Genomic DNA, 66286 nt, shown 5'->3' on the forward strand with positions numbered 1-66286 from the left:
GAAATTCTGTAAGGGCCCTTTAAATGGGTGCCACAGTGCATCGGGAGATTGAGGCCCGGAAGTAATTTCTGTGGATATTAGGACTGCCCTTGGGCGGGATCCTGGCCATATTGAGATAGCTTCGAAATGGGTGACTCTCTCACTGATTGGCTGTGTGTGTGACCTCACAGGCCCTATGTAAGCCCACTGCAGGCAGCAGTCGCTCTCTTTAACCTGGCGCTCTTGACCCTGGCTCCCTAGCCTGGGTGGCCAAGCCAAGATGGGTAGCCGAAAGAGGTAAGGATTTTGGTAGTGAACTCGTGGGTCTTTTGACCAGGTGTTCACTTGGGAACCAACAAGTCAGGGCATCAGTCAGGGCATTATGTGAGTAGGTATAATAAAGGCTTTTAAGATTACATGTGGCTGTTCTTGAGTGCACTACCTGTTGTTAAACTATAGATTCAAGAGATAGTGACCAGAGACCTTTGAAGGCCTCAGAGGAGGCGAGCCGGGTAGAGCTCACACTGCAAAAGTCAGTGGTCAAAGGTACTCTGTTGGGCCTAGGACAAACTAGTAATTGTAACTGCCAGGAGGGCACACTACAAAATTGCAATCAACTTGATTTATTTTTTCCACTTTTTGATTTTACCAGATCAGTGAGTCATATTAACCTTGTGTGGCAGTAGCCAATGGCAGACAGAACAGGATAGGAGTGTAGAGTATGCAAGCAGATGAAGAGAAAGGAGGAAGAATATACAATGATTATTATATAATTTTTAAAAAGGTATGCAGAGATGACAAAAGGGTCAATGTTAAAAGAGTTGTGGAAAGACAGGCTTATCAATATAAGATTAGTAGAATTGTAAACTGTATAAACCATTCTGGAAAGAAATTATGAGCCATGCTAAAACAGTGATCAAAATGTCCATTCCCTTTGAGCCAGAGATCCTACTTCTAGGTATATAGCCCAAAGAGGTAAGAGTATACAATGATGACTGCGGAGAGAATTTCTTAATTTAAAAGTTGCAACTGTATGACAACAGTCAGATGATATTCCAGTAGGTTTAGAGTCAGGAAGACCCAAATTGACATCTCATCTTAAAGACTTATTAGCTATAGCCTCCTCTGAGTGACCATGGACAAGTCCATGTACTCTAGGTGCTCAGGCAAAATATAAAGGTATATAGCCCAAAGAGGTAAGAGTATACAATGATGACTGCGGAGAGAATTTCTTAATTTAAAAGTTGCAACTGTATGACAACAGTCAGATGATATTCCAGTAGGTTTAGAGTCAGGAAGACCCAAATTGACATCTCATCTTAAAGACTTATTAGCTATAGCCTCCTCTGAGTGACCATGGACAAGTCCATGTACTCTAGGTGCTCAGGCAAAATATAAATTTTCTTTATTATAAATGGAATGTAATCTACTTTGGTAGAAAAGGTCCCCCTAGCAGGAATTCTTAGCTCTGAGGAAATCAGATTGTAAAAATAAAAAAAAAAATAATCAGTGAACTGAAAAACAATAAAAAGTAGCATCATCCTCAGAAATCCTGCTTTCTAGAAGACCTGCCCTGGGGAACAGACATCCTGAAACTTTTTCAGACCCATTCCAATGAGATAGTCTTTCATTAATTTTTTTTAAATTAGAGACTCAGTTTTTCAAGGACACATTGTCTAAGAATGAAATAACATGTTATGGCCTTTCAACCATAGTACAGGATGGCTAGGTTGCCATCCATATGACAGATTATATTTGATTTTTTAAGATATTTTAGTTATGTTTTGAGTTCCAAATTATCTCTCTCCCTTTCATCCTTACATTAGAGAAGGCCAATATTTGATATATGTGTGTGTGTACAACCATATGATACATACTTCCAAAGATCAATTCTTTGTCTGACGGTGGATGGCATTTTCCTTCATAAGTCCTTAATAGTTTATTTGAACATTGATATTATTCAGACTAACTTAGTCATTAACAGTTACTCTTTGATGAAAATTACATTTACTTTATACAACATTCTCTTGATTTGGCTCATTTCACTCTGCATTATTTCATGCATTTATTCTTTTTTTTTAAAAAAAGCCAACTTTTTTATTATTTCTTATAACAGCAGTATTCCATCATAATCACATATTTCAATTTATTCGGCCAATCTCCAATAAATGATCATCCCTTCAACTTCCAGTTCTTTGCCATCATTAAGATTTTATTGTATGATTTTCGTAGACATTAATAAAATGGTTCCATTTCTCTAATAAAGAACTGGTTCATTGCCAATCTTAAATTCCAGCCCAAAATCATAAATAGCACAAGAGAATTTCATTATCCTGTGGCAAACCTGCATCTTGAAAGATACTGAAAGGATTTTTTTCAGTACTGGTTAATGTTCTTTCTTTTACAGATTGGATCCACACAGAACAATGAACACTATTGGGCAATTTAATCATTCTGATAAAAAGGAAGAAATAGACCAGTTACATACTATAGACTGGCATTTCTTTGGTCACAACTTTTTAATGCCACAGTTGAGAAGTAAATGTGGCCTATGTACACATCACCTTGTAACAAGTCAAAAAGTTAGTAAAACAGCAGGCTGATCTCACCAAACCCTAGTTAATTAAAAAGAAGTATGAACTCCTAATCTTTGCTCTCTTACTCTGAACGAGAACACACATACATACACATACACACTACTACCACCATTAAATGGATTAAACTTTTTGGGCAGAATTTGGCAAATTACTAACCCCTTATTCTACTTCAACTGCCTATTATCTTCATTTGGACAGCTTGCTGACACACAGAATCTACAAGGAACAAAAACTGAGGTCATTTTCTTCTCCTCTACTCTCTTTTATGCCTTTTTCTCTGGCTCCTAACCCTTATTTGCAGTAGCATGTTACATAGTGGAACCAGTTACATCAGAATCATGGGGACATTAGACGAAGAAACAAAGAGAAACAAACCTGGCTGCCCAGGTCTCCTTGAATTATCAGATCATAAGATTTCAAATTAAAAGGTCCTTTAGGAATCCTTTAGAGTTGTCTCATTTTACAAATTAAGAAACTGAGCTTCCCAAGATCATGCTGGTAGTAAGGTAAAGAGTCCTGATTCAAACTCAGTCTTATGATTCCAAATCTAGTATACTTTGTATTCCAAAATACTATGTACCTAGGAATATTCAGGACACACCTTAAGACACTTCCTATCCTGCATGGCCTCAAACTTTTTCCTCTTGCCACACCTTTTCAACCAAGAAATATTTACATGACACCAGGTATATAGGTATATAAAATAGGCATAAACAAATCAAACATTTATTGATAATAAATCATAATTTCATGATCTCCACACTCATTTAGGAGACTCATATGGGATCATGAACCACAGTTTAAGAAGCTGAGTTGTAGAGGATATGTCTTTTTAGCTGAGGCTTGAAGAACTCCAGAGATGCTAACAGGCAGAGAAGAGATGGGAGAACTTTCTAAGTGTAGGAATAGCCAGTGAAAGTTGCCCAGTCGACACTAATACATTGCTGGTGGAGTTGTGAAAGAATCCAGCCATTCTGGAGAGCAATTTGGAACTATGCCCAAAAAAATTATCAAACTGTGCATACCCTTTGACCCAGCATTGATGCTATTGGGATTATATCCCAAAGAAATACTAAAGAGCGGAAAGGGACCTGTATGTGCCAAAATGTTTGTGGCAGCTCTTTTTGTTGTAGCTAGAAACTGGAAGTTGAATGGATGTCCATCAATTGGAGAATGGTTGGGTAAATTATGGTATATGAAGGCTATGGAATATTATTGCTCTGTAAGAAATGACCAGCAGAAGGAATACAGAGAGGCCTGGAGAGACTTACATCAACTGATGCTGAGTGAAATGAACAGAACCAGAAGATCACTGTACACTTCAGTGCTGTATGAAGAGGTATTCTGATGGAAGTGAATATCTTCAACATAAAGAAGATCCAACTCACTTCCAGTTGATCAATGATGGACAGAAATAACTACACCCAGAGAAGGAACACTGGGAAGTGAATGTAAATTGTTAGCACTACTGTCTATCTACCCAGGTTATTTACACCTTTGGAATCTAATACTTAATGTGCAACAAGAAAATGGTATTTACACACATATATTGTATCTAGGTTATATTGTAACACATGTAAAATGTATGGGATTGCCTGTCATCGGGGGGAGGGAGTGGAGGGGGGGGTAATTTGGAAAAATGAATACAAGGGATAATGTTATAAAAAATTACTCATGCATATATACTGTGGGGAAAAAATTCTAAATAAAAAAGAAAAGAAAAGAAAAGAAAAGTTAAAAAATTGCAAAAAAAAAAAAAAAAAGAAAGTTGCCCAGTCAAGTGCCAGAAAGAGCAAGGACGCCAGCGGTCCTATATTGCAGAGTGTGTGCAATGGCATAAGGTGCAAGAAAACTGGAAAGGTAGGAAGGGTTTAGATTATGAAGTACTTTAAAAGACAAAAGATTTTAGATTGAAAGTAATAGGAAGTAACAGGTGCCTTGAGAGTTTATTGAATGGGGCCTTCACTTTAGGAAGATCATATTAAGCAATTAAGATGAGAATGGATTAGATGCAAGGGTGGGTAAATGTGCATTTAGATTGCAAAATCATTTGCACAACACCCTCAGGAATTGATGAACTGAAAGCTAGGTACAACAACTTCCCATTGCTTGAGTTTTCTATAAGTTGATAATTTTGTATGGCCCACAATAAATATTCCAATGGTTACAGCTCCCACAACTCTCTCATTCCTTTTCAGCTAGCCAGGTTTTTGGTTCTCTTGGAATCCAGAATATGATTCAGTGAACAAACTTGGCTCCAAGTCTCTGTTTCATCATGCCCAATATGAGACACAGACTGGGAGCCAACCCTGGATAACTCATCTTGGACCAGTTCCATCCTCGTGGTCCTCTGGAACCCTAAATGAAAATGTAGGAATTACTCTAGGCAGCTAGTTGACACAGTGGATGAAGTACAGGACCTGGAGACTTGAATTCAAATCCGACCTCAAATACTTACTAGCTGTGTGATCCTGGGCAAGTTACCTAACCTTATCTGCCTCAGTTTCCTCATCTATAAAATGAGTTGGAGAAGGAAATGGGAAACAATTCCAGTTTCTTTGTCAAGAAAGCCCTAACATGGTCACATAGACTCTGAAACAACTAAACAACAAGCAGTAGTTCCTATTGAGGTGCCAGGTGCTTCTGCAAGACAATAAAGTCTGCTCCTCTTTAGTATCTTCATAATTTGGCTTGTGCAGCATGAACATTTGTTTATGGTGCATAGGTTTTTGCATATGTTAACTGCTTAGAAAAACTAGAGGGAAAATTCCCACCAGGTCAGCCCTTAATGATGGAGGGAACAGAAAGTATTTAGCTTACTACATTGTCTTAAGTTCGGAGAAATAATTGGACCCACAGATTCTTTTTTTATTAATTATTTTTTTAATTGAGGCAATTGGGGCTAAGTGACTTGTGTATGTGCTGAGTCTGGATTTGAACTCAGATCCTCCTGATTCCAGAACCAGTGCTCTATCCACTATACCATTTAATTGCTCAGAAACCATAGATTCTTAAAGATATGTTAAATAAAAATATACCCCCTTAGACAAATTACTGATGTTTAGATAACTGATTAAATATACACTATTTGGACAACCCAAAATAAAGTCATGGATCCATTGATCATTCCCTCTTCATATCTGTCTTCCAGCATCCTCACTTTTTTTCAAGGTTGGCTCAAGTGCTGCCTCCTTCTAAGCTTCCCTTATCTTTACTCTTGGTCCCATTATTACCTTATCAACTAATAATGGTAATACAATATAATCAGGTAATAACATAATTATTAGTATGCAATCTGTATCCTCTCAATAGAAACTTGGCTTCTTAAGGGCAGGGACCATTCTTTTTTTTTCTATCCTCAATGGCACCCACATCATAGATGTTTAATAAATCTTTGACAGATTGAACTGAACTGATAAAATAAAATAACAATCTTGTCCCATCACTTTGTTGCTTTTGATGGGTTTATACCTGCAGAGCCAGTGGCACTCTATCTTTCCCATGCTCTGTCAGAGTCCTCTCCTCTCCTGGTCTCTAATTTGCTTCCCTTATACCAAAGGTTAAGTTGTCCATTGCTTGTCATTTCAAGGAGCTGATTATAGTAATAGCTGACATTCATATAATTCATGTTTTAATCTTACAAAGATCTTCATCTCCAAATGCTTTTTGATTGACTGACCAGCACAACAACCTAATGAGGTAGAAGATACAAGCATTATAATTTCTATTTTATGGATAAGGAAATCAGAGAAATTTAGGAATTTGCCCAAGGTTACATTGCCAATAAGTGGACAACTTATTCTTTAAACTCAGATCTCTTTTAGTTTAAGTCTAAAATACAAAAAATAAAAAAATTATTTTGTGGCAAAATACTTGTTGAATGAACAGATGAACAAATTATTAAAATATAAATAGGAGAGATAACATCATAAGATTTCTCAGTTACTGAATATATTCTAGGAATTCTGGGCAACCTGTTCAAAGGCAGAAAATGGGATGATGTTGTAAGAAAGTGAGTATTTTAGGGAGAATGCATAAGCCTGGAAAGATAGGCTGGAGTCAGACAGTGTATGGGGTTTAAATGCCAAGTCTATATTTTATCCTAAAGAAAAAAGGAAGTTTTTTGTATTTTGAGTACATAGGAGCAATATGGTCATATAAACATTTCGGGAATATCATTTTGAAGGGAAAGATTATTGCAGTAATCCAAGCAAGAAGAGATAAAGGGCTGAACTAGAGGTCACTTTTGTGAGTAGAGAAAGGGCAACAGATGTTAATAATGTTGTGAAGGTAAAATCAACAAGATTTGACCTCAGAATATCAGAACAAGAGGGTATGGTAGTGGGAGTTGGAGAAGATAACTGAGGTTGCAAGCCTGGGTAAATGAAAAGATGTTGGTGCCCTAGACAGAAATAGGAAAGTTAGGGGAAAAGATAGATTTATGGAACTATAATGAGAATTCTGTTTTGGACATTTTGAGTTTGATACAATAGAACACATCCCATTAGAAATGTCCAATAGGCATTTAGTGATGTGGGACTGAGGTTCAGGAGAGAGATGGCATTAAAATACAGTTGAACTTAGCGTCATTTTCATTGAATTCATGATTGGACTCATGGGAGCTGATGATAAGATCATCAAAAAAGAGGGGAGAGTCAGAGAGAGAGAGAGAGAGAGAGAGAGAGAGAGAGAGAGAGAGAGAGGAGAGAGAGAGAAGAAGAGAGAGAAAGAGAGAGAGAGAAGAGAGAGAAAGAGAGAGAGAAATCTTTAAAGCGAGGAGTTTCCATTGATGAAACTTCAAAAACTGACAAGAAATGAGGAAAATATCTTTGATATATATATATGTATGCACAATTTCATGTTATTCTTTTTAATGCTCTCAAAAACAGAATCAGAATTCTGAGAAATACTACAGCCAAAAGTAGTAGCACATACACAAAAGGGATTATCCTTTTGCCAGGGAAGCTCAGCTGGTGGCCAATCCCCATCTTAATATAAACAAATCAAAATTAAATAAAATTTAAAAGAATGCTAATACTCTATTCATTTATTAGCCTTTAGGGATAAGTGCTAGGAAAGTGGTAAGCTAAGCATCCAAAAATATATCTTTTGTTAAACATAATTGAATACATCGTAGGTTTGGGGCAACTAGGTGGTACAGTGGATAGAGAGCTGGCCCTGAGGAGGACCTGAGTTCAAATCCAGCCTCTGATGCTTACTATTTATGTGACCCTTTGAAAGTTACTTAACCTTGTTTGCTTCAGTTTCCTCATTTGAAAATGAGCTGGAGAAGGAATTGGAAAACTCCTCAAGAACCTTTGCAAGAAAATCCCAAATAGGGGCCCAAAGAATCAGGCACAAGTGAAAAATGACTGATCAACAACAGATCTAAGTATGACACTGTCTGAAAGTTGGGAGATTGTTTAAATTTCCTTTCAGGGTCCTTCCATATTCAAGATTCTATAATAGAGTCTTAAGTAAATGTAACTTGACTTAGTAGATAAAGGAAGAGATATTACCCTTTGAAGTTTAAGTCACCTAACATTTCAGGGCTTGGGACAAAAGGGAAAAAAAGTTTCTTAATTCCCTTTCCAGTCTAATTATTATATAATTTTTAAAAAGATATGCAGAGATGACAAAAGGGTCAATGTTAAAAGAGTTGTGGAAAGACTAAGATTAGTAGAGTTGTGAACTGTATAAACAATTCTGGAAAGAAATTATGAACCATGCTAAAAACAGTGATCAAACTATCCATTCCCTTTGAGCCGGAAATGCTACTGCTAAGTATGTAGCCTAAAGAGGTGAGAGAAAAGTCTCAGTAAATTGCAGTTCATGAGTATAGTGTAATATAACTGCACTGTAAAAATTAAGAAATATTAAGAACACAGAGAAACATTAAGACATATTAATAGATATAAAGTGATATAAGTAGAAAACACATACAATAACCACCACAATGTAGATGAAAAGAATATCAAAACAATGACCTCAATACAGTCTAATTACAGTAACCAAATTTGGACCTAAAGATAGATTGAAAAATCTATCTCCCTTCCTTCATTGGGTTTCCATCTGATGAAATTGATAGATTGATTATGAAACTGCTTTCTTTTTTCCCCCTCCTTTCTCTTTTATTATTTATTACTAAAGATGGTTCACTGGGTAAGAAAAGGAGAAAAGGTTATAGAAAGTATCCCAAAAAGTCTTAGTGCAATTTCATACTTTGCTAAATAAAAAGACTTTGGGGGGGGCATCCTGTATTTAGAAATGAAAATTATGTAAAAACAAAGTATCAGTTGTTGATTATCAAAATATAGAGTCGGAAAAAACAGATGTTTACTAGGTGAAAAAATAAAATGCAAATTCAGTGTCAACAATATGCTACTTGTTCTGGACAATAGTGAAACAATGCCTGAGGCAGTGTGGTTTTGCCCTATGAATTGGAAGACTTTAGTCTTCACTTTGCCTCTGTCACTTAACTTCTTACCGGACTTCCCTCAATAGACAATCTTTTAGGGCCTCAATTTCCTTCTCTATAAAATTGAATGAGATGATCTTTAAAATCCCTAGAAGCTTTCAGATTTTGTAACCATCAGTGAATAAAAATATCAAAGAAGGGCAAGAAGATGAATCTAGTAACTTATCCAATATCATCAAAAAGGGGAAAAAATAATAATATCTAGAGGCTGAGAGTAGGTGCTTCATACTACCAAGAAAATAAAGTCAATTAATTAAAAGGAGCTCCACTTGTACAAATAGCTAGGAGCTGGCACACTAAGTCTCTATGTACTGGACTTCTGAAATAAGCTAAGTTTAAGTAGGGTTGGGCCATTTGGATGGAAAGTCTCCAAACTCCTAATTCCAGGAAGTGGTATTAATGACTCAGTAGGTTAAATCCTGTTGCTTTTTAAAGTATTTAATATGCCATAATGGTAACACTCTCAGGAGATCCCCTTTTTGCCTTTCATCCTATGATTTGTCTTACTTACAAACTAAGTTTGGAGACTTAAAAGGGACTTCGAAAAAGTCAGGCAGGTAATGAATTTATAAAGCCATAGGCTTTTATGACAGTACATTTTAAACTCACACAAAGGAAGGACAGAGGCCTAATAGGAGACTAAAGTAAGGCACAGACAATCAAGAATACTATGTATGTGGGGGGTCTTTAAGAAGAAGGAAGGTAAATAACAGTGATGGTTTTGACTAGATATGTCTAAGATTTTTTTAAATTTTATTTTTTATTATATCTTTTTATTTACAAAACATGTGCATGGGTAATTTTTCAACTCTGACCCTTGCAAAAACGTCTGTTCCAACTTTTCCCCTCCTTCCCCCTACCCCCTTCCCTAGATGCCAGCTAGTCCCATACATGTTAAATAAATTAAAGTGTATGTTAAATACAATATGTGTATATATATTTATACAGTTATCTTGTTGCACAGGAAAGATCAGATTTAGAATAATGGTAAAAATAACCTGAGAAGAAAAAACAAAAATGCAAGCAAACAGTAACAGAAAGAGTGGAAATGTTATGTTGTGGTCCATACTCATTTCTCAATGTTCTTTCTCTGGGTGTAGCTGGTTCTGTTCATTACAGATCAATTGGAACTGATTTGGATCCTCTCATTGTTGAAGAGAGCCACATCCGTCAGAACTGATCCTTTTATAGTATTGTTGGTGTGTATAATGATCTCCTGATTCTGCTCGTTTCACTCAGCATCAGTTCATGTAAGTTTCTCCAATCCTCTCTGTATTCATCCTGCTGGTCATTTATTACAGAACAATAATACCACAATTTACCCAACCTTTCTCCAATTGATAGACATCCATTCATTTTCCAGTTTCTAGCCACTACAAAAATGGCTGCCACAAACTATACATGTTAAGTTTTGCCACCTCTCATCACTCCTTCTAGCTGATTATCGGGTCCCCTGAATCCTTTATCACCTCCAAATCAAGATAACTAGCTCAGGATTATATAAAGAGTATGTAAGTTCTGTATCAGGCAGGCCTGCTGCTTTCCCATCTCTGATACCATAGGGAGGGATACCCCTGGATTAACCACTGAGGTCCCACATGTTCAGTCACAGGACGAGAAATTTTCCAGCATGAAGTATATAGAAGTTTTAGAAAAGGGTAGGAGGTTACCAGCCAGAGGAAGCAGACAGAGCCAGAGCAGAGATAATCTGCTGCAAGTGCTCAAAGAAACTCAAGTCAAATCAAAACAAATCCCAGAAATTCTTTGGATAATCACAACACTAAAAGTGAAAGGAGTAGCCAGCTGATTGGGAAAATTGTGTCTGCGTCCTGTCAGCTGCGTGGTTCCCTTAAATGGCAGAGAACTGAAAACCTCTATTGCTTCACAAACCATGGCAAGTCATCACTCATGTCCAACTCTGATAGTCATAGAAACTTGGTCAGAAAAAGAATCCCTATAGACTCTGCTTGTACCTCACCCCAAAATGAAAGAAAAGTGTTCAATTGAGGAAACTTCCATTTTTATAATAGCATACAACTCTTTAGACACATATCTTTTGCATAAATCAAAGCACTCTGCTGATGAATCACAGAACTTAAGAAGAGTCTTCAGGCAGCTTCTGAGCTGTAGGCCAATGAGGAATTAGTATTCTCACTTAGAGGTAATGAAGTTTTTTCCTTTCTGCGGTACTTAGCAATTTACAATGTTACCTTCACCATAACTATTTGAGGGACATGGTGCAAATATGACAGAATCATAGAAAGTGAGAGTTAGAAAGAACCCCAGTGGCCAATTCATATACAAAAGCATAAGCTTGGCATTGGAACAATGTGGCCAGCCCATTAGAGTTGTGCTCTCTGTAACAGACTTGGAATGCTTGGCAGTTTAGCTTGAGAAAGGATCTCAGTATCTGATAGCTTATCTTGCCAGGTGATCTTCAGAATCTTCCTGAGACAATCCAAATGGAAGCAATTCAGTTTCCTGGCACGGTGCTGGTATGCTGTCCAAGTTCCACAGGCATCCAACAATGAGGTTGGCACAACTCTACAGACCTTCAGTTTGGAAGGAAGTCTAACATCTCTTCTTCCAGTTACAGATCTGTGATTCTCTGATCCTTCAAAGAACCTGCCGAAAGCCATTCAACTAGATGGGGTGAAGGAGATACAAGAACCATCAAAGGTTCTTGTCTGTCAAGTTAAATAAAAAGAAAATGAACAAGCACTAAGAGGGACAGCAGAGATCATCTCTGTCTCCATCATCTCAAGGTCTCACTGAAGAAGTCTAGAGTTGATAGAATGACGTGGAAGATGCTGACAAAGAGCTGCCCAGCATGGTGTACCCTCATTAAAGAAGACATTCTATAAGCAAAACAAAATTTCAGTGGCTCCAAAGAAATATGAGATGCACAAATTTAGAGACCTCTCCATCCCAAATGTTCACATGGATTATTTGTGAGAGAGCATTCCAAGCCTATATGGGTCTGAAGAGTCAAAGTTAGACACACGGTAACTTGACTCCAACATAGTGATGTCATTTTGGTCCTCTTCAGGAATGAAAGACAATCACCCAAGCTATCAGTTAATCTCGGATTCCCAAAACATCCTATTTTTATGGGACTTTCAGAGACATCTTCCTATCTTTATGTTTATGTATGAGCCTTAAACTGTCTGTGTTCTTTCTGATGGACAGATCAAAAAATCAGTCCTTGAATCTGGAATTCCTCACTTTTCTGCTTTCTGCCACTTTCCCTCCCTTCATGCTGGAGACACATCCTTTTCTCTCCTTGGACTAGTCCAATCCCTGACCTTTATCTGAAAATAATATAAACCATGCCCCTGTTTTCCCAAATTGAGCTGTTTCAGCATAAGGCTGTCTGCTCCAAATGATCAAGTTATACCTGCTAATAAAGATCACTCTTGATTTCATAGGCCTTGTCTCTCAGATTTACTTCCCTTTTGGGAAAAAGGGTACCCAAGATCCTTTTTCCTTTGGGGAAAGAAATCCACATTCCTTAGGATGTGTGCCTCAATTTACAAGGACAATGTTTGAAAAAAGAGAATGGAGTGAAATGCCAATTCAGAGTGGCCATTTAGGTGGTCTGTGCTTTTTTTTTTTAAACATAAATCTTCAATTTCTCTCTCAGCACTTGGTTTTGTAATCCAGCTTCTTAGAGTAACTCATAATCATTCAAGGAACCAAGTCATTTTTCCATAATAGTCTTGAATCTTAACTATCAATAAGTCAGACATGCTCTATTTTGACTCACTATCCTTCTCTTGTACTTTTCAGACTTTGCCAAATTTCATCCAAGTAGTTTCTAAATTTCAGTCCTGGGTAAAGGCATCTTTATACATTATATACATACATGAATGTAATGCACAGATGCTTAAAGGAACCCAGGATTCTTTAGGATTTCAAAAAAAAATAGATTATCCTTATAGAATCATAAAATGCCAGAACTACAAGAGATCTTAGAGATCCCTTAGTCTTTCCCTTTCTTTCTCCCTATAGATGAGTAGTCAAGGAGAGTGAGACTTAGTCCAGGACACTGATATTGGGAGCAGCACATTTTTTCCCCAGGAGTTGATCCATGGTTTCCCTTCTCTCCCATTCTCTCCCCGTTCACCCAACCATACCACACAGTGTCTTCCCCAAGGCACAGTCTAATTCCTCTTCCATAAGATAACCTTGCACATACTTAAAGACAACCGTCATGTTGGTTCTGCCACCCATGAGCTCCATTCTTGTTGAGTTGTGTTTGACTCTTGGTGACCCTACTTGAGGTTTTCTTGGCAAAGATATGGAGGGGTTTTTCCATTTCCTTCTCCAGCTTGTTTTACAGTTGAGGAAACTGAGACAAATAGTTACTTGACTTGCCCAGGGTCACACAGTGTCAGAGGACAGATTAACCATGGGTAAATCATTTTTCACATTCTCTCCTCCCCAAACCTGTTTTCTGTTTTTGCCAAAAGCTCTCCAGACTAGGTAACTGAGGACCATTGACATCAAATTTGGGGTTGATCAAAATGGCCTCTGAGATTCTTTTATGCTCTAAGACCTGTGCCCCTATCACAACTAAAATAGGTAATTTTTATAAGGTACTTTGTAATAATAAGGCATTATATAAGCGTGTGTTGTTTTTAAGTGAGTCATACCTGATTCCTTAGTCATATTTTAGCAAGAGGTTCCAACTACTCTCTAGACAATAATACTAACATAATGTTACCCTCCCCACTCCCTTTCCACATACTTTTTTTTTTTTTTTTTTTTGGATTGAACCTGAGACAGAAACTCCATGTACCAATGCAAATCAACCCTATGCTTCAATTTATCACCTTAATTGCCAGGAGCAGAGAGAGATTAATTGACTTGCCCCAGGGCATGCACCTAGTCTGACACATCTTCCTATTTTCATGGCTTGGTCTCTAACTATGCTATGCTACCTCTCACTTAAGAGCCCTGCACACAGCAGAGAAAAAAATGTCTCTTCAATCCAGTAATAATAATGTTGATGCCAACAGCCACAAGAAGCTGATTGAATTAAATGGAACTGCATTGGACCGGGGAGGAAAAAGGAAAAGAAAAGGCCCAAAGATCCACAAAGCAAAGAAGAAACTTCATTCCCAGAGAAGAATAGGTTTAGGTTTCTATTCTTTGCCTTCACCTTTCACCTCTCATCCTTTACCCTCTAATTATTATGGTATCTAGTATCTGTGTTTGCAGATGGCCAATGGTCAGTTCCTAAAAACTTAGAAACTGACTTCCAGCTACATCAAACACCATCATCAGAGACAGGAGTTTAGAAAAAAATTAACTTTCTTAAAAATTCATAGAAGTTTAGAATTGGAAGAGATCTTAGATATTCCAACCCTTTCATTTAATAAGTGAGGGATCCATAGCCCGAAGGGACTAACATGCCCCCAAGGTCACACAAAGTCAGCAAAGTGAGACTAGAATCTGGTCTCCCCCAGCCCACCAGTAGCATAGGAATCTCTCCAATAAAGAAACCCCTCGAATAATAAAGAACTTAATAAGCAATCCCTCAAACCCCCAAAAGTTAGCTCCCACCTAGAAAGAAAAACATCAAGAAAACGAGAAAAATAATAGCAATTAACTAACCACAAATCATAGCTAGAGGAAAAAGGAACATCTGGGCTCAAAATCCACCTCAGACATTTACTCTTTGTATGACCTTCAAAAAGCCATTTAACATCCCTAGGACACAGTTGCCTCATTTGTAAAAATAAATAAATAAATAATTAAAGATTTAAAAGGGGGGAGGTCTTTGATCTTTTGATTTGCTTCGAACCCTGGCTTTTCTACAGACTAATTATATGGCCTTGGGCACGGCTTTTTTTTTTTTTTTTAATCTTTCTCAGCCTGAGTTTCTTCATCTGTAAAGGTGAGGAGGACTTCTGATTTCCCCTCTAGTTCTAGAACTATGATCCTACGACCCCCATTTTTCATCGCCAAAAATACAACAGCCAGAGGATTACCACCATGAAATTACATTGGTGAGCATGAGTTGCTCGAACAGCTGACTATTTTTTAAAACAGGTTTATGGCTGACAGAAGGAATTATGTATAAAAACCCTGAAATTTGCAACTAAAACCTCTACAGACTTTTTAATAACAGAAACCAGAATAGATAAGTCAATGTGCTCCTTTAAAAAGCAAAGCAATCATTTTTCCCCCGGAGGCTCAAATTTCAGTTCTTGGGATAAGTCTCGAAAACTTAGGGGGAAGGGAGGAGGGAAGAAGGGGAAAAGAGAGAGAGCATCCAAGATAATCAAGTTCATTTCCTCTTCTATACAGGTAACAAGAGCCCACTGATCACAGACTTTGCAAGCAGAACAATCACCTTATTATCAAGATCATGAAACAACTAACTCTAGCGGAGAAATTGCAGAATATCAAAATCCAAACATGATCCTGGAACTAAGAAATAAAGTTGTCTTACCCCTAAAAATAACCGAAACGATTGGATCCGGTTTCCCAAATTTCCCTTTAGGGATATCACTCGCGGACTCCACAATGACGCGAAGCATGGTGGCTGGACTTGCAAGAAGCTGCTAAATTAGGAAAATGAAGTTTGGGAAGGTAGTTCTGCATCTGGGCTTGCGACTCCTCCGAGAACTAGCCGAGCAAAGAAGGCAGGGAATGATTTGCTTACAATGAAGGGGGGGAGGGGAGAAGTGGAATTAAAAAAAAAAGTCAAATGGGTGGATCTCTGTCAGATTATTTACCACAGGCAATCCGTAAACCGATACCCCCAAACCCCATTCTTACTCAGAAACTAGCAGTAGTAATACCTTGTGAAATCCGGAAAAGACAGAAGTGAAACCTCTTAAAACTCCAACTAAAAATATTAACGTGTCATATGGAGAACTAAAATAGATGTAGGGTTAATGAATAATGTGGGAAAAAAACTGGAAAATGATGCTAGTTTGATTCTTTCCGCAGCAGTTACTGAAGCAGAAGGTAACTAAAGAGACACCATAGGAGGTGCCCGAGTTTTGGAGAGAAAGGTCTTTAACTTTGATCAGCCATGGTACCGTTCATTTTAAACTGTACCTTTCTCCCCTCTCACACACCCATAGGTATCTACTTACAGTGTTCAAAATTAAGCAAGATGCTCCCCCTTCTGCACGACTTGGGAATAGCTGTAGGGTACAAGGTTTTACGCTTAAATATCGGGGTTTTAAATGCCAAGTAGTCTTTGATTAGGTGTCATTGCTAATAGAAGGAAATTTGGACGTCGCTGTCATACTTCCTGTGCCTTTGTCTCCCCTCTCCCTCTCTTTACTGAGAAATTGAAGTCATTAACTGATTTTCCTTCTCCATATCACAAAAGTTCTCTCCATCAGCCCTGATTCTTCCCTCCTTTGCTTCTATCTCCAAGAAAGTGGCTCTTTTCCTTACCAGGGCCAATTCCTTGACCCCACCCCCTCTCAAATCCACCAAGACCTTATCCTTGGAAGATGATATAATGAATGAAGTGCTGCCCTTTTAGTCCAAAAGGCTTCATTTGATATCTCACCTTAAACTCATCGTATTGTTTTGTTGAATTTTAGTCACTTCAGCCGTGTCCAGCTCTTTGGACCCCCATTTGGGAGAAATACTGGAGTGGTTTTCCATTTCCTATTCCAGTTCATTTTACAGATGAAGAAACTGAGGCAAACAAGATTAAATGTCTTGCCCAGGGTCACATAGCTGGTAAATGTCTGAGGCTGTATGTGAACTCAGACCTGCCATTCCATTCACTTCCACTCCTTCCTGCCCCTAGCTATGTGGCCATGGGCAAAGTCAATCAACTTCTTAGAGCTTCAGTTTCCTCATATTTAAAGAGAGACCACATCTGTAGTACTTGCTATATAATGTTGTAGAACTTTAATGACAAAACTTTTGCAAAGTATTTTGTAAATCTTAAAGATCTATATAACTGTTAGATAATCAAAGTTGTTAGTCATAATAGTCTTTTACTCTCACACGTTTTTGGATTTCTCCATTTCTCCTGATTTCTTCCCTGCTGTCTATTAATAAATTCAAGTGCTCCACTCTTAGAAAATACTCATTTGTCCCTGCCACCCCTTCAAAATGTATCACTTATTTATCATTTAGAAATTGATTTTTTTGTTGCTTTTGAGGTAATTGGGTTAAGTGACTTGCCTGGGGTCACACAGCCAGGAAGTGTTAAGTGTCTGAGGTCACATTTGAACTCAGGTCCTCCTGACTTCAGGGCTGGTGCTCTATGCACTTCGATACCTAGCTGCCTCTAGAAATTAAAATTTCTAAAAAGTAATGATAAGTTATCACTACTCTCTATCCTCATTTCCTCACTTTCCATTCCTCCAATCCCAAGGATTGGATCCTATACCTATACTGAAACTGTATCTTTTCCAGTGATTTAACTGTGTGTGAAACTGTTTCTTTTCCAGTGATTTAACTGTTAATTCCAATGGATTTTTTCTCCACCTTCCACTTATCTGACCTTGTGTGTGTGGCTTTTGATATTGTCCAAAACAGCCTCCTGAAAACCTTTTCTCTTCCTTGGCTTCTAGAAACTTCTTTCTTCTGGTTCATCTCATGCCTATTGAAACACTCCCCAGTTTCCTTTGCTGCATAATAATTCTTCTGCCTCTTAAATGTATATACTCAAGACTATGCCCTGGGCCTTCACCTTCTCTGTTCTTGCTGCACTCTCTCCCTTTCTTCCCCTTCCTGCTCCCTTTGTCTCTTTTTCATTTTCTGAATCTGTCTTTACAGCTATGTGTATCTCCCTCTATTCTCTTTTTCTTCCTCTCCTCTCCTCTTTTCTCTCCTTTCCTCTTCTCTGTCTCTCTGTCTTTGTCTGTCTCTTGTGTCTCTGTCTCTCTCTCCATCTCTGTCTCTGTTTCTTCTTTATCCATATAGGTTCAATTATCATCTCTATACAAATGACTCCTAGGCTGACATTACCAACTGCCTACTGAACATCTCTATCCAAATGTACCATCAGCATTTCAAATTCAACACTTCCCAAAAAAGAACCCATTTCCCCCCTAAAACCATACATCTTTCACACCTTCATATTTTTATCAATAGCACTGTCATCCATCCAAGTTTGCAACCCAAGGATCATCCCCAACACCTCACTTCCTATATGCTCCCATATCCAATCAGTTACCAAGTCCTGCTCATTGTACCACCACATCTCTCATAATTATCCTTTTCTCCCCTTAAATATATTCTATTCTAGTTCATTTTTCTTTACATGTGGCCTGAACTATTGAATTAAACCCCTAAATGGTCCCATGGCTTCCAATTTTTACTCTTTTCAACCCATTTTCTAGCCAAATTATGTTTTAGTTTTCAAGAGTCAATTTTAGCTTCTACCTCCTATGAAAGGTCTTTTCTCATCCAATGAATTGTTGGTACTCCTTCTATTTTCCCTATATTTCCAGTTTTCTTACTTATTCCTTGCCTCATACATTCTATGATCCAGCCATACTAGTAGTCTCACTGTTCCTTATGAATGATGCTTCATTTCCCCTCTCCGAGCCTTTACGCTGGCTGTCCCTACCTGCACTCAGTGCTCTTCATCACCTCTCCCTCTTACAATCCTGGGTGCTACCTTCTACAATAGGCCTTTCCCAGGTCATACCACCACAACTCCTTACCTTGCTAGGTCCTTCTCTTCTAGGATACTTTCCATCTATTCTGTATGTCTTTCTTATGTATTGATTTTTGTACATGTCGTCCTGGTACTTAATAAATTCTTGTTGATTAATTGGAGAGGGTAATTCTTGACAGATTCCATGACTAGGTAAAATGCCCCCAGATAATTCCCAGAAAGAACCTAACTGCTGTGAAGATTATAATTAGATGGTCAGATCTGGTCTCTTATGTCTGGGCTCCCCAAGGCTGGACTAGTGATTGTACTCCTGTGCACAATTTGGCTGCTCTTAAAGTTGTATGTCAATCTGAGAATGGGAAACTTTTTTCTGCAAACTGGAATTTCACTGATTTGACAAACAGCTGGTGCTGATAAAGGTCCTAGGGGATAGGTCAGAGAAATTTGACACATTGAAATGAGTCCAGGAGCAAAAAATATAATCAAGAACAAGAGCTTTAATTGCATTTCTAGTACGTGAGTAAATGAAGAATGAATGAAAAAGCCTTTATTAAGCAAGTACCTACTACTATATGCCAAGCACAAATGCTGGGGATACAAATACAATGCAGTCTGTGCTCTCAGGAAGCTTACGTTCTTATGGAGGGAGTCAATACATATAGGGCAGAGATAGCCAGGAAGACAGTATTCTGGTATAGAACCCTGAGGATGAGAAATAGGGTCATGAAAGAAGAGTGTGAAATCTTCCTTCCAGGAACAATAGCAGAGTTAGTTTAATCATGGAATTAGAGTGGTGGAGAAAGATACTTGGCCAAGTCACAAGGTGGTTGGTGAGACTGTGGAGTATATAGACTGTGGAGTAAAGTGATATAGTGAGCCAGGTTAGGCAATTGCCTGTAAAGACAGCAGAGGTGTCAGGATGGAATTTCCAATGGTGAAAGGGTTAAACTTCCAGAGCATGTATTGTTCCAGGTGACAAAACTTTCTTAAGTGTAGTCAATGAACAAACAATAAATTGAACTCTTATTTGTATTGATTTCCAAGGTGAAAAGGCTTAGAGTGAAAATTTAACAATCAGCTCTAAGTCAGTTAGAGCTGGCTCCAGCACAACTAGGAAGAGAAAATCTGAAATCTGAAAATTTCCCATTTTAGGTAAATATTTTCTGTTTGAAAGGTTATGTGAGATAGCAGATGGAGACCTGATCTTGGAACTAAGAAAACCTACGCTGAAGTGCTATGTCTGGTACATGGGACCCTCATGTGGGTCCCTCAATCAATCACAAAATCTCTCAGAATTCTACGCAATTCTAAGACTGTAAGTTTCAGTAACAGTGACAGTTTGTCTTGGTAGAAGGAACAGCCTCTGGCAGTTGCTCCTTACACCAGTGAAATCACAGGCAGTCCCTATCTATAGTCTTGCTTATCATCAACATGAATTCAAGATAAAACAGCCAATATAGCAAAACTGAGGTCTGTAATCTGGGTGAGTTATAGGACAGAGTACCACACAGCAAGTGCTGGGGTACCTAAAGAAGGGAGTGGGAACACTTTGGCAGAGGAAATGGAGTAGCAGCTGGTGGGAGATTATTTATTTATTTATTTATCTTTTCTTTTTTATTAATTTTTATAATAACATATGACAGTACATATGCATAGGTAATTTTTTAAAACAACATTATCCCTTGTACTCCCTTCTGTTCCAAGTTTTTCCCCTCCTTCCCTCCACCCCCTCTCCTAAATGGCAGGCATTCCCATACATATTAAATATCTTATAGTATATCCTAGGTACAATATATATGTGCAGAACCAAATTTTGTTGTTATTGCTGTTGCAAAGGAAGGATTGTATTCGGAAGGTAAAAATAATCTGGGAAGAGAAACAAAACAAAACCAAAAAAATCCCAATGCTCACAGTTTACACTCATTTCCCAGTGTTCCTTTTCTGGATATAGCTAATTCTATCCATCATTGATCAATTGGAATTGGATTAGCTCTTCTCTATGTTGAAGGTATCCACTTCCATCAGAATACATCCTCATACAGTATCATTGTTGAAGTGTATAATGATCCCCTAGTTCTGCTCGTTTCACTCAGCATCAGTTGATGTAAGTCTCTCCAAGCCTCTCTGTATTCCTCCTGTTGGTCATTTCTTACAGAACAATAATATTCCATAACATTCATATACCATAATTTACCCAACCATTCTCCAATTGATGGACATCCATTCATTTTCCAGTTTCTAGCCATTATGACAAGGGCTGCCACAAACATTTTGGCACATACAGGTCCCTTTCCCTTTTTTAGTATTTCCTTGAGATATAAGCTCAGTAGTAGTATGGCTGGGTCAAAGGGTATGCATATTTTGATAACTTTTTGGGCATAATTTCAGATTGCTCTCCAGAATGGGGTTGGATTCTTTCACAACTCCACCAACAATGCATCAGTGTCCAAGTTTTCCCACATCCCCTCCAACATTCATCATTATTTGTTCCTGTCATCTTAGCCAATCTGACAGGTGTGTAATGGTATCTCAGAGTTGTCTTAATTTGCATTTCTCTGATCAATAGTGATTTGGAACACTTTCATATGAGTGGAAATAGTTTTAATTTCATCATCTGAAAATTGTTCATATCCTTTGACCATTTATCAATTGGAGAATGGCTTGATTTCTTATAAAGTCAATTCTCTGTATATTTTGGAAATAAGGCCTTTATCAGAACCTTTAACCGTAAAAATGTTTTCCAATTTGTTACTTCCCTTCTAATCTTGTTTGCATTAGTTTTGTTTGTGCAGAAACTTTTTAATTTGGTGTAATAAAAATTTTCTATTTTGTGATCAATAATGGTCTCTAGTTCTCCCTTGGACACAAACTCCTTCCTCCTCCACAAGTCCGAGAGGTAAACCATCCCATGTTCCTCCAATTTATTTATGATTTCATTCTTTATGCCTAAATCTTGGACCCATTTTGATCTTATCTTAGTATGTGGTGTTAAATGTGGGTCCATGCCTAGTTTCTGCCATACTAATTTCCAGTTTTCCCAATAGTTTTTGTCAAATAATGAATTCTTATCCCAAAAGTTGGGATCTTTGGGTTTGTCAAACACTAGATTGCTATTTTTATTCACTATCTTGCCCTGTGAACCTAACCTTTTCATTGATCAAGTAGTCTATTTCTTAGCCAATACCAAATGGTTTTGGTGACTGTTGTTTTGTAATATAGTTCTAGATCAGGTACAGCTAGACCACCTTCATTTAATTTTTTTTTCATTACTTCCCTGGAAATTCTTGACTTTTGGTTGTTCCGTATGAATTCTGTTGTTATTTTTTCTAGGTCATTAAAATAGTTTCTTGGGAGTCTGATTGGTATAACACTAAATAAATAGATTAATTTAGGGAGTATTGTCATCTTAATTATATTCGCTCAACCTATCCAAAAGCACTGAATGTCTTTCCAATGGTGGGAGATTATTTAAAAAATCATAGGCTGGCAGTGCCAATGTCTAGTCAGCACCAAGCAATTCAGTGGCCTGGGAATAGAGAAGAGGTCAGCTTCAGTCAGTTCATAGTCAACTACATTTGTCCCTTAGGAAGTTCTAAACTCAGCTGTTTTCTTCTGCTGGAGCACAAGTACTATCAAAACCCTCTAAATTTCAGTACTCTCAGACAAAAAATTGATTTGTTTTGTCCTAGTTATGCCTTTGATGAAGACATATATCTTTGTCTTTTTGTCCAGTAGGACACAAATTGTTGAAAAACTGGATTTTGTGCAAGTCCTAAGAGCTCTGAAAAGCAACCTTTCTGTACATAAAGCATACTGTATTTCTGTTTGGTGACTCTCAACAAGCAATTATTATGTGCCAGGCACTGTGCTAAATGTTGGGGATAGAAAGGAAGACATGTATTCTGTGATCTAGTAACACTGGCCTCCTTGCTGTTCCCTAGCCAACATAACCCATCTCCCAATTTGGGTATTTTCATCAGCTGGAAGTCTACTCCTCCTTGTCTCCTTCACCCAATTTCCTTCAAAACCTAGCTAAAATCCCACTTTGTACAGGACATCTTTCCCTGCCCCCCCTGAATTCCCGTCCCTTCCCTTTGTTCCCTTTAATTCTAGTCCCTTTTCTTTACTGATTATTTCCTATATGTAGCTTGTATTCACAGTTGTCAGCATATTTTCTCTGCCATTAGAGTGTGGCACTTAGCACAGGGCTTGGCACAGCAGCCCCTTGTTGAACATGGCTATGTCTTTTTTCATATTTTTATGCCTAACACTTAGCACAGTGCCTAGAATATAGTGGACTCTTAAATGTATATTTATTAACTGGCTATATGCCCAGACTTTTCTTCATGTCTTTGACTTTCTTGGAGGTATCTTCCAGGACTGAGATCTCTAAGCCAAAGGATACAAGTAACTTTAAGGAAGAAGGCATAATTTCAAATTGTTTTCCAGGATAGACAGAACAATTCATGGCTCCAACAATAGATCATAGTGCTCCTCTTCAAGCTGGAGTTAAATGTAGGAGAAGGAAGGAGTGTGGGTTTAAAGAGATCTGGGCCAAATAATGAGCATAAACCAAAATAATGAGCAGCAACCTGAGAGTCTTGGCACACCAAATCTGAGAAGCTGAAATTCAAGTGGGGATAGGAAATAATATGACCCAGCAAAGGAGATGAGGACAAGAAGACAAGTGTCTTGAAGGACAGGAAAGGAGAGACTATCTAGGAAGAGAAGGGGATTGATGTGGTCGAATGCTGCATCAAGATTAAGCAGAATGAAAACTAAGAAAAGGTTAATTTCACTATTCAGAAACCAGATTGCCAGGAGTTGAAAAGTTACTAGGAAGTGAAGAAATAGAGGCAACAAGCATAGCTGTTAATAAATGTAAAAAATATACCTGTACAATGAAAATAAATGGAAGAAATGGCTGTGGAAGAAATTAATAGCTTGAGGGCATGACAGAATCAAGTGAAGTAAATTTTTAAAGTAGGTAAGTCTACTCAAACATTTGCTAGCTAGATGACACTGGATTAGTTATTTACTTTTTTCTGCCTAAATTCCTTTAACTGTTATATAGGGCTAACAAGAGCACCTGCTTTATAGATTTGTTGTAAGAATCAAATCACACAATATTTGCAAAACTTTGAGCATAAAACAGGTAACAAATGCTCGTGTCCTTTCCTTTCTTCCCCAAATAGTTTTGATTTATTTTTATATGTTTAGCTTATATATAGCTATTTAATTTAATTTATCCGATAGAGAAGCTCCTTAAGGACAGGGGAAGTTGGATTTTAGTGTTTAAACCCTTTGTAATCCTAACATCTTGGTCACATGCTGCTTGGCATGTAGAATGTGCTTAGTGAGTCTTTGCTGATGGACTGATAGATTACCATCAATGGAGACTAGACGGATTTAGCAAATTTGCTTAAACTCCCTGAATCTGTTTTCTTGACTGTTTCCTGTGAGATATAAAATCAAGACTACCTATGCCCCAGGACTATTGAGAGAAAAAACAAAAGGTATCCTTTATTATGACTTACTATGAATATACAACAAGGCATTCATAATACCTTAGTGTTTTTTCCCTAAAAATTATTTCAATTTTAAAAGGCCAGTAGAAAATCTTTATTTAAAAAATATGAAGTAGGTAAGTCAGTAGACAGCTGGGAAGAAGCTACTACATGGACAATGAAGATAAAAAACAAACAAGATTCCAGAGGAGAAAGGAGAGGATGATTGATAAGGTGCAAAGCAGGGAGAAAATCCATCTCTTCCTTAGAAGCTGGAACAAAGGATTCAAGAAAAGGAGAAGGAAAGTGATAGATAAGGGTACATTGTAGGAGAGAATAGCAAGCTTATGATGGATGATTTCCATTTCCCCTTAATTAGAAGATGATGTCTTCCGTTAAAAGAAGAAAGGGATTGTAGGGTTCTTGAGGAAATTGGAGAGGAGTGATGAAGTAGGTCTCCTGTTCAAAGGAAGAAGAGACACAGGATACTTAAGAAAATGAGAGAGGAGAGGTTTAGAAAGTTGAGGTCTACCATAGTCAATCAGGGAATAATAAAAGGTTAGTTGATCCTTTCCTTTCCATTCTTTCAAGTTGTGAGTTTTGGGATCTAATGAATAAGAAAGGAAGAGGTCACAGGAATGGAGACCACATAGCTGCAACAGAGGGGAGTCACAGAGGACAGAGGACAACTGGGGTGGGATGGCAACAGAATTCTTTGTGGGGCTGATTGCTGAGTCTTTTCACCCCATTCAATTCTGAGCTGGTAGAGGCCAGAATGAATCACAGGTCCTGGATAGAGACAGTACAACTGAAACTGGGAAAGACATTGATTTTCTCGAGTCAATAGATCAGGAGGAACATATTTGGGGCGAGGCTATAATCCCAAGTGCCAGACGGTTACATGTTCATGTAATAATTGGTCTTGTTTAATTTATTAATGTAAAACTGAGTTACATACTATGTTCTATTATCCAAACAATTTCGTCCCTTCAGAGTGGAGGAATTGTGGGGGAATAGACAAATTGCAGTTGTACATTGTCTTGGATTCAAGAATGATAGTATAATTTAAGAATTCTGATCAATTCAATGACCAATCAAAATTCCAAAATACTCAGGTGAAACATGCTACCCAATCTCCCAATAGAAAGGTAATAGACTTAGAGTTCAGATTGAATAATTTTATTTTTTTTTTTTTGGACATGGCCAATGGGAGAATTTGTTTTGCTCAATTATGCATGTTTTATTATTTACCTTCCTTTCTCAATTTTTTGAGGGGAAGTCAGGGTAGGGAAAGAGTGGAAACTTATAAATAAAATAAATTTAATTCTTAAGAGTGATACTACATACTTTCTAGGGCTTGTGAGCATGCAGCTAATCGGTAGGTTTTTTTCCTTGTTTATTTTTTCTTATTTTATTTGCCAGAAGCACAGTAAACACTTACATTTTTGCAGTAGATCGATATCTTTGCAAAATGCTTTCCACTCTCCATTTACTACTTGTGTAACTTTAAGGAAATTATTTCATGTTGGTAGGCCTCAATTTCTCATATGTAAAAATGAATGGGTGGACTAGATGGTTTCTCCAGGTTTTAGGTTTATGAGTCCATGATCGCACTGATTCAGAGGCTCAACATTGTTTTCTGAACAATTCATGGTGGATTGAGAACCTTGGACTCGGGAAACTCCAGAGTCCTTACATAAACTCTCTAAGATTGCATTTTAGAGATGGCCACTACTTAGCTGCCTCTAGAACTCCTAGAGGCAGATAGAGCTCTAGACATGGAGATAAGAGCTGAATTCAATCCCTGCCTCAGACACATACTAGCCATGTGACTCTGGACAAGTCAATCTGTGTGAGTTTACACAACTCAAAAAATGGGCAAATAATACTATTTCCTAATCATATTACCTACTAATAATCCTACCTCTATTTTTAGGATACCACCACTCCTCCTCTGTTTCTTGATCTCCTTGGATCATGTTCTCTAACCGTAAGTGTCCCTCAGGGTTCTGTCTTGGGCCCTCTTGTCTTCTCTCTCCGTATTATTTCACCGGGTGATTTTATCAGCTTCCAAGAATTTAATTACCATCTCTATGCTGAGAATTCTCAGATCTACCTCTCCAGTCCCAAATTCTCTGCTGCCTTCTAAATTCTCCAACTGATTTTTAGACATCTCAAACTGGTAAACATCTTAAATTCATTATGTCCAACAAATGTTTCTAATATCTTTCTTCTTACTGTAGAGCAGTGGTCCTCAGACTTTTAAAATAGAGGGCCAGTTCACTGTCCCTCAGACTGTGGGAGGGCCAGATTATAGTAAAAACAAAAGCTCACACTCTGTCTCCCTCCCTCAGCCCGTTTGCCATAACCTGGCTGGCCGCATAAAGGTCCTCAGCGGCTGCACCTGGCTTGAAACTTGAAGTCTCCCTGGACATCCCTCATATCCCATCTTGCCCCTCTCCAACGGGTCCCTTCTCTCGGACATTGTATAGTTTGGCCTTGTCACCTCCGGCCTAGACTACTCCTACCAGTCAGCTGGGTGGGTCGGCCTGCTCAGACTCCCTCTCTGCGATTCACTCTCCATTCAGCCACCTCAGAGATTTCCCTAAAGTTTAAATCGACTGGGCCAATCCCTTACTCAATAAACTACAATTTATTATATTATTGTCTCTTTTTATTTATCTTTGTCTCTTTTTGGTGTCCATCATCAAGTACCAAAATGCTCTATTTGGCATTCAAAGCCCTTCATAACTTACTCTTCCTACCTTTCCAGTCCTCTTACACCTAACTGCCCAATACCTACTCTTCCCATTCATTAACACTGGCCTCCTGGCTGTTCCAGGAACGAGATGCCCCCCTCCCCTCGGCTTTGGGCATATTCTCCAGCTGTGCTCTGCCCTTCCGACTTCCCTGGCTTCCTCTAAATCCCATCTAAAATCCTAACTTCTTCCAGAAGCCTTCCCCAATCCCTCTTTTTTTTTTTTAATTAATAGTTTCTACTTATCAGATATATGCATGGGTAATTTTACAGCATTGACAATTGCCAAACCTTTTGTTCTACTTTTTCCCCTCTTCCCCCCCATTGGTTGACCAATACATGTTAAATATGTTAAAGTATAAATTAAATACAATATATGTATACATGTCCACACAGTTGTTTTGCTGAACAAAAAGAATCGGACTTTGAGATAGTGTACAATTAGCCTGTGAAGGAAACCCAAAATACAGGCGGACAGAAATGGAGAGCCCAATCGCTCTTAATTTCATCCTGTTGATAATTATTTCCTTTTATCCTATGAAGCGCTGGTTTTGGGTGTTTTTATGCCATATTTTCTTGCTTTGTATATGTATAAATAAATAAATATGTATGTACAGTGTATTTCCTCCCCCATTACACGGTGAACTCATCCAGGTTGATTTTGGCGCCGTTAACACTGAGCCTGAATATTCATGATTGGTCGGCTCTTTTATCTAAAGCCTTTTATTGCATAACGGAGACACTCCGCTCACTTTCCTAGTCTCTGCCATCTTTCGGTCACTTTCGCAGTGCTTCCCACCTGCCCCTGCGTGACAGAGCAGATTTGTATCTGAGCGCGCGCACCCCTCGGATAGGAACTATTTCTTTTCTCTCCGTTTTGTAAATGGGCGCCGCCCCTCGGGAGGGAGGCTCACTCTATTAGTCAGATTAATTGACTTGCAGTTAATTACTGTGATCGGAACCGAGATTGGGGAGCCGCTCGAGGCCCGTGGGCCAGTTACTCCCTTTCGATCCTTCCGTTCCGCGTCCATTGGGTGAGACGGGAGAAGGACTACAACGGTTACAAGTGGGTTAAAAAGTACAGCCTCGGGCTGCGCACCACGAGGGTCCCTCGGTTCGGACCATAACAGGCGAAGGCCCGGGGCAGAAGCGGGCCCGGTGAGGCCCGGGCTAGAACGGCCCAATCTAGGGCTGGGGGAGGGAGGCTGCACCCGGCTTCGTTCCACCCGCCGAGTCTACCTCGGGGCCCCTTCCCGGAGCCAGCCGGCCGAATGAGGGACTTCAACAGGTGTAAAAGGCGGAGCTGGAAGCCCTCGAGCCGGAATAGGGCGGGGCCGGCCGGGAGGAAGGACTGACGGCCCGAACCCCGTTTCCATCCCCGTTTCTATCCCCACCACCTAAGTCCACGAGTTCAGGTCCCGCCCATTAGCGCTCACAACCAATACAAAAAGAGATCTCCTTTCTCTCCGCCCCTTCTCTGCCGGAACCCCGCCCCGCAGGCAGTGACGTCACACCCATCCCCCCTTCAGCCGCGGGATTCAAATTCCCGGAAGCTGTGGAGGGCTCGGCTGTGGAAGAGGGTGAACTACGTTGCCGTCTCAGGTGGGTGGTGGCGTTGGGCGTCGGGGTGAAGCGGGCTCCATCTGTCATCGGGGGACAGAAACCGGGGGAGGCCGTGACCAAGGAGCCCTCAGATCGCGAGCTGGTATAGTCAAAGCCGGCCGCGGGATGCGGGAGCGTCTCAGCTGAGGGCCCCGCCCTGCCCCGCCCCGCGGCTGAGGAGGTTGGAGAGGCCCCACCCCGGCTGCTCGGCCGCAAGCCCCGATTGGGGATCTCCCATCTTCCCTCGCCTCCGGACTCTGTGATTTCTCCGAGTCGTAGAGTTAGGGCCCCGGGAGGTAATGGGCCGGGCCCTGGGCAGAGGCTCTCCCCCGAGTCCGTTCTGCTCCCCATAACCGTCCACATGCGGAGGAAACCGAGGACCGGGGTGGGGTGCGGGGGGGGGGGGTGCGGGATTTGGACAGAGTCACATCATCACTAATCGGGGCCGCCCTGTAGGCCGGTACTACTGATAGGTAACCTCTGGCGCTGGTGCGGTAAGTTACATTATTTGGGCCCTACCACCACCTTGGGGGGCAGTGCTGTCATGAGCCCCATTTGGCAGGTCAACATTAACACAAAGTATAAATATTATTACACGTGTAATTAATGTCTGTATACAGAATGAAACAACCTCCCAAGGATCTCGACTATTCTAAAGGGTGAGAAAACAGATATTTAAAAATGGTAATCACGAGATTTTTCAAGCCCCTCTTCGCGACCCTATATTCCCCACTCAGTTAACATTGCCTGTGTCTTCTCATTTCTCCTTTCCATATCCTCCTAAAAGATTTTCCTGCCCGGATTTTCCCTGTATTTCATGCCCCCATGAGAAGGATCTTCACAGAATCTCAGTTAGAAGAGAAACGGGTGTGGCCATTTAGTGGCCTGGTGGGGGATGGGGTCTCGGAGTGAATGTGCACTGTTTGATGTGTATATCTGTTTTATATAGGTTTGTATCCCAGATCACCTCAGAATTTCTCCAGCAAAAAGTGGTCTAGAGTGGAAAAGTTTGAGGGCCTTGATTTTAGACAAGCCACATGAAAAGGCATCCCTTCTGGGACAGCTGAGAAGGAGTCATCTTGCCATTGCTGGTGACCAAGGCCTTTCAAAATAGCTGAGCAGGCCTCAATATGCCAATTTGTGAATTCAGCCCGTTGGGCTTCCTTGTGAACATAGCTGATCATGTCACTCCTTGGCTCCAAGAATCTTAGTCCAAACTAAGTTAAAGGACTAGTTCAAATACTCTACAGCCTTATCTCTAGATTCTTCTCCCATTTCTCTGTTCTACATTCTGCACTGAAGCCTAAGGAAACTTTCCTCTGTCCCTGAATATGCCATGGGCTGTCCCGAGTTTCTCGCTTTGCTCACTGTTCCCTAGGCCTTCAGTATTTTCTGTTCCACTTTTTGGGCTGTTGAATTCTTCTGCTCATGCTGTAGAGCCCCACTCGAGTGCTCAAAAGCAGCATGCTGTACTCAGCAGTCCTCAAACTTTTTAAATAAACAGTTCACTGTCCCTCAGACTATGGGAGGGCGGGACTATAGTAAAAATAATAACTCACCCTCTGTCTCCGCCCCTCAGCCCATTTGCCATAACCCGGCGGGCCTATAAACGTCCTCAGCCAGCCGAGGGGCCATAGTTTGAGAACCCCTGCTATAGTGGAAAGAGTGTTGGACTTGGAAGTGAAGAAAAATCTTGTGTTTACATTTTACTATTGATATTTATTAGTTGTGTAATCATGGGCTAGTCGACCTCTCTGAGCCTCAAGTTTCTTCCTGTATAAAATAGGAGTAATTATACCTGTATTTATTTTACAGGGTGAGGTAAAAGGGCCTGTATGATGATGAAGCCTTCACTAATCCCCTGGTAATGATCTTCCTTCTAACACTTTATTCTATCTCTAATATATCTGCCTTGTAATACTGTATATTAATGTTGGTTTTTGTGTATCTCATCTCCCTTCTAGACTATAAGCTCCATGAAGGCAGAAGCTGCCTTAACTCACTTGTGCCCCTCCCCCACCTCCACTAAAGTAGATGGTTAAATATTTGGGAATTAATTTCCAGCTTGTATTTGTATTCCCAGCATTTAGCACAGTATCGGTCCATGGGAAGCACTTAGTAAATGCTTATTGGATTGTTGATTTCCCTGGAGGCATTTAGCAATAGGAAAAAAACTACTCTTTTATAATGTTCTATCAGTCCACAAATATTTATTGAATATCTGTTATGTGCAAGGCACTCTGGGGAATGTAAGAAACAGAATCAATATAATAGCTCATACATATAGAGTTATAAAACCTCAGAGCTGTAAGACACCTACAAACAATTTAGTCCAAGGTCTTCATTCTACAGATAACACGAGCCTTAGAGAGGACTTACTTAAGGTCACACAATTAATTAATGGCAGAATCAGCACAGGTCACCGGACTTCTAGTTCAGTAAAAGACAAGGTCCCTAAAACGATTACTGAACAATCCACTGGATATAATAATTGTTCAATTGTGCGTTAATGGTGTAGACTTTTTATTGGAAGTCAAAACTAGGGGGGAATGCCATGAGGACTAAGGAATTGGGGAAGACTTCAGGGACTTGGAACTTAACATTGACTTAAAGAATAGCTAGATTTTAATAACAGAAGAGAAAATATAACAGTATGAGGAAGAGGAGAAATGAATATTATATTTTTGAGGAGCAATAAGAAAATTAGCATGATTAGAGTGGAAAACTGGATTCAAATTGTTCTGTAAAATGAATATGGAAAGGTAGTGGATAGTGTGAAGCCCAGTCATGGAAGGCCTACCTTGAAAGCCAGACAATTGGAGAGTCCATTTGTAGATATCTTCCTTATCCAATAGAGTTTTACAAGCAACTGTCAAAGTAATATTCCTAAAGCACACATCTGACAATCTGGCTGTCCTAGTCATTGGATTGAATACAAATTTTTGTTTGGCATTTAAAATCCTTTTATAACCTGGCTTGAATTTGCCTTTCCAGCCTTATTCATTACTACTGTTATGTACTCTGTGACTATTAAAGTCCTTTACAACCTGAACCCCTTTCTACCTCTTCAGTCATTTTACCTTTTATTTCCCTTATATAGTTCAGAATCCAGTAATACCAGCCTTCTTTTCTCTTCCTCACACATTTTACTCCATTTTTCCAACCCCTTGCTTTTTCACTGACTTTCTCCTATACTGGGAATGCTTTTCCTCCTCATTCCTGATTTCTAGCCTCCTTGACTTCCATCAAGATTCAGCTTAAATCCCATCTTCTATAGTAGGTCTTTCTTGGTCAAGCCCGCCCCTTCCCCTATATTGTCTGCCTCATTAGAATGTGAGCTCCTTGAAGAGTGGGACCATGTTTTTACCATTCTTTGTATTTCCAGTACTTAGCATAGTGCCTGGTACACTGTAGGTATTTAATAAATGTTTACTGAATAGAAAATACCACCTCTTAAAAAAAAAATTTAAACTGTGGATCATAACCCCAGATAAGATCTCATAACTGAATATGGGGGTTGAGAAATTATGATTTGTTATCAGTAAATGTTTGCTTTGTACATTATTTTATATACTTATGTACTTAAGGTCTCATGAAAATTTCTTGGGTGAAGAGGGATTACAAGTGGAAAAAGTTTAAGAAGCTCTGTCTTATATGAGGTTTTTCTGATCCTTCCTGATTCACTATCCCTAGCTGTTAATGGCATCCCCCAGTACCTTATATTTATTCATGTGTATATTGTTTGCTTTAATATAAACTCTCTGAGTGTAAGAACTATTGAATATTTGTCATTATATCCCCATTACCTTAGTAAATGTTTGTATCTCCATTTCCATTTCATCTTTTGTGCTTTTTAAGGAATTCTTTTCTTCACTGAATTTTTGTGCTTCTTTCACCTAATGATGAATCAATTGTGCTTTTTAAGGCGTTATTTTCTTCGATTTTTTTTTGTGCTTCTTTTACCAAGCTGTTAATTACTTTAATGATATTATCTCTTGTAAGCTTTGCCACACTTATATGGAATAGGTAGTGTTAGATGCAGAAACTGAGGATCATTTAATAAAGGTTAACTGACTTACCCAAGGTTCATTATAAGTGTTCAGAGATCTGACTCCAAACTCAGTTTTTTCTTATGTTACATTGTCTCTCTACTATCAATCATTACTTTTTGTCTATTTGGTTCATTTTAGATTCCATGTGTATTGTAATTTTTTCCTACATGGTATCCAGGCTTAGATCATCATTTCCTGAGTGCCTGATGAAAGAGATCACAAAAACATTGAATTGAAACTAGATTGAAATTAGATCAAATGCAACTTAAAAGCTATATCAGTTTGTGAAAATCATTTAACCTTTCTAATCCTCTATTCATATGTAAAACCAGGGATAATAATGAGTATTCTGCTTCTCTCTCTTAGAGTTGTTATGAAGATAAATAAGTTAATGTCTGGAAAAGTATTTTGTAAACTGTAAAGTGCAAGAGATGTAAAGCATTATCATTTTTTTTTCTGGGTTATAAATATTCCTAGTTGTAACCTATGTATGGAAGGCCAATGTATGATTTGAATACCTTTCCATTTGGGGTACTACTTTTGCTGAAAGCAACTGAGAATGTATAGCTTTGAATCTTTCACGTAATATCCTTTTAAATGCTTTCATTTTTGTTTTTACAGAATATTCCAGATATGTCCTCCAGAAGCCCCAAAGATTTCGTAAAAAGTAAATGGGGATTAAAGACTAGCACCTCCAAGTCTGAAACTGAATTAGAGAAATTCAAGAAAGAAAATGCAGCCCTTAAAAAGTCTGTGGAAGAAAATGCAAATGGAAAAGGAAAGTTGGCAGAAAAAGAAAGACACAGACTTCTAGAGGTAGATGGTTCTCTTCATCATTTCAGCCTATTAACTTCAAATAATTGACCTTGTCATTCTTGAATGAGCAATCTAATGAAAAGGGTGAATAACATCAAGACTGCCTTAGAATAGTCTTTTATTTTCAAACATAACCAAAGAAATGTTAAATCCACATGGAATGGGGTATATTATATATAGAATTAGAATGTATATTAGAAGTGAAATTGTAAAAGGTTAACTGACTTATCCATACAGATTAGGGAGAGAACTCAAGATTTTAAACCGAGGTTCTAACTCCAAGTTCAGCAGGCCATCATTTATTAATGTGTTTTAGAGTAACCTATAAAGTCTTTACATCTGTCAAACAACCTAAGAAATTTCTTTCTAAAATTTAAAAAAAGGATCTGTATTTGGTTCCATAATGTCAATATTTCACTATTATTTTTCTTTAAAACACATTTAACTAAATTTAATTGCAAGAATATTTTTCATTGGGTTTTTATGTTCTAAATGTTTGAGTCTACTTTTAATTATTTTGTATTTTAGATTTTCACAGGTTTATAGTTTGTCATAGACTGGCTATTTGATGGCAATTGCATTTTATTATTTTATCAAATAACATCCATTTTCATATTGTAAACTATTTGATTTTCCTGAAACATATGTATAATTAATCTAATTCTTCATCATGACCACAATCTAGTCTGTGTTTTCACTCACTTCTTAGAATCAAGACTCCTCATTTGACATTACTGAATTAACAATGTGAAAATTTAATGTGTTTAACAACATATTATGTCATAAAATATCATTATGAGTTTTGATCCTAAATTTACCACTGGAAGGAATCTGAGAGAATATTTAGTTCAATCCCTCTATTTTACAGATGTGGAAATTGAGGCCCAGAGATTAATTTGCCTAATATTGTGCATCTAGGAAGTGTTCAAGGGAGGATTTGGATATGAGTTTTCCTAAGTCCAGTCCTCTCTTCACTATGTTGCCGCTCACATCTTGGCTAAGTAGTCTTATAAAAAATTCTGATTTATAAAAATTAGCTTTTGAGCTTTCAGAACGGGTAGTTAGTTGAGAAATTCTAAATATTTTTAAACCTTTGAATATTTGAAGACCATAAGGTTGTCTTCCTTATTTTTCTGTTGTATAGACTAAGAAGCCCCTTAAATTTTTGTTCTTGTATTACAAGGTTTCTAGATCTCTCCTCCCATTACTTTGAATATATTTTATCAATACTATTTTTAAACTGTAGTACCCATACATAAAATGCTTATGAGTCAGTCTACCAAAGCACTTTCAATGCCCACATAGATTCAATTGCAAGAATCTCTTTAAAGAAATAAAGAACAACTTACGTAGCCGAAGGAAAATTCAGTACTCATGATTTGGTTGTGATAATATAAAAATGATATCACTGAAGATAATTTATAGATTTAATACTATCCCATTCAAACTACCAAAGGGATATTTTATAACAATAAATAAAAATGTTACATTAGAAGCGACTTAAGTCTTTATCTCTCCCAAACAACTTAATAAATTTCTTTCTCAAACTTAAAAAAAATAGTCTTGATTTAATAATGTCATTGCTTAACTATTATTCATCTATAAAACATGTTTAATCAGCTTTTTGGACCTCAGAAAAGAGACAGTTGAGGTATTCTAGATAAGCTCAAGTAGTTGAAGACAGATTGTCTTCACTTGAACTACCAAGCTAACACTCTCCCCTATCATAAGTGCAATTGATTTTTTAACCAAATGAAAGACTTTCTGTTTATTCTGTTATATATTTCTGTTAATTAAAACGAATCATAATTTTACCACCCATAAGAAGATAATTCAAATGATCAAGGTTTTTATGTTTGTTTTGTATTATAAAATGAATAATTGCTATCCCTATTTGTTTCCTATCATTACAAATTGGATAGGATATCTTCTAAGACTTCACTTGATTAAAATGTTGAACAAAAGTAGTACCATGGATAGAGCCCTTTAACACCCCAGACTATTGACATACTTCAATAGGTTAAACCTGAATACAGTTTTAGTAGGCTGTTATAAACAGCAATAGTTTTTTGTTTTTTCCAGTTTGACACAAAACCTTTAATTGTAAGATCAGTTATCTAATTTAGTTTTTGCCCTCCTTTTGTTATATTCACATACTACAGAAAGATGAAGAAGCTTCTTGCTTTTTCTTTTCTCAACTAGCACCTTAATTTTAAAGTAGTTAAAAAGGAAAAATGGGGGAAAATGTTTCTGCATCTAAAGAAGTAACTATTGCTGTTAAACTATGACTTTTAAATTTAGTAGTGCTTGAGTCCTTATAGTTCACTGTTTATAACTTCCTTTAAAAAGGGACTTCTACCTAATACTTTTCTCTAGTTCCCTTCTAATCAAACAAAGAAGACTGATTTATTTCTGGCAATTGAGGCTAAAATTGAGAGAAGTGGGAAGTTTTTGACTTTGGATATGAAACTACGGCAGATAAAATATCAAATAGTTTGTGTTTGTTTTTTAACATATTTTTTGAATTAAAAAATGATATTAGTACTAATTGAGAACTTTATTGTGTGTTGACATTCATTATCTTGCCCTCATTTTGACATTTACTTGTATTATGTCATTTATCTTAATATTTGATTTAACTTTACAGAAAGATTCTTTTTTTTTTAATCTAGAAAATACTTGCCCTTGAAACTGAAAAGGAAAAGAATAGTTACCATCTGGTAGAGAAGGAAAAAGAAATACAGCGATTAAAAGAACAACTGAAATCTAGAAATAGCACTGGGTCATTACTGAATCAATTAGAAGAAAAAACCAAAGAGGCGGAAAGAAGAGAACAACTCTTGAAGTCTTTATCAGAAGAGACCGACATTTTGAAAAAGCAATTGTCTGTAGCAACCACAAGACTGTCAGAACTTGAAAGCAAAGCCAGTACACTTCATTTATCACAGGTACTTAAATGTAAATAAGAAATCCTAGCATCTGATTCATTTTGGTATATAATCAGATAGACTTAGAAAATGTATAGCAAAATATGTAATGGAGATTATCTCATGACTTAGTTATAGGGTGACTAATTTCAGAAATAATTTTCTTCACTCAAAGTATTATTCTCATTTGTTTATTTTTACATAAATTAGAATTAGTTTGTCCATGGTGGCTGGAGAATACTTATATTACTGCTGAGAACTTGAATATTTTCATGGAAGTGTCTGAAAGAAATTTCTTAAATGAATGCATGATTTTAAAAGTTTTTAAATATGCTTTGGTAACATGGAGGCAACTAGTATTAGGATATCATAGCATGCTGTCTATTTTACCTATCAGTGCATATGCTATTAATGTTTTACATAAATTATTTTTCTCTCCTTATATATAATTTAAAGTGCTATCTAAAGAAGTTATCTAAGATCAGAGATTACTAGATCTTCAAAAAAAATCAGCCTATAAAAAACAAACTAAAATATTTGAATGTGGAATGTAAATATTGACTTTTAAATAGAAATTTCTAATTTAGTTTTAGTTCCTACACAGATTTTATAGTATTGACATTTGAGAGATAATATAGTATATTGGCTACAGAATCAGCCTTAGACTCAGGAAGACCTGAATTCAAGTCCTACCTCTCACATATATTATCCATATGACAGTGCCAAATCATCTAACCTCTCAGTTCTCCAGGCAGCTCTCTCTGAAATAATAGATTACACACTAGTTGCTGTCTGTATCTATGGAGGGAGTTCCTATATTAATGAAATCATAGTTCCAAACAATTTTAAAGTCATTTCTCAATCAGCATTATATTTATAAGTAATTTATCCATTTTTATGCATTATCTTTGGCCTCCTTACCTGTTATTGTAATGTATTCCACAGGATCATAGCTAGATAAAAAAATAAAATAGAGAAAGCTTTTTAAAAATGTTTTTGAACTTTTTAGTAAAAAGTGACAATCAAAGTTATTTATTACTAAATCTTGAAGAGCTTAAATATAGTTCCATTATGAGCTTTTTACGATCTAGCCTGAAAACTTAACTATTTTATAATCTTCTATGTAGCCAACAGAAATAGAAATAGATTTTTGGAGTGAAACTTTTAAAAAATAGGTACTTACTGTGTTTTTGATGTGATAATTTAGTATCTCTCAAAAGATATTTAAATAGTGCATTTATTTTCATTTGGATGAAAATCTTTAGAATATTTTTGATATATTTACAAGGAAGTTTGTGCTGTTCTGGTGGATTTAAAAAGAGTGCATCATACCTGAAGAACTCTTGATGATAGTTTCTCAGAGTACATCCAGCTGAGATGGTTACTTTTAGTCATGTGATAGAAATCGTGAGACTGGAGATATTTATAAACTTATGCTTAAATAAACAGTTAATAAATTTGATTTATTTGTAGAACATGGCTACAAGTTTCACTGAATCACCTGTGGTTAATATTCATGCAGTGGAAATACAGCTGAAAGACGTAAGTTCAATGGGCATTTTCCTTTTGATGAGTTCTTTATTTAAATGGAAATTTACATTCTATGGCAGTTGTTACCATATGTATACTATAATTTTAATAAGTTATTGGTGAGCTAGCAGAATTTAATTTTTAAGAGCCCCCTGTACTGGTATCACCTCATGCAGCCTTTGAGAGTTTTAGAAAGTTTGTCCATTGCCACTAATGGTTACTTTAAATTTCTTTCTCCCTAAAGTGTTCCATGCCATAAATTTCCTATAGTACAAATTAATTGATGGAATCTGTTCTTATAATCTGTCCTCCTTTTTGTCTTTCATTTATATAAATTATAATAATTTTTCATGTATGTCTCATTTTTAAGATTTAATTTCCTAATTTAAAAAAATCCTTCGTCATAAAGTGAAAAAATTATAAAGAAAGTGTGTCTGGCTTTTAGTAGCATGTGATTTTAGAGTAAAAGTATACATGTACTTGATATGGATATTTGTATGATATGTATTTTTGTATTTTTACATGACTTCTCAATAAATTATACATAATTAACATGATTAAAAACAAATAAACTAAAAGATACTACAGAACTTATATTTCTAGGCCATCTTTTCTTGCTTTGATATTTAACACAGGGTTAATGATGATCATAAGTTGATTATCAGGGAAACTGAAAAAAGTAGCTGGCCTGAAAAATGTACAGGGAGAGTTTTAAGGTTTCTGCTTCATTCTGACCAGTTAGTACACAAACCTTCTCTGAAGCAATTTTGCATTCTGAAAGGAGAAATGGAATCATTTTATTACATTGCAAAAAATATCACAGTGGAGAGGCCCAACCTTTGCGTTTACTCTATTTCTGGCATGAAGGTTGTTATTGGCAATATGCTGCAAATACATCTCTAGGTAGAGTGAATTTATTTTGTCCTTTGGGTCACTCAAAACACTCTCAAGTGTTGGTATTCCATGATTAACAATATGCCATATAGCATTGACAGGAAAATATTGATGTTAAAAATGAGCTTTTACAACAGAGTTGTGATCTTGGTAAACACAGTATGATTTTCCAAAAGCAATCCAGTTTATTCTTTTCCTATTCATTTCTGTAGCCAACTCATGTATTAGTGGATTGTCCATTCAACTATATGCATTTTTTATCTTCTTGTGTGAATTGCTAGCCTCTCTAATGACCTGGATCTTATTAAGGAGGACATTATTGGGCTTTATACAATCAGCACACTATTAACTAGTACAACTGACATGTTTCCAGATAGAGGGTATTCCTCTTTGGTGTTTTGTGTGAAACATCATGCATGACACTGCCAAAAGCCTTTTGTGAGCATGTCTCCCCACTTTATATCCCATTTAATATTTATACTCAGGAGTTCTTTATAGTTACATGTATCCTGTATTCTCCTATGATCTTTAAGGTTTTATTTAGGCCTCTTGATATCAGCAGGTCTATGTTCCAATATCTTCTCTGTTACTCCCTATCTTCCCTTATCAGAAAGATAAATGGTTAAGCACAATTGGCTGATATATAAAGATCATATCTGACAGCAAATGCAGCAAACATTTGGTGCTACCAAATGGTGAGTAAATCCATTATTGCTTCACTATCCCACCCCTTATTTCTCCTCCTAATTCTTAACTGGAAGGAGATTTTTTTTTAAAATCATCTTGGCTCTGGTGTAGGTAATTTTCTTTAATCCAAGTTCACACCTTTAGTGGTTTTTTTTTGTTTGTTTTTGTTTTTTTTTTTTTACATTACTGTAATGAAGTGTGTACTCCCGGTTCTACTTTCTTCATTTTTGCATCAAGTCATACAAATCATTCAGTATTCCTCTGAATTCTTTGAGCATAATTATATGTCATTCTATTCCATGTATATGCCACAATTTGTTGAATTATGTACCCATCAATCAGTGGATATTGACTTTCTTTCCATTTTTTTTGCTACAATTAATATTTAACATTTTGCTATATATAGGATTTACTCTGAAAAAGCATTTTAAGTGCTGACTATATGCTAAGCAGTGGGAATACAAAAACAAAGAATCTCTGCCTTCAAGGAACTTAAATTCTAATAGAGAAAGACAATGCATAATGTGTCAATTAGATGGTACAGCACTAGGCCCAAGAAGCCTGGTTTAACTTAAGATACTTACTTGCTCTGTGATCCTGAGCAAGTTAGTTAACCTGTGTTATAGTTTCCTCATCTGTTAAAGAGGGTAGGCACTTAATTTGATTAATTATAGCATTTGCCTTCCAAGATTATTGTAGGGATCAAATGAGATAATCATTGTAAAATACTTAACATAGTGCTTTCACATAGTGTTATATAAATGTTAATTAATATTGATAATTAAAAAATGTATTATAAAGGTTTGGTGGTCACAGATGGATATTTTGGTTTGGAATATTATAGGGATGGTGAATGGAGCTATGCAAGAATAGGTTGAGAGTTTAGTGATTTTTCCTCATAATTCTATGTATTTTCCACAACAGTTATACTAATTCACAGCTCCATCCACAGTACATTAGTGGACTATCCTCCTGTATTGCATCCTAATATTAGTTTCTTTTTGTGTTTTTTAATCATCCTTACCAAACTGATAGATAAAAAGAAACTTCACAGTTTTTTGACTTATATTTCTCTTATAAGTAGCTTGGAGTGGTTCCCTTTCCCCAGGGTCACCTGGCTAGTAAGTGTTAAGTGTTTGAGGTCAAATTTGAACTCAGGTTTTCTTGACTTCAGGGCTGATGCTTTATCCACTACACCAAATAGCTGTCCCAATTTATTTTTGAGATCATATTATACCTCCTTTGCTTTAATCTTGCAATGATCTCAAATAGTAAAAATTGTTCTCTCCCACCAAATAGCTATTTATTTACTGATTTTCTCTTTATTTCTATATCAGCAGAAGGAATATATATATATATATATATATATATATATATATATATATATATATATATATATATAATTTAAAAATACAAAATCCATGAAGAAAGTAGAATAGGAATACAGATTCCTATTGTTAGCCATTCACTAATACTATTAATTAACAGTTTATATTGCAATTCTTGCCTTCACAGTTCTCTCAAACTTCCTACGTGATCCTCATTACTTTTTTCATTCTGTAAGGCTAGGTTAATATATGGAAAGTCTTTGGTGTTAATGGTTGCCTCTCTAAAGATTCAGCTGTAACATTCTTTGAATGTTGGTAAAATCTGACTCATATAGTTATCACCTACATAAAGATAATTCTGCAGTCATTACTTGCTGTGAAAGGTTGGGAACATTTTTTTTTTCTTCTAGGACCACCAACCTATATAGAGTAACATAATTCTCCAGAAGTCTGGAGTAGGGTTTTTTAAGGGCAAGAAATATAAAGTATTTTATTTAGCTGTATTTTTAAACAATTCATCAATATGTAAGGAAAAAAATCAGTTCTGTATTATAGCCGCTTAAGGGGAAAGGAAAGAAGGCATGTAAAACTCCATTTTATTATCTGTGAAATGAAAAGATAGAGCTAGATCACCTCGAAGGTCTCTTTAAGTTTTTTTGATCTATGAATCTATGATTAAACCAAAGTGAAAAGTTTTTTTGCTTTTCTAGAATAATACCACCCTCTTGTGGCCTTTTAGAATACTGCTTTTCAAGACTTTAAATGATGCATTTTGGTAGTGCATGTGTGTTGTTACCTCAATGCATCACCCACATGCTAAGTAAACTTCAGACAAAGGCTTGGTTAAGTATGAAAGTCATTGGTTCTTCCCCTATTTTTCTATGTGAAAGTATAACCTTGATGTTTCAGCCCATGGAAATAAGCACAACATATTATTGATGGTGGATTATTATTTAAAGATGGCCTTAATATACTATGACATCTGAATTATAACTTTTACAATCCTAGTAAGGCTGTCAATTACACAAATGCTAACCCAAATTTGATCTCCAGGCTGAACTGACTGGCTATAGCTACATACTATACTGCTCTGTTAAAGGTGCATCAAATATTAAATCAAGACAATCTCTCACAGTAACTTTGAATTTGATTCAATATTATTATTAACTACTAATTGATGGCTATTCAGGCTTAGCAGTATATTAACCTATCCAGATACATTAATCAGGAACCTTTAATCCTAAAATTGTTTGAACTTAGCATTCTTTTTTTTTATCAGAAGACATAGAATGTTATGGTAGAAAAAAGCACTGGATTTGAAGTCAGAGAATTTATGTCAAAATTATAGCTAGTGTAACTTTATTCAAATCACCTAATCATTGTGGACATCAGTTTTATTATCTTCAAAATAAAGGGGATAAACTACGCGTTTAAGATCTTTTAACTCTGAGATCTGTGATCTTATTACAGAGCAGTTCTGGGACTATGCATAGTAGCAACTATGGCAAAACATTGAGCAATTAATATAGTGCCAAAGACACATACATCTTTGGCCTATATATGCCTAAAGCTGTATTCAGAATTTCTTGATATGCAAAGAATCAATAGTATTAATTGCCCTGTGTAGCCTATATAAATCCATGGTCCATCTTCCCTGGGAACACTGTAAGGGAAGAGTTTACACCTCTCTATATCAAGAGCACTTAAGAGCTTATACATGAATTCTATAGTTGAATGATAGTTGATATTAAATATTTTGATAAGTAAGCATCATCCCTCTAGTTGGTACTTAATGGCAATGTGATTGCCAAAAAACATTGATTCATGATTTATCAACTAATTGGCAGTATAAACAAGTGATTAATGATGAGTACAACCATCATTTTGTATCTTATATGTGAAGCTTTAAAGTGAGCACATTTGAGAAGCAATGTGATGTTTGAGAAAAAGTCCTTCACTGAAAATCAGGAGACCTAGATTCTGTTAATTCTGACATTAACTTAACTGTGTGTCTTTGGATAGTCACTTAACTGTCCACCCAGTTTCCTCCTCTGTAAAACGAGATAATTGCACTAGATTTCCCTTCCAGTAGTTATCTCCATCTTAATCTATCCTCCTTATGTGCTCAGATGCATGTGTTATTTAAAAAATATTATTACAACTTTATTTTCCCATGTAATTGAACTCACTGAGGGAGTGGCCCATCTACACTCCAAACCCAATTTAGCACTGTTGATTTTTGCAGATTTATAACATAACAAAAGTATGCCTTGTTTTTTCTTCTGAACACAATAGCCATTCTTCAGTTATATAACCTTTTCCTCTCTATATATTTTGTGCATGTGCCTACATAGACATGGATATCCCTTATTAAATAGTCTTTCAACTTCTCACCTTACTTAACTTGTATAGTGATCTTCTCTATCCTTCTCTATTTGCTTTGACTAAGTAAATAGTGATCCGTGTTTATTACCTTTTTAAATGTTCTTAAAATCATCCTTTTCTGAAATTTTCTAGTCTTCAACCAATTCACATAAATCTATCATATTTGTCATACTTAAACCATTGAAAACTTCATTTATGTTTTTTGTCAATGTGGTTCCTATCCCATTCTAACATAAAACAACAATTCATTTATTTAATGCATTAAGATTTTCGTAAGTTAAAGTCAGCCAGTAAGTAGGTGCTTAAAAGATCCTTACTGGCTGACTTTAGATAAAATATTGTCCTATTCTGATGCCTTATGATATGAAGATAACCTGGGGCTTTGTGCATCTAAAAAAAGCATAAATACCAGTGAGTCCCACCAAGCACAATAAGACTGGAGAGGTCTATACTGATGTGGGTCTAGAGATGGGACTGTTTTGTTTTTCTTCGTCCACATAATAAAAATGATGCTTAAATTGATTTGTAGATTTGGTAATATAACTAACCAACTCAATATCAATATTAAAATTCATTTTAAAGAATAAATCTCAAGGAACAATGAAAATAAGGAGGAAACAAACAAAGCAGGAACAAAACATTAGCAGATGTCAAGACTATTATATGATGATAATTATCAAAATTATTTACTATTAGTTAAAAAGAATAGATGAATGAAACAGACTATGCAAACAAAGATATCCAGTGACTCCCTATTTAACATGAAGTGCCGGCAAAACTGCAAATGATTTTAGCAGAAATTAGGTTTAAACTAACATCTTTATATATCACAATAAACTCCAAATGGATAGTGCCTTTCATAGTTATGGCTAGGAAGAACAGGATTCTAATATTATTTGGCAAATCAGTTTCCAGGAAATAGGGGAGATGGGTCAATTCTCACAGACTCTCAGAATTGTAAGGGATAGCTATTTAGCCCACCCTAGATCTGCAAAGGCAAACTTTCTGTAACATTGCTGAAAATGTCTGTGGCCATTCTCTGTAGGATGGAAAGTTTACTCGCTACCATTTAAAGATTTTTATTTCACTTTTGTTGGAATCTAATTGTTAGGAAGTTTTTCCTTATATGGAGCCTGCATCTGACTTTCTAACTTCTCTATGGTTCTTAGTTCTACCTTCTATATTCAAACCAAACAAGTTTAATCTATCTTCTATGATAGCTTTTCAAATAACCACTATTGCTATTGTGTACCCCTAAATCTTTTATCCAGGTTTATTCATAATTTTCAAAATATGGCCAAATTGAAACCAGACCAGATATAATGTGGCCAAGACAGTACAGCAGAACTCCACCCTCCCTCATTTTGGATACCCAGCTTTTATTAAAGCAGTCTAAGATAACATTTACTTTTATGGCATTATATCACCCTGTTGACTCACATTGAGCTTTCAATCCAATAAAACACAGATCTTTTTTCACACAAACTTTTTTTTTTAATCATTAATTACTATCATCCAGTTTCTATTTTTCCATCTTACCCATGAGAGATTTTGTCAAACACTTGCTGAAATTTAAACCTGATTTAATTCACTGAAAATCCTGATAAAAAGGAAACAAAGACTTAGTCTGTTATGACTTGTTCTCAGTGAACCTATATTGACTTGTGGTAATCACTATTTTCTTTTCTCAGTACTCAGAAACTATCACTTTAATAATGAATTGTAGAATTTTTCCAGGAACCAAAGTCAAGTACACCAGCCTATATCTCAAAGCAAAACAACAAACAAACAAAAAAAAACCCCAAAACAAAGAAACAAAAACCAAACAACCCACCTTCTGTTCCACTTCTCTTCTCTCTGTCCCCTGTCTTGCTATCCACTGCCATGTGCTTACACAAGTGAAATCAAGCAGCATAATGGTAATGGTTTGGAGCTGGAAAGACTGGCTTCCAATTTTGCCTTTAAAAGTTATTAGCTATCCAACCCTGGGCAGATCATTTAAGCTCTTATTGCCTCAGATAACATTTGAGGAATTGATTTAATATTAGGTCGGTTCTGATCTATTGAGAATTTCAAAGAAAATCCTCACACTGGGAATTCCTTAAGCTGGCAAAATCATAGATCCTTCTCGTTTTCTTATCTCACTGAAATCAAATCTGGAAGAGACAAAGAATTAACAGATCTCAGATTATTGTAAGATAATTATCAAAACTATAGTTAGTTAAAAAGAAGAGTAGACCAATGAAATAAGATAAGAAAAAAAAAGCTATTGAACAGCAATCCAGTGATTCCCTATTGAAGTGCTGGGAAAACTTCAAAGCAGTTTAACATAAAAATCAACATATATCAAATTTCAAGGACAACCTCGAAGGATAAAAGAAATTTTAATACAGTGTGAATCTGATAGGTATATGTGGAAGGGTAGGAGAAGGTACACTGCTTTGGCTTGACGTTTGTGGTAAGGATTGTGAATTAATTTGTGTGCATAACAACATCACATGTTTTAGTATCAGCTGACAAAGCCACCTCTACCTTTTCAAATAGCGCTCTCTCTCTTTCAGAGTCATCATTTATCTATGAGTTGTTCAGCCATTCTCTCCTTTAACCCCTTTTCTGACCTTTTTCCAAAGTGTGGTGGCCAACTTTTTTTTTCCCCATCTATTGACAGAAAAGTCTTTAGAGATTTACAACTTGTATTCTCCCTTGCTTAGAGTTTCTAAGAGTAATAGCAAATATAGGTTTATATTTTAATAGGATATTTTTGTAAACAATAAAAAAGCAATTTCCTTTTTATAAACTTTTATTGATGACATCAAGATCCACTACCCACCTCATCTACAGGTGGTTTATACATTTGCCCTATTTTACAAGATTTGCTAATATGTTACTATTGCCAAACAGGAGCCTGAAAAAAGATCTCAAATCCACACACCCATATTTGTACATTCCTCTTTGTTTAGTTTACTAATGCCCTTGTTTGATTCATCACACTGTTTTCCTATAACCGTATTTGTTAATGCTTGACAATAAATCATATGAGGTAATACAATAAATATCTTTAAATTTTATAAGGTTCTGAAACCTCAGAATTATCTTCAATTCCTGTTTTTCCTTCCTCCATCTAAGGTCTAATGATTCAACTTCAAGAGTATCTCTTAAATTTTCTTTCTTCTTTCCTACTTTCATTATCATCCCCTAATCTATAAGTGTTGGCAATTGATTGGATGTAGGGAATGAGAGAGAGGAAGATTTCAGGATTGGAAAACTGGACAAATAAGGATGTCAGTAACAGAATTGGAGAAATTATAAGGAGGAATGGGTTTGGAAGGAAAAACTTAGACATATTGAATATGAGGTATCAGGAAGAAGAAATGGAGCATTTTAACTTTGTTGGATAGTCACACAGAGATACTGTCAATGCTGTGAATGGAGACTATCATCAAGAGATAAATTATTTCCATTTCTAAAGCACTTTTAAATTTTGTAAAACTCTTAGTTTACAATAGCCATTAGGTAGATACAGCAAAATACGATTTTTGCCATTTTTACAGATGAGGAAATTTAATTTGAGAAGTTAAGTGATTTGTTTTTTAATCACAAAGCTAGTAAATATCTAAGGTGGGATTTGAATTTAGATAAACCTGACCTTAAGTCATTCCAACTGCTGTGCTAGGTGATCCCTAGATGATTACATTTGAAGCATGGGAGGAGAAAGAAATATTATCAGAGGAAGCAAGCAAAGAAGCAGAAGAGACAGGAGAATGCACTGTCACTGAAGTAAAGGAAGGAGCTTCATCTCAGAGAGATGTAATCACTGAGTTATATCTTACAGAAGACAAAAAAAGGCTAGAAAGAGAAGTTTATAAAAACAGGTGAAAATAGATAGCAAGGATGTGGATTCTATTAGTACTTCTAGAAGTTTAGTGGTGATGAGAAGAGACGTGACAAGATAACTTACGGGGAAAATGAGGAGTGAAGAGAAGTGTCTTTAGATTTGGAGAGTGGTAGCTTATTTACAAGTAGAGGGAGGGGAGAATGTTTACAGTAGAGTGGGGAAGATTTCAGAATGTAATTACAAGGATCACAGTTGATATAAAGGTCACAGTTGGTCTTGATACTGAAGAGAGACATTTTTACAGTAGCAAAGGAAAAGGGCAGGTGAAGATTTAGGTGAAGAATTAAGGTGCCATGGCAGGTGCTCTCTTCACTGTGCCATCCAACTGCCCCTCACCTGACACATTTTTGAGGCACCTTTCCTAGCAGTCACTTGATAGTTCCTCATTAAATACAATCATATTTTAATATTAGCAAAGCAAAATGTAATTATTTTGTTAAATTTTTCCCAAAACACCCTCATGTACAATGAGTTTTTTAGTATTTTGAGTTATGATGCTATATTCCTTGAATTTGAACAATGTAGACATAAATGTATCATAATTTCATCTTTTTAATGGAAATAATCTTTTGTCTCCCTTCACAATTTGACCATATAGTCCTCATATTTGCTAATTTGTACAAATGACTGATAAATTTCAGTTACTTATGCAAACTAAAGGTCTAAGCTATAAACCAAAATTTGTCAGAATTGTTGACATTTTCAATTGAGGACACTATTATTTAACTGTAGTAACCACAGACACGTGGAAATATGCCTACACACACACATATATATATATATATATATGTATATATATATATATGTATATGTATATATGTATATACATATATATATATTTTTTTTTTGTTCTGAAACCAAATAATTTGAGAAGTCATGGGCCAAACAGGAGGCAAAACAGCTGGTGGAGCAAGAAGTTATATAGCCCTTCAGGTTTTGCAAAGCACTTTGAATAGGTTTTCTTATTTGTAAGTTCTTATCTATGCCAAGGACTTTTTTCTGGCTTTTGAAAATAATGTCTGGCCCTTTTGGTTTTGACTTATATTTCTTTTTTTTTTTTTCATCTTCACTCAAAGGCCCTGGAGAAGAATCAGCAGTGGCTAATATATGATCAGCAGCGAGAGGCTTATGTGAGAGGACTTATGGCAAAAATCTTTGAATTGGAACAGCAATCAGAAGCAGCTGCTCATTCACTCCAACAGCAATCAAAAAAGAATGACTCAGAAGGTCAGGCTGATACTTTTTTTTTTTTTCCTTTTACAATTTCTTTTACAATAAGTTCTTCAAAATTATTCGTTAAATAGAATGTATTGTTGTTAGAAGTAAGCAACTAGAAAAATCTTACCAACCCTCACATTAGTAATTCTAGTTCACCCTTATTATTTTGATTTCTTGAATATTAACTTAAAAAGAAAGTCATGAAGAAAATATTTAATCAGTTCAATTTTGGATTAAAAATCACTGACTTGTTTGCAAAGTACTTGCTATTTTTGCAGATTATTAAAGTACACAATACAAAATGCTTATATTATAAAGATATAGAAACTGAGACTTCCATTATAGAGATATGGTTAATTAACTCCCCCATGGTCACATGGCTAGTGTCAAAGGCAGATTTCTCTGAGACCAAGGTCTTAGGCTTCTAGAGATGAGAAAACCATCAATAACCCTTATACTTAAAAGGAAAAACAAATGATTATCTGGTAGAAGTATGACTATGTCTATTTATTTCCTCCTTCAGTTATCACACTATTAAGAATCACTCAATATAGAGACAGCTAGATGGTGAAGTGGATAGAGTGCTGACCCTGAAGTCAGCAGGACATGAGTTCAAATTGGTCTCAGACACTTAACACTTCCTAGCTGTGTGACTCTGGGCAAATCACTTAACCTCCAATTGACTCAGCAAAAAAAAAAAAAAAAAAAAAAAAGTGATTTTGTGTGTGTGTGTGTGTGTGTGTGTGTGTGTGTGTGTGTGTGTGTATAACTCAATACATACACCCACAGGGCTATAAAACTATACATACCCTTTGACCCAGCAATACCAAAGATAAATCTTATTGGTGAAATTAATTATAAATAAATAACTTAGAATCATAAATCTCAACAGAACAAAACATTCTTCAAAATGTTAATTGTTCCCAGAAGGCAAAAAGCCCTTAATTAAATAAACCACTAATCTTCTTCGAATTGGCACAGAAAACTGATAAACACAAGCTTATTTTACAATTTTCAGATTTCAAATATAATTAAGATGGAGCTAAGCAGAATAGAGAGTATTTAAAGGGAAATCCTCTCTAAATCTTGTGGCTCTATCATATTTGGATCTAATCCTGAGGAAATATTTTAAATAAAAGTTTGCTGTCTTTTTTTAGTGTGATTTTAATTCCATGGGAATACATTTCATAATTATAATAGAAGTCAGTGAGAACATGTGGTTTGTAGTAATTTTCTTTCCAGCTATGATTTGGGGACCAAATTTGTTGACTAAAATGGGGTATTCTTTACTGTCTCTTGTATTAGGCTTTCTTCAAGAAGAGAAGCAAAAATACTACAACCATCTCTTGATGAATGTCAGAAAGGATCTAGAGGCTGAACGACAAACTGTAACCCAGTTGAGTTTTGAACTTAATGAATTCCGAAGGAAATATGAAGAAACCAAGAAAGAAATTTTAGATTTAAATAACCTGTTGTCTTCTTTAAGAGAGGCTGATGTACAACATATGGAAGATAACAAATACAAAACAGAGAAAATACAAAAGTTAAAGAAAGAGAATGAAATTGTCAGAGAAAAACTTGAAGAAGAAAAAAAAAGATCTGAGGATCTATTATCTCAGGTGAGCCCTGTTTGGTTTTCTTGTGTGCTTCAGGAGGATTCAGTGCCCATTCCGACCTTCATGCTGATGTTTGTGCTGAGTGAGCATTTGTCTGGCTCTATTATCCCCAGTCTCTGCTAGATTACGGAGCAGAGCTGGGGGGCTTGCTTGGGTGCTTGAGAGTGGGACACTTCTCAGCATTTTCTTACTTGCAGTAGAGATTCACCAGTCTTTTAGACAAACCTTTAGAGGGAATTGGTGAGAAGGTGAGTAGCTTCTGGGGTTTTTCCCTTCATCCATAACAAGCTAATTCTGTTGGGGGTCACAGTAGTGGTAATGTTTGAAGAATCTCTTTAATGGTGGGCAATGGAGCTCCCAGATTACCTACTACACTTAGAAAATTATTGGCAAAGCTTAGGCCCCCCCCTCCTAGTAAGAGAAAGAGACAGGGAGGGATGAATGAAGAGACTTCAGGGGTGTCATTGTTTAGATGAGGGAAGTAAAAGTCAAGGAACGTAAGGAACCTGTCCAAGGTCACCCAGGACAAGGGCCGCAGGAGTAGGATTTGAACTCAGGTCTTCCCTGGAGTCAGCATCTTTCCCCTTATAAATGTAGCCTCCTATTGGGGCTAAGGATATTGGAGGCTGCATAATTCAAGAAGCTATTCTCAGCTTCCTCCCTACTCTGTGACTCATCCCCCTCTGTCCTCTTCACGTTGCTACTCCCATTTTCACTTCCAAATTATAGTTAGAATAACAAATTAGAATAGCTGCTCTCTTTAGAGCCACACAACTAATCAAAAGAAGCCGCTAAGTTTCCTTTGATGAGGGTCCTCACTTCTGGAACTGATAGAAGATTCTATTGTTGTAATATACACTTCTCTCTTTGCCATAGGTCCAGTTTCTCTACTCATCTCTACTAAAGCAACAGGAAGAACACACAAGGGTGGCTTTATTGGAACAACAGGTATCTCTTATAGATTCTTTTTAACATGAATTCATCACTGAGATTAAAATTTTCTTTATCTTCACAATAACACAAGGACAATTATTACAAAATATGTGAGAAATATTTTAATTTTTTAAGAAAAAATCCATTATACACACCTGGGGCTAGCTTGAGAGAGAGCTTAGGTGGCAGATGAAAAAAAGATGTTCCTTGATAAATTCTGTTACTCATAAGAGTAGATAGGGATTTCTGTTCCATCTCCTTCATCAGTTCCCATCTTGGGAAATTGCCCTAAAAGAATTTCCTTAATTCTAACCCTAAATGCCTTGGAATAACAAATAGAAGCAAAGGTTTCTACAAACTTTAAAAACATCTACTGGGATAAATATTCCCCATGTTCAGTTCCTTACTAATTCAAATCAGGAATAACCCTATATGGAAATGTATAAGACAAAAAGAACATGTTTTTTCCTTCTCTTGATGTTTGAGACAGAGAATAAAAAGAACTAAAATAATTGCCTTCATTCCAAATTCCACAAAAACCAAAAACATTTTTCCTAACATTGCAGCACTTATCACAGTGTTTAATCAACACTTTATAAAGACTTAACTTGGCCGACCAGTCTTTCTCAAATGACCAATCCTAACAACATATGCCTATTTGATCACTTGGAGTTTGTGGGCCTTAGTAAAGAAAAATGTAAAAAGAAGAATTTGGGAGAGAATCACTTTGGGACTATTTCTACCCAGTTTTGAAATAGAGGAACAGGATCAAGTTTACTAGGAAGGAATGGTGAAAGTATTTTTCCTCTTCTCTCCCCACCTCAAACAATCAGTCATTTTCCTCCTTGGATATTCTATGGCTTTTACTAATTGGAATTTGTTTTCAGATTTCTCTGAAATAAACTGATTTTTTTTACTACTTATAAAAAGTACTTATTATTTATCAGTTATGTGTATAAACAGCAAGGAAAACTATAATGCAATTATTACTTCAATAATATTTGTAGCTCCATAATTATTTGTCTTTGGGGTTTACTAGATCCAAGCTTGTACTATAGATTTTGAGAATGAAAAACTTGATCGTCAGAACATGCAGCATCAATTGCATAAAGTTCTTAAGGAACTAAGAAGAGCAAGGGAACAAATAACCCGATTGGAACCTTTGGTGAGTCTTGAATTCTTAAAACTAGTATTTCATTTTGAACTATAATAAACTTATCTTGTTAGGATATATTTCTGTATATGTTGGGTGAGGGGCAAGGAAGAAAGTATCTCAGAATCCATGCTGTGCACACAGCTGCCTTTTGTTCTGTAATTCAAGGCATACTAACATAGAATAATAGAAAGTTAACAGATTTCCAATATCCAGGAATATATGCTTTACGCATGACAGAGTCCCTTCCCAGATGCTCTTACTGGAAGAGCCACTTAGAAAGATTTCAGACCTCCTGTTAGAAACTCAAAATGCATTTTCTTATCAGAACATTTAAATGAGTATATAGTTGAAATAGTACTATTGTTATGACATCTCAGCTACATTGTGAGTTCAGCAGGTTTTTATGGGATTATACCAGAAACCAAGCACCATTTTTTTTATGTGTTTTTTTTTTTAAATGGGGAAATGTGTTACAAGTTCCAAACAACCAACTTACGGACTTTTGGAACTCGAATCTATAAGTTGGAAGTTATCTGTATATGTCTCTGTATGTGTGTATCTCTTTTTGTGTGCGTAGTCATACTTTACAGAACACTGCCCCATCTAACGAAAGGATTTTATTGTTAAGACTTAACCTACTGTACCCATCTTTAACCCAACTCCCATGACAATTTCCTCAGGTTTACCACCAGTGTGATTGAAACTTCTGGACCCTACTTGGACAGTTCTAATTCTGCTCCTTGACATTAATAGTCATATTTTCAAGAAACCAATTAATGATGTTACACAAATATATAATTACTTTAAAGCATCTACTGAAAAAGCTACAAAACTTTTTTTTAAAAGATAATGCAATTGAACTTCTTAAATAATGTGAAGATTAAAAGCAAAAATAATTTTAGAAGAAAAGGAAAATTAAAAACCTAAAATATCCAATTGTAACTTCTGAATAAGAAGTTTACTTGTAGTTAGTTCTGCTATAACCTGATGTGTGAGTTCCTAAAAATTATCACCCTGCAAAAATGCTCAATCAAAAATCATGAGGCATATGAGAACAATGGGATTAGGAGCACAACACTCAAAAACTTTGTCAGTGACACATTGGAAAGAATAAAACAGTGCAGAGTTTTATACATGTTAAATAGCTAAGAAATACATAAATACTACAATGAATAGTGGAGGGTCCCTAGCCTTCAGCTAGACCCTGGTTCCCACTAGACCTGGGCTGGCACAGTTCAGTTAGAGGTGCAAGGGCAATATGAGTGGGCCAGTGAGTTCAGAAACAGCTCATGGCCGTGGATAATAAGTACAGTGGTTTATTGTATTTGGTGGAACTATCTTTTTTTTTATCCATCACTCCTCCTGCCATATAATAAATATGGCAGTTTTATCTTTAAAAGAAAAAAAAAAACTAAAAGTTTATATGGAAGTGGGAGTTTAAGGGGTTGTAGCTTCTGAGTTATTATAAAGTACTACAGTTTGCTGTGTGTTTTTTTTTTTCTGCTGTTTATCTGGGATGAAACTGAGCATAAGCAACTTGCAATTCACTTTATGCTCAAATTATCCCCTAATATATCAATCAGTTGGAAACAGATTTGCATTTTCAAAACAAGTACTATAACAGAGTTAATTGTTTTCACTCTGACTTTGGGCAATGACTCTCTAGACCTTAGTTTGCTCAATTCTAATATGAGGAGGTCCTATTCTATCTCCAGATGTTATATCTCTCCCCAGAAAGGAATAACTATTTGCCCAAAGTCAGTTAGTAGAAGGTGGTCGAGCTGAAATATTGATTCCATTCATTCAGCACACATTCTATTAAGCAACTTAGTATGTACATAACATTGTCCTAAATGATTAGAACTAGAAAAAAATAAATTGAATGAGATATTGTATGGAATTTTCATACTATGAAGACTATAATCATGATAGATTGTTTTGGTTCTCCCATTTACATTTTGGTGATAGGTAGGAAATGGGGAATCATAATCTAGATCACTGAAAGCACTTTGGTTCTTCCCTAGTTGTAACCTTGTAAATTCTACAACCAAAATGTAGCTTTGAGTCTTAGAGAATTGTAAGACTTTACAAGAGCACCTAGTCTCTTTGTCAGTGCTCTTCTCTTCTACCCCAGTTGTTACTGCAGAACTGATGTTAACATTTTATTTTAAAAATGAAATACATTGTTTTTCTGTGCATAACCAGGTGCTTTTTAAAATTCAGGAATGTCTCAGGTCATCTTCCAGTCATTGTTTATACTTTTTTTTTTTTGTTTCTGTCCCATTCGTTATCTTCACAAAGTATCTTAAACCTTGCTTCATAGTTTTGAGATTTATAGAGCCCTCTAAACTCCTCAGAGAAATGATAAAAGGACAGGATTTTAGTTTTACAAATGTTCTGAGCAAACTCAATGTAGCTTCTTATAAATGTACCCATTAATTTTCATTCAGTACTCTCTAGCTGGATCTTTTCCTCTTCCTCTCACAAATGGAATTATCTTTGCAAATTAGCATTGGTCTATAGGCCCTGGTTTGGAGGGGGGATTTGTTATAGCTAAGAATTTTAATGAAAATGGAAACAATGATATCCAAGACCATCTTTATTGGGTGATGGGTGCTTCCCTGCTACTAAGGAATTTTCTCTATGGTGCTGTGGAGGGGAAGAGGTAGAGGTTCATAAGAAAATCCATTTGCAAGAATAGTGATGTTTATTGACAGCTGTAAGCATACCTACTTTTATGCACCGTGGCTTCAGATGAAAATTTTTTCTTTTTCAGAAACAACTCCAGGAATATGTCCACATAGAACCATCTGACCTTTTTCCAGGAGAACATGAGGAGAAGTTAAAAACTGATTCACCAAAGCGCTCCAATCTGTTAGATGAGAGCTTCTTAGAGTGTCCTAAATGTAAAGCACAGTACCCAACAAGTCAGCACAGAGAATTGTTAGCTCATATTGATTTCTGCGAAAACTAGCAAGGTAATACTTGTATTTATGCTTCAGAGATCCAATACTGTATATCTTATATTAGCTTATGGACATTTTGAATTCACATATCAAAGACCCAGTACTGTATCTTACATTAGCTTATGGACATTTTGAATTCACTTTTCATTTAAAATTGTAGAAGATGCTGCCTGTCTGCCTGCCTTTCAGATTCCAGCTAAAGGAGTCAATCATTATATTTCTCTGGCTATTTGCTATTTTCCATTGCAGTGATATTTCCCAGGGTTCATGCATCATCTAGGCATGTTAAAAATGGTAAACTTTTCTGAATATGTATATTAAAACTACTGACATTTTGCACTATAAAATATTCATTTGGGAAGTAGAAATGCATAGAGAGTTCAGATTATTTTTAGTGCTCATGCACCAAATATTTTATGGTCAATGGTGCAATAAAATAAACACTGGCAAGAACATTGTAGATCATCTGTAACAGTTATATAGGAATGTTTTATCTTTTGGTCCAAGCACTTATAAACTAGAATACTGGTTTGCAAACACTGGTTTGCATGTTCTTAAAAAAACTGCAGTGGAATTTTTCATTATTTTTATTTGCTATAGCATAGTATTGGAAAAGTCAGAAGTGACATGTTTTGCTGCTTGCTGATGTGCCTCTATATCAGCAATGTTCAGAGTGTAAAAAAGATTGCCCATGGAGACTAAAGTAACCAATAAGCAGCTGCACATGATGTTTACATTCATATTTACTGGAAAGTATTTCATCAGACTTTCAATAGCATATGTTGGTCCCCTGAAAAATTAAAACTAATTCTACCAAAAGCTTCTAGGCCTCTCATTTGAACCAGAAACATTTTTAAAATTTTTCTTGGCATTTCTACATTCTATAGTTTAAATTTGGGAAATGTAAATATCGGGTAACTTTTCAGAATAAATATTTTTTTTATATACTGTTAATATAAAGTAAATGCTTTTAAATGTTTTTGTGTTCTAAAATTCTTGACACTGAGCTGTTATTCATAATAATATAAAAGAAAAGAATAAAATAATTTTAATAAGTTTTAATGTGAACAGTATGCATATAGAGATAGATTATGAAAAATTAATTGTATTCCTCTTCTGAAACTAATGGAGATGGCTTACATATCAAAGCACAATAAAAAATAAAACATTTTAATACTCAGACAGTAAAGGTCATACAAAGAAGTAAAATAGGTATTTTCAGGTGCCTTATGTGAGTAGATAATAATACTTTGGCGCTAAGGTTTCTAGCATATTAGACAAAAGGAAACTTTGTTTAAAGATTTTATTTCCTGCCAATGAGAGCATTTAGATTCATTGGCAGAGGCAAAATTTTTCCAGAAATTAAAGCTCAAGCAGATATTTACCCTGTATGTAAAGGACATTGAGTGACATATAATCATAGAATGTTAGACCTGAACATGAGAAATCAACTACTGATTTCAAACTTGGAGAGAAACAGGAGCTATTAAAACATTTATGAGACTCCCTGTGGGCTACATATTAATATTATCTGCATTCTCTTGTATTTTTATTTTTTAAAATATTTCCTAGTTATGCTTTAATCTGATTCAAACCACACTTGAGAGTGTTATAGCTGCAATACCACAGGTTTGACTTCTCTGATATAAACTAACCCCTTTGTTTTACACATAGTAAATAACTTGCCTAACGTTACATAACTAAGCCATTACTAGTGACATGTAACTTTGAAAATACTAATATTTGAGACAAAAGGTTCCCTATCATCTGTTAGATAATTAAAATTGCTTAGCCTGGCATTCAAAACCTTCATAATCCATCCCTAATCTAACTTGCCAACCTTCTCCTATTGCATCTTCCCTTCACAAACCTTTTGTTTTGCTCACTTACTGTTCCTACAGAGGGCACAACATTAAAGAACAGTAGTGTTCAGTAATTGTGTCCTCCAACAGTGTCTTTGAGCACAGTTCATGCTGATTCTGGATCTACCATTTAGTTGTATGACCCTCTTTTTTTTTTTTTTGTAAAATTGGTGTAGGAATGATTACACTGCTTACATTGTGTGGTTGTTATGAAGGTAAATGAAGAGATATGCATAGAACTCTTTTGTGAGCTTTTACTGCTTATCATCAAAAGAAAATGACTAACTTTTTTAAAAGAAATTTTGAGCTGTCATCTTATTGTTGCAATCTTATGAAGTAGGTAGTACAAAACTACTATTTCAATTTAAAGAAGAAAATCAAAATGGACAGATTGTAAGTAATTTTTCACTGTAAACGAGTCAATGACTAGACTGCAACCACTATAGTCTCTTGACACTGGTACTAGAACCCAATCCCATTTATTTTTATATCATATTGTCATGAGTGAAATTCAACCAAAGTAGACTGAGGCATGTTTTCTCTAAGCAAGATAACATTTCATTAACAGGGGTGCTATCTGCCAATATATTGAGTCACTAGTGGCCTTAATTTTGCCAAGGACTCGGAGATGGGAGCTCAGCTCCTTTTTGTAATATTAGAACAAAGAACAACACAGGGCAGGTGGGGCAATTGTTTGGTGAGATCATGAGGGTGAGAAAAAATATGATTGGTTACATAGCTGAGGTATGGGGAACAATATGATTGGTTGGACTTTGGGAATGAGGGGCTAGCAATAATCCCCTCCTTCCTTTCAGTAACTAAGAAGTGTTCATCGTTTGAATCCACCTGCTAAAAGATAGTGAGCCACATACTGGATGGCAAACCAGACATCCTTGAAGGATAGCTTGATGGTGTGAAGATACTAGACCAGACTCCCTCAAAGATAACAGATTTTCTTGAGGCAAGAATTGAATAGTGGTTAGCAGAACAACTGGATTTCTAAACTTAATGTTACCGGCTGGCTGAATTTTTGAATCAAGTTTAGTGCCATGACATAGACAGTTAAAGGAGAAAATCAATTAATTGTAAGTAAGATCAATAAAAAAAAATCATACAGATTCAATTTAATCTTTTCAATAATTATTTACATACTACTGCAATAAATTATCTTACAACAAATAAGACAAGTAGAACCAACCAACAAAACCACCATGTCTGATTGAATTATGCAGCCATAATTAATTAGCTCTCCTTTTAAAGGAAGGATATTTCATTATCTGACTTCCAGGATCAATTAATGGGAGTATAGGTGCCTCTTCATGTTGTCTTCATGATGCATCTTATTCTCCTGGTTCTGTTTACTTCATTCCAAATCAGTTGATCGCCGACTAACCATGTTTCTTGAAATTAATTCTTTTTTGTCATTATGGTGCAATGATAGAGGCAGCTAGATGGCTCAGTGGATAAAGCATAGAGCCTGGAGCCAGGAAGATCTGAGTTTAAATAATCTAGCCTAAGACATATAATAAGCTGTGTGATCCTGGGCAAACCAATTAACCTCTGCTTGCCTTAATCCAGTAGAAAAGGAAATGGCAAACCACTCCAGTGTCTTTACCAAAAAAAAAACAAAAAAAAAAAACAAACCCATGTACAGAATGGTTCAAGGGAATGTGAAGAGTTGGACATAACTGAACCACTGAAGAACAACAGATGGTACCATAATACTCCATTACGTTCATAAATCACAATTTGTTCAGTCATTCCTCAGCTGAAGAGCACCCACTTTTTCCCCATCATTTTTCTGTGCTCTGATGTTTCCACTGACTCATGCAGCCATGAATAGCTAATCCTGAAATAGTCAGGTTACAGTGTATATAATTCCAGAAGTAAAGGTTCTGCTTTGGGGTCTGGGCATCTTTATTCTCTTTCAGTTATTAGAGAACAACAACTAGGAATATAGCCCAAAACCTCTTCTATTGTATACAAAAAGTAATACATTGGAAAACTAACATGGCTGAAGAGAGAATCATTCATTATGTGACAATGTCCCTGCCATAGTGATTAGTGAATAATAAGATTCCCAAGACATTGTATTCCCAGTCATTCCACCAAAGCAAAGATCAACAAAAGGAGTATTTCAGCCCTGATAATCTTCAAAGGCCAGAATATTAAAACAGTTGCTCCTAAGTCTACATTCCATCTCTACCCCCTTTATTAGAGCTATGGCTACCTGGCTGATCTTCCCTAGAAGTAGCAAACTGGGACAGCTAATTAGCTCACATAACTTATTAGTTATACCTTGTATAACTCTGGTACTTGAGTTTTAAGTGTTTTGCTCTTGTATCTTTGGAGCCATTAAGCAACACAAGCCCTATCCTCATACCCAACTATTGTCCCATATGGGCCTTTTTTTATGGCCACTGCCACTACTACAATTTTTTCACTTGCAAGTCTATGCCATATAAACTGCTTGTGGTTTTCTGATTAACTCAAATATATAGAACACCGCAATTTCCCTATCCCTTGTGGCCCTGAGTCACTCCAGGTCTCAAGCCTTCTATTGCTGTAAATGAACCCTTCTCTCTAAAGTAGACTCCTCCAACTATTCTTTTTTGTTTCCTAAGGGACCTCTCCCTATTTTCATTATTAGATCTTTCTCCACCCAATCCATTCCTCTGTTTTTTTTTAAACCTCTATTTGTTTGACCCCCCATCTACCGAAATTCAAAGCTATAATGTCTCAGACAATAACATCATGGACCCACTGCCGCCTCTTTCTCCTCAGTCTCTCTGTCATCTAAGTTCTCTACATTCTAGTAAGACTGCATCTAAAGTATTAGAGAGTCTTTCTCAATTTTTCATTTCTCATTTTTTTTCTGCAAACTCGCTGCCCTAATCTGTCTCATCTTTTGGCTATCCTGATGCCTTATTTTGGGACATATTGAATACAAAGAGAATAGCAGGGCATTCAAGTCAATATAATGTCCATTCCAATTCAACCATACTGGACTGGAACACAGGTGAAAAGTACAGATTTGGGTAGCTACCACATTGAGGCAGTTGGGTAGTGGGATAGATAGATCCCTGGTCCTGGAGTCATGAAGAACTGAGTTAAAACTGAGTTAAAATCTGACCTCTGATACATACTATGTGACAGACAAGTGATTTGACTTCTGTGTGCTTGGGTTTCCTCATCTGTAAAACAGAGGAGGAAATAAGCATTTAGAGTCCCTGCTATGTGCCAAACACTTTAAGTACTTTTTTTTTTAAACCAATTCTACCTCATTTGATCCTCACAACACGTCTGCGAAGTAGGTGCTGTTATCCCTATTTTACAATTGAGGAAACTGAAGCAAACAGGTTAAATGATTTGTTCTGGATCACAGAGCTAAGAAGTATATTAGACTGAATTTAGACTCAGGTTTTCCTGACTTCAGGTGCAGTACTTTTTCCACTGTGCCACCAGTTGTCTTGGAATGGGGATGATATTTACTCACCAGGATTGCAAACATTAAATGTGACATTTGTAAAACTCTTTGCAAAACCTTAACACTACATAGATGCTGGTTGTTGTATTATGTGATAGTTCTTAAGGATGGATTCTCTTCAAGAAAGAATTTTAAGAGAACAGAAAAACTGAAGACAACTATAAAACTGAAGACAACCATAAGGAATGCCATTACTTAAGAATAAAAGGAGGATGAGGAAAAAACAAGCGAGAAAAGAAGAGTGTTCCAAGAAGTAGGAGACCCAAGAGACTGGAGGGTCATTAAAGCCAAGGGGAAAAAAAACTGTTCAAGGAGGGTGAATGATGAAGTGTTCAGTAGGTTAATGGGTATCTGGTGATAGTCTCACCATTCCCCTGCCTTCTAGTTTTACTTTAGTGGTTCAAACTATGGACCAGCAAATTATTAAAGGTATAAATAAATAGAAAACCAAAATTACAGAAGACTTTACAAAGTGCTTTCTTCATAGTAATCTCATGATGTGGGTAGCATTATCATTTTGTGGATTAAAAAATCTGCCTGGGGTCCAACAAAGTTTCTCATATTATCATTGTTTTTCTTCAGTTACACAGGTAGGTGGTGACACAGCCACTTAATCCATGCCATTTGGCTTCAAATTCAGTACAGCAGTACAGCAGTACATCATGCTGTCTTATATGAATAGGTTTACAGAATTTTAACTCTTGCTGTAAGAGAATGTAATTTTTAATTAGTAATTAAATTATTATTACTAGAATTAGGTTAAAAGTAAAATTTTATGGAGAACTTGAAGAAAATTTTGGCTGGTGTTATGTTTGTCTAAACATTTATTTCAATGAAGAATTTGCAAGCATGTTCTATGAACATAAAATTTTGAAAGGATGAAAAATTCCTTCTCAACCAAGAAGCTTTTAAAATGAAGTTAAAAAACAGGTTGAAACTGACAAGGAGCCTGAAACTGCTTGTAGTATCATGAAATAGAACATTTTGAATGTTAAGTCAAAATTCAATAATAAAAGATGATTTTTAATAAAGTGAAACTTCATTCTCTAATAGTTAATCATTTTGCACAAAGGTAGCCATACTGGGCTGCACAGAACCTCCTACAAGTACACAAATTTACTCAACTTTTATGAGGTAGGGTAAATGGCAAATTAAAAAAAACACCTGACAATTGGAGATCTATTTCTTTTAAAGTTAATCCCCTGTTAATAGTTGGTTACAGATTCAACTCTGTTTCCTATATCTATTGGATAATGTTGTCCTGATAAGAACCCCTATGTTGAGGCACCTTCTCCACCTAGATGTAATATAGGTGCTTTCTACTCTGCTCTTTGACCTCCACCTTAACAACTCGTATTCTGGAAACTAATCAAATCAACAATACCATTGCTTCTGGGAAAGAGATGTCAAACGCCCTCATTCTTGTACTCCCCATCCCTGTGACTTCTCAGACCAAAATATTTCTTATTCAGCACTCCCCTAGCTCTCCTTTTTTAGAATTCTATTATTTCTATTACCTCTCTCAAATAATAGTTTTTCCCAACTAAATGTAAATATAGTTTTCAACATTCTTTTTAAAATATTTTGAGTTCCAAATTTTTCTCCTTCCTTTCCCCTTCCCACGATAGCAATCTGACATAAGATATACATGTGCAATCATGTTAAAATATTTCCACATTAGTGATGTTGTAAAAGAATCAGAACTAAAGGAAAAAACCTTGAGAAATAAAAAACAATGAAAAAAGTGCTTCATCTATATTCAGACTCAGTTATTTTTCTGGTTGTGGATAGCATTTTCTATCGTGAGTCTTTTGAAATTGTCTTGGATCATTTCGTTGTATTACTGAGAACAGCTAAGTCAATCATAGCTGATCGCACAATGTTGCTGTTCCTATTAGTATGATCTTCTGATTCTGTTCACTTCACTCTGCATCAGTTCATATAAGTCCACATTTTCCTGAAATCCACCTCATTTTTTATAACACAATAATATTCTATTATATTTTTTGCAAATGGGTTCTTTTCCCTTTTTATGATCTCTTTGAGATACAGACCCAGTAGAGACACTGCTGCATCAAAGGATATGGACAGATTAATAGCCTTTTGGGCATAATTCCAAATTGCTCTCCAAATGGTTGGATTAGTTCATAACTCCACCAACAATGTATCAGTGTCCCAATTTTTCCACATCCCCTCCAACATTCCTCAGCTTTTCATTTTTTCTTGTCATTTTAGCCAATTTGAAGGGTGTGTAGTAGTACCTCAGAGTTGTCTTATTTTGCATATCAATAGTGATTTAGAGAATTTTTTCATATGACTAGAAATGGCTTAAATTTCTTCATCTGAAAATTGTCTATTCATATCTTTTGACCACTTATCAATTGGAGAATGGCTTGTGTTCTTACAAATTTACATCAATTATCCATATATTTTAGAAATGAGGTCTTTATCGGAGCCCTTGGATGTAAAATGTTTTCCCCAGTTTTCTGCTTCCCTTCTAATCTTGGTTGTATTGGTTTTATTTGTGTAAAACCTTTTTAATTTACTATAATCAAAATTATCCATTTTGTATTTCATAATGTGCTCTAGTTCTTCTGAGATGGATCCTCTTAATCTCAGCACCTTAGAAGAAACAGTCTATTGAAAAAAAATACCCCAAACACAAACAAACCTTTATGCTATTAGGCAGAAAAGTGAATTATATCACAGAAAGATTTTCAGTAGGGATTCTAAGAATCCATGCTGCTTAGTAATCCTATATGTCGTCTTCCCTCTTCTCTTACTATTCCCCTCCCTCCATTCAGGTGGTTTTACAAAAACTTAAATTTTGCTAATTTTTTTTTCACTGAGCCACAGTCTTTAACTTCCCTTAGTTTTCATTGTTATGAAAATTTCCATTTCAAAAGGAAATGGCAAGGGGAGAGGGAGTATTTATTATTGTATTTCCTTGGAATTCTAAGGCATGGTTTTGATTTACTTCAGGCTTAGCAGCATACACTTGTATGGGGAAACCAACCATCCTAGCAAGAGGGGTTAAGAAGTTGGAAACATATGAGCAAAAATGTTTTTTCTTCATGGACTTCTATCAAGGTTCACTAGTGATTATGTTTATCAAATGACATTGTATTTGTTTAAAAAAAAAAAAGAAAAGAAAAAAAGAGGGGCAGCTAGATGGTGCAGTGGATAGAGCACCAACTCTAGAATCAGTAGGAACTGAATTCAAATCTAGTCTCAGACACTTAACACTTAGTACTAGCTGTGTGATCCTTGGCAAGTCAGCCCCAATTGCCTTTCAAAAAACCCATTTGGCACATAGTATGTACTATATAAATGCTTATTTTCTTACCTTTTCTCATATCTTAACTCCTCTCCCCTTCATCACCTCCAACTTCAAGAAACATATCGAATAACAAAAGGAACAACAAAAAAGAAAAGTCAGAGGAGAATAAAGAAATGAGAAAACAAGCTTTAATATGGTGAATGGGAAAAGGAAACACAATCTGGAAGAAAAGAGGAATAGAGTAATAACCAGAACCATGAATGTAGAACATAACCTCAAGAACCTCTGGGATGAGTTAGAATTCTTAAAAACAAATTTGAAATTATAAAAAATATCCCTAGAGAACAGTAATATAGAGCAGATGACGAAAAAAGCTAAAGCAGTAGGATAGATTGAAAATAAACAGCAAAAAAAAAAAAAATGAATAGCAAAGAGTATAAAATATGCAGAAGTATAAGAAATATAGGGCCTTTAAAAAACAATTGGAAGAACACAAGCCAAAAATGTGGCCATAGAACATAGCATCAAGGAATAAATAGTTGATAAGCCTGTTACAGTCTACACTTAACACATAACCACATACTGTTGGGCATTCTATATTCATCAGGTTGTTGTTGTTGTTTTGTTTTGGTCTGGGACAATTGGGGTTAATGACTTGACCAGGGTCACACAGCCAGGAAGTGGAAGACACTTGTCTGAGGTCATATTTGAACTCAGGTCCTCCTGACTTCCGGGTTGTGCTCTATCCACTTCACCACCTAGTTGCAGCACCACTTTTTTTTTTTTATTATTTTGTTTTTTAAGACTGATTATCCATACTCTGGCAGACTAGAAATGCAGTTACCAGTCATTTGGAATCCTAATAATAAATAATAAATGGAGTGTCCAAAGGAGAGCAATCACTATAGTGAAGGGTCTCAAGATCATATTATATGAGGATTAATAGAAATGAAGATATTTCAACTGTAAGAGATATAGTAGGATAAGATAGCTGTTTTCATGTATTTGAAGGGCTGTTCTATAAAAGATACATTTCATTTTGCTTGGCCCTTTAGGGCAAAAGTAGTGGAAGAGGTAATGTTAGACCTCATGTAGAACAAACTTCCTAATAATTACAAAAATTCAAAACTGGAATGGGCTCCTTTGGGAGGTGAAGCAATTCTTCTCATTTGGAACTCTTCAAGCAGAAGTTATGTTGTAAAAAGTTTAGTTAATTTCATCACAGAGGTCCCATCTAGCTTTAAAATTTTATTCTATGAATGGGTCAAAGAACAAACTACAAAACCAATGAATAATTATAGTAAAAAGAATGATAGCAGTGAAGCAACAATTATTGAATATAACAAAAATAATCCTTTTATCTCTGAAAACATTAATGAAAGATAAAAAAGAAACGATTAACGAATCGATTATGTAATTTAACAAAAGCCAACAAATTAAGAATCACAAAACATACTAAAGAAAATTTAAAACATTTTGTTGAAACAACTTATGTCACAGTAAATTTCCATCCTCAATCGTACCTTCAAATTGAACCCTTCCTTGTGACAAAGAAAAAAATTAAGCAAAAATATCCAGTGCAGTGACTGACAATATATAAAATGTTCTTTCCTAGTACTACCTTCTTCTTCTGTGGTGAAGGAGGAGGCATGTTTCATTATCTCTCTTTAGTACCTTAATTGGTTTTTCTATTTCTTCTAGTTCAATTTATTTTTAGTGATCTTTTCATTAACTTTGTGAAAAGAAGACAAATAAAAATCAAATGAGTGATAAATGGAAAACAAAGACTATTGAATTGACATGTCTTTATGAAAATCAATAAAATTAGTAGATATGTGTATGTGTGTCCATTAGACTGTAAGCTCCTTTAAGAGAGGGATGGTCTTTTTTTTGCCTATTTTTGCATCCACAGCATAAAGTAGTAGGTACTTAAATGTTTATTGATTATTGATTGATTGACTATAAAGCCAGGGCCTCTTTACTTTTTTGCTTGTTTCTTTGTTTCATGGATCCCCTTATCAAATTTTTAAATGTGTGGAATAAAACATGTAGTATTACATAGGGAATTATTATATTAAAATAAAGTCATCAAAATGTTTTAAAAAAACAAGTTCACATATCTCAGGTTAACTCTGACATAGAGGTACACATAGATTTTTAGGCTCACAGCCAAGTGGACTCAGATTATACTTTTGACACCTACCTAGCTCTGTGACTCTATTTAATTAACCTCTATATTTCTCAAACAATTTCCTAGAACATAACTATTATGTCATAAATGAATTGTGATCTGTATTGTTTGAAAGATTTCCCATAATAGGTAAGAAAGTCCTCCATGTCATAGAATGCATTTAACAAATAGTTCATTCCTATATTAATATGATAATATTAATAAATCATTAGTTAATTTGGCTCTTAAAACTAAAAAGAAAATCATATTATGAAAATAAAATTAAAAAAAAGAAGAAGGAAGAATTCACAATGAATAGAAAGGAAAATCATATGAACCACACAGGAAATTTAAACAACCTAATCTTAGACAAGAAATCAAGTAAGTTGTAATTGTCCTCCCAAAAGAAAAAAAAAATTGGTCCAGTGAATTTGACCAATTATTTAAAGAAAAAAGTCCTTTGCTAAACTCTTCTCAGAAAAAGAGGAAAAAAACCATCCTACTAAGCCACTTTTATTTGACAAATTTGGTTCTAAAATAACCCAAGGAA

At 36.1% G+C, this 66286-nt stretch overlaps 2 protein-coding genes across 10 annotated transcripts in view; one reads left to right on the forward strand and one right to left on the reverse strand.

Annotated features, from left to right (window-relative positions):
• Positions 1-15752, reverse strand: part of MYOF (myoferlin) — a 151313-nt gene extending 135561 nt beyond the window's left edge. For both annotated transcript variants that reach the window (XM_074295890.1, XM_074295889.1), the window contains exon 1: positions 15515-15752. In XM_074295890.1, the coding sequence (XP_074151991.1) occupies positions 15515-15602 (88 nt within the window). In that variant the 5' untranslated portion in view covers positions 15603-15752. The remainder of the gene's footprint in view (positions 1-15514) is intronic.
• A 12112-nt stretch (positions 15753-27864) lies between these two features.
• Positions 27865-57922, forward strand: CEP55 (centrosomal protein 55). Of its 8 annotated transcripts, XM_074295900.1 has the most exons (11): positions 27865-28534; positions 30350-30398; positions 33208-33402; positions 36075-36350; positions 37803-37871; positions 48125-48275; positions 49572-49885; positions 50759-50830; positions 51855-51980; positions 54748-54949; positions 57615-57922. In XM_074295900.1, exons 3-10 carry the CDS (start codon positions 33220-33222, stop codon positions 54943-54945), a joined length of 1389 nt encoding a protein of 462 aa, XP_074152001.1. In that variant the 5' UTR covers positions 27865-28534; positions 30350-30398; positions 33208-33219; the 3' UTR covers positions 54946-54949; positions 57615-57922. The 8 variants fall into 8 exon arrangements, with proteins under 8 accessions (XP_074152001.1, XP_074151996.1, XP_074152004.1 ...); XM_074295895.1 differs by lacking the exon at positions 57615-57922 and having other exon boundaries at positions 54748-55756; XM_074295903.1 differs by lacking the exon at positions 30350-30398 and having other exon boundaries at positions 28446-28534.
• Positions 57923-66286: the final 8364 nt, after the last annotated feature.

This window comes from Sminthopsis crassicaudata, chromosome 2, assembly GCF_048593235.1.
Source record: "Sminthopsis crassicaudata isolate SCR6 chromosome 2, ASM4859323v1, whole genome shotgun sequence".
Lineage (NCBI taxonomy): Eukaryota > Metazoa > Chordata > Mammalia > Dasyuromorphia > Dasyuridae > Sminthopsis > Sminthopsis crassicaudata.

Excerpts from the sequence above, each read along its gene's own strand:
- CEP55 (XM_074295900.1), top strand. The coding sequence starts at position 33,220 with ATGTCCTCCAGAAGCCCCAAAGATTTCGTAAAAAGTAAATGGGGATTA. Across the intron at positions 37,872-48,124 it reads TGGAAATACAGCTGAAAGAC|GCCCTGGAGAAGAATCAGCA; the intron begins GTAAGTTCAATG and ends CTTCACTCAAAG. Across the intron at positions 50,831-51,854 it reads TGGCTTTATTGGAACAACAG|ATCCAAGCTTGTACTATAGA; the intron begins GTATCTCTTATA and ends GGGGTTTACTAG.